At 39.2% G+C, this 72,089-nt stretch overlaps 2 protein-coding genes and 1 long non-coding RNA gene across 6 annotated transcripts; 2 read left to right on the top strand and 1 right to left on the bottom strand.

The window, feature by feature from the left end:
* Positions 1-7,621: 7,621 nt before the first annotated feature.
* LOC128530754 (uncharacterized) lies at positions 7,622-12,871 on the top strand. Of its 2 annotated transcripts, XM_053504850.1 has the most exons (4): positions 7,622-7,834; positions 8,195-8,294; positions 8,373-8,489; positions 12,792-12,871. In XM_053504850.1, the coding sequence occupies exons 1-4, from the start codon at positions 7,734-7,736 to the stop codon at positions 12,858-12,860; spliced, it is 387 nt and encodes a 128-aa protein (XP_053360825.1). In that variant the 5' UTR covers positions 7,622-7,733; the 3' UTR covers positions 12,861-12,871. The 2 variants fall into 2 exon arrangements, with proteins under 2 accessions (XP_053360825.1, XP_053360824.1); XM_053504849.1 differs by lacking the exon at positions 12,792-12,871 and having other exon boundaries at positions 8,373-9,332.
* A 68-nt stretch (positions 12,872-12,939) lies between these two features.
* Positions 12,940-14,244, bottom strand: LOC128530759 (uncharacterized). Its single transcript, XR_008361152.1, has 3 exons — positions 13,558-14,244; positions 13,250-13,488; positions 12,940-13,166 (listed from the first exon to the last, which is right to left on the bottom strand). It is a non-coding gene; the product is annotated as an uncharacterized LOC128530759 (long non-coding RNA).
* A 10,606-nt stretch (positions 14,245-24,850) lies between these two features.
* naif1 (nuclear apoptosis inducing factor 1) lies at positions 24,851-71,349 on the top strand. Of its 3 annotated transcripts, none has more exons than XM_053504853.1 (3): positions 24,851-25,387; positions 61,838-61,885; positions 69,186-71,349. In XM_053504853.1, exons 1-3 carry the CDS (start codon positions 24,940-24,942, stop codon positions 69,656-69,658), a joined length of 969 nt encoding a protein of 322 aa, XP_053360828.1. In that variant the 5' UTR covers positions 24,851-24,939; the 3' UTR covers positions 69,659-71,349. The 3 variants fall into 3 exon arrangements, with proteins under 3 accessions (XP_053360828.1, XP_053360827.1, XP_053360826.1); XM_053504852.1 differs by having other exon boundaries at positions 69,183-71,349; XM_053504851.1 differs by having other exon boundaries at positions 61,835-61,885; positions 69,183-71,349.
* Positions 71,350-72,089: the final 740 nt, after the last annotated feature.

Genomic DNA, 72,089 nt, shown 5'->3' with positions numbered 1-72,089 from the left:
CAACACAGAATGGTGGTGTGTAAAATAACCCTGGTGGTGAGGAAGGCGAAGAGGACAAAGGCAGAGCAGAGGACAAAGTGGTGGAAGCTGAGAAAGGAAGAATGTTGTGCAGTCGTTAGGGAGGAGTTGAGACAGGCTATGGGTGGTCAGGAGGTGCTTTCAGTTGACTGGACAACTACAGCCAATGTGATCAGGGAGACAGGTAGGAGGGTACTTGGTGTATCATCAGGTAAGGGGAAAGTGGACAAGGAGACTTGGTGGTGGAATGAGGAAGTCCAGGAGTGTATACAGGGAAAGAGGCTAGCTAAGAAGAAGTGGGACACTGAGAGGACTGAAGAGAGTAGACAGGAGTACAGGGAGATGCAGAGTAAGGTGAAGGTAGAGGTGGCAAAGGCCAAACAAAGAGCATATGAGGACTTGTATGCTAGGCTAGACAGTAAGGAGGGAGAGGGGGATCTGTACAGGTTGGCAAGGCAGAGAGATAGAGATGGGAAGGATGTGCAGCAGGTTAGAGTGATTAAAGATAGAGATGGAAATGTAGTGACAGATGCCAGGAGGGTGATGGGAAGATGGAAAGAAGGAATACTTTAAGGAGTTGATGAATGAGGAAAACGAAAGAGAACAAAGAGTAGAAGAGGTGACTGTTGTGGAACAGGAAGTAGCAAATATTGGTAGAAGTGAGGTGAGAAGGGCGTTGAAAAGGATGAAGAGTGGAAAGGCTGTTGGTCCTGATGACATACCTGTGGAGGTATGGAAGTGCTTAGAAGAGGTGGCAGTAGAGTTTTAGACAAGTTTGTTTAACAAGATCTTGGAGAGTGAGAGGATTCCAGAGGAATGGAGGAGAAGTGTATTGGTGCCAATTTTTAAGAACAAGGGAGATGTGCAAAGCTGTGGCAATTATAGAGGTATAAAGCTAATGAGCCAGACAATGAAGCTGTGGGAAAGAGTAGTGGAAGCTAGGTTAAGGGCAGAGGTGAGCATTTGTGAGCAGCAATATGGTTTTATGCCTAGAAAGAGTACATCAGATGCAGTATTTGCTTTGAGGATGCTGGCGGAGAAGTACAGAGAAGGTAACAGGGAGTTGCATTGTGTCTTTTTAGATTTAGAGAAAGTGTATGACAGGGTGCCAAGAGAGGAGCTGTGGTATTGTATGAGGAAGTCTGGAGTGGCAGAGAAGTATGTTAGAGTGGTGCAGGACATGTATGAGAGCTGTAAGACAGTGGTAAGATGTGCTGTAGGTGTGACAGAAGAGTTTAAGGTAGAGGTGGGTCTGCATCATAGATCGGCTCTAAGCCCCTTTTTGTTTGCTCTGGTGATGGACAGGATGACAGATGAGGTAAGACAGGAGTCCCCATGGACTATGATGTTTGCAGATGACATTGTGCTCTGTAGCGAGAGCAGGGAACAGGTGGAGGAAAATTTGGAGAGGTGGAGGTATGCTCTGGAAAGCAGAGGAATGAAGGTTAGCCGCAGCAAGACGGAATACATGTGTGTAAATGAGAGGGACCCAGGAGGATCGGTGAGGCTACAGGGAGCAGAGGTAAAGAAGGTGCAGGATTTTAAGTACTTGGGGTCAACGGTCCAGAGCAACGGAGAGTGTGGAAAGGAGGTGAAGAGGCGGGTACAGGCAGGTTGGAATGGGTGGAGAAAAGTGTCAGGTATGTTGTGCGATAAAAGAGTTTCAGCGAGAATGAAAGGAAAGGTGTACAGGACAGTGGTGAGACCAGCGATGCTCTACGGCTTAGAGACAGTGGCGCTAAAGAAAAGACAGGAGGCAGAGTTGGAGGTAGCAGAGCTGAAGATGTTAAGGTTCTCTTTGGGAGTGACAAGGATGGATAGGATTAAGAATGAGTTTATCAGAGGGACAACCCACGTTAGATGTTTTGGAGATAAAGTCAGAGAGGCCAGATTAAGGTGGTTTGGACATGTTCAGAGGAGAGATTGTGAATATATCGGTAGAAGGATGCTGAGGTTGGAACTGCCAGGCAGGAGGTCTAGAGGAAGACCAAAGAGGAGATTTATGGATGCAGTAAGAGAGGACATGAAGTTAGTAGGTGTGAGAGAAGAGGATGCAGAGGATAGGGTTAGATGGAGGCAGATGATTCGCTGTGGCGACCCCTGAAAGGGAACAGCCGAAAGACAAAGAAGACATGTATTAAAGGAGGATTGTTGTTCTGTTGAGTGATTCCTATATTAAAATCTTTGGTCATAAAAGCTACAGTTCAACAAATGGAGGTATTAAAATGGCAAGATGAAAAAATACCCCTAACCAATGACAAAGACATTTACGGCTCCGACTGTGATTTACAAGAATCAGAAAAAGATTCAGGCACTTCGGACGAGGAAGATGATTAACGATGAGCCATGCCTTGGGTGAAAGCACTGGCCTGGCCTCTCCCCAAAAGGCGACCCTTTACGATGCGCAAAGTATCTGGGTCAAAGATTCATATATTAGGACACAGCTGTTTAAAATTATATCTGCTTTTAAAATTGTACTGTATTATGCATGCTTCAATTTAAACTATATATATGTTATCCAGGTTATTTAGCTTAATGTAATCCTAGAAAATCACTGTATTACTCATATATTCATGTCACGTTATTGTGTTATGGAAAGTATAAGGTAAAGGAGGTTGAGTCTTTAACTCTGTCCTAGTCAAATAAGGGCGGAGAAGTTTGGCTCGATCTTCGCTAGAGTACAAATACATAGGTTGGTCATTGATAAAAGTCCAGTGATTTAAATTAATCACTAGCTAGTGTAAGAAAGGCTAGCACATGGATTTGCACTCTAGATAACCATTGATATGTGACTTATAAGCCCCAGAGGGGGGGATATGGAAGTAAATTTTATTTGATTTTATGTAACTTTACTTACTTTTAAGAAATAAATGGTACCCTATATGAAAGTACTTAGAGATGTGCGTGCGAAGCTGCACGTATAGGCCTGAGATTCTGCTTGCATAAGCGATTTGATATATATGTTGAGGCCCCCTATACTGGGGAAGCTTAATATACCCCAGATGTTTAGGATGACATCATTGCATGTAGAATGAATTCTTTTGTCCTGGTTGACTATATAATGGGGGAGCAGACGAGACAGTGTGGCGATTCTGCAGTCTCCCCCGGCCATTATTGCATGATAAATAAGGGTCGATATCTTCTGAAACCAAAGCCTGGGTCTTCAATCAATTTCCACGACTTTTTAAAAGTTTTGTTGGTGTTTTATAGTCCGTTATTGTCTTTAGTCCCTGCCACAGGCTCCTAGAGTCACTCTGTTGGAGTTGTGACTCTAGTTTCCTTCCGTAGCGCTGCATCGCCTCTTTCACCGCCTTCCGGACGCTGTATGACGCAGCCTTGTATGGTTCCATGTCCCCCGACGCAAGTCCCATGTTGTAGGCAGCGGTGCGAGATCTCAGAGCGTCGCTGATGGTTTTATCCACCCACGGCTTCTGGTTGGGAAACGTTCTAATAGTCTTTTTTTCCACGGTATCATTCGCTAGTGTTCCAATGAATCCCACAACCGCTTCCGTAAACACGCTGACGTCATCGGAGCTGTTCCTGAACATGTCCCAGTCTGCGTCATCCAGTGCGTCCTGTAACGCGGCCACCAATTGGTCCGTCCAGCGCGCGACCTCCCTCTGAACCGGAACTTCCTGTTTCAGCCTTTGTTTGTATTTTGGCATGAGGAAGATGTCGGTGTGGTCGGATTTACCAAACGGTGGACAAGATTGTGCCTTGTAGCCGTCCTTGACCGTTGTATAACAATGATCAAGTGTCCTTTCGCCCCTGGTGGGGCAGCTGATGTGCTGATAAAAGTTCTGCGCTGCGCGTTTGAAGTTGGCACTATTAAAGTCCCCTGCCACAATAAGCGCAGTGTCCCGGTGTTGGGTCTGGTGCTGTGTAAGTGCCTCATGCAGCTCACATAAGGCAGTGTCCATGTTAGCTTGTGGTGGAATATAAACGGTGCTCATTTTGACCGATGTAAACCCTTGAGGTAGATAAAAAGGACGACACATGATGGACATTAGTTCCAGGTTGGGTGTGCAGGTGGTATGTCTCGTTGAAGCAGATTGAGATTGCAGATAGAGATTGCAATAGAGATTGCAGTCCTGAATGTATCTCTGAAACTTTATCCTCTGGCCCTAAGGTCATTAAGCTTGTTTTCCAGTGACTGGACGTTGGAGAGCAGGATGCTAGGCAGAGGTGTGCGGTGTGCATGGGGCTCTTAGCCTGTTCCTGACGCCGGCTCGTTTCCCTCGGGGCTGCTGCTTTGCGTCCTTTGTTTTCCCTCAGGATCTCACTCGGCCTGCTCGGATCCGGAGTTAAAAACATCGAATTGTGAGTACATTGTATACCAATAGAAACAAGAGTGTCTGTATCGTACCTAATTTACTCAATTTTGCCGATTTTAAAACACTGAAAACTAACTTAAAAAACAAAAACAAAGAAAAGCTGGTCGGAGCAGTCGTGACCGCAGCCGACCTCACCGGCGCCATTTTGGGAATCAGTCATCTATATTTGTCCTTTCTTGTAATCATCTACAGTATAGTTGTGGCACTACAAAAACAACACTGAAATGCAAAAATAAATGATTACATTTGTTTTGCGTAAGTAATTTAATTTGATAGCTCTGTGAACAGGTGATTATTCAATATGATAAATCTACACAATCAGGAGGGGAGCTGGAAGAGTCAGAGAGTAGTAAAGGGAGCTTGACTGGACAGCAAATCTGCTCTCACAAAGCAGAACCTGGTGCGATAGCTTATTCAAGTGGCGCGAGCGCAGTCCGCCCTGGCAATTAATATATGAGACTACTATAGTGTCGTCCACCCGCACTAGGACATTGTAGCCTTCCAACTGCTGGAGGGAGTGCTTTAGGGCCAGAAATAGAGCCATCATTACGAGGCAATTGATGTGCCGCGCGGGATGATGACCTCTCCAGCTCCCTTGGGCTGAACGGCCATCTACAGTAGGTGGACAAACGGTATGTTACTTTTAACATCGCGGCGTATGGCGACAGCATTTGGGTTTGTGCGTTTGCTGGCTTTTACGGCTGAGTGGCACTATATAACTACAGACTGACACCTCAGGCGTTCTCTCCAGGATTAATGAGCCACTGCTCGTCTAGAGCTGCACGTAGTTGCAGATAAAATCAAGTAAAACATTGTAATTAAACAGATTCATAATCACAGAGTTAACATTACAGTACAAATTTATCATTCAAATTAAATTCAATATTTTTAGGATCGATTTTTATGGAACGTTAAAACACTAAGCCTTTAGATTTTATTATGTGTAATTAGAAAAGCTACACATGTAGGGTCTTGTGTCATCTTATGTTTTGTTTTCTTTAAATTTGTAGTAGATTTATTAACTAAAATAAATTAAACTAAATGACTATAAAATTTAAACACATAAAGGGGGAAAAGGAATAAACCGAGATGCGTGTTTCTTAGCCCCACCCCCGTGACACAGCATATTCTGAGAAAAGCACCCCCGCGAGAGGTTGTGCTGGGATCACTCAGCTTCTGCGGATTCTAAAATTGACAGTGTTACCGTTTTTTAATCGCTGGAATAGAAGAGATCGAAAGTTTCCTCATCATAACATGCCTTGTATTGTTTTTAATCACTCTATAAACAACCCATAATTTTTATGCTATTTTGGAGAAGGGAAATACAAATAGAAATTTTTTTTTTTTCATTTTTTTTTTTTATAAAATATTAACTTTCAATATTTTATAAAAATACCAAAGAAAATGATTGTGTATAGAGTGATTACAACCAATACAATTTATGTTATGATAAGTAAGATCTTAATATCTTCGATTCCAATAAAACAGCAATAATGTCAATTTTAGAATCTAGAATCTAGAAGATGAAATGCAGAAATTTAAAAAGAGGCCCGAATCAATCCAGGTCTCAAAGTGGGGAGTGGTGCATTTCAGTTTATCTGAATGTATAGGTGATTCACACCTGGGGAGGGTGAATAATTTGCATTTGAATGTTGCCTGCCATTGTAAAGCAGCAGCTGCCTGTAAAGCAGTAACACTAAAAGAACAACATCCCAGGACAAATGGGAATAAGAGCCCCTGATTATAAGGCATAAATATTATTAAATATTACAACAAAATTCCTCCGCGCTCGAGAAAACTTTATGCGTGTGTGTGTGTGTGTGCGCTGATTAGACTTTGTAGAATTAAAGAGGAGGAGATAAACAACAATAGCCCACGTTTAGAAAAGCAGTTTTATTTAGACCATATAAAATAATCCTGCATCTATTTTAGGCGTCACAATGATGAAAAAACGTAACGATTTTGTAAAATAATTCAAGCAAACGCTATTCTGTATTGTTTTCAGTGAACTTGAGCACGTCAGAAAATGAACCGAAACTCCGTGTATACGTGAATTATTCAAATAGTGAGAGTCAGTCTTCTTGCTGTTTTTCCCCCCCAACACATTTTTTTTACTTTATGAGCGCGGCTGAGCGCTGATATCTGACTACGTAGGAGGTTAAAGATGAGGATCACGATATGTCACGGCGTGCGCCTGTAATGGGCATGCGCCCAAATCTACTATCGATAATTGACGTTGGGATCTCGAGCTCCGCATGGCATGCGAGTGGGGCGATGTAACGCGGATGTAACGCGGATGTAACGCGGCCCAGGCACTTTAACACTAGAAGTGCCGCGCCAGTGTCACCTACTAAAAGCGCGGTTCAGCGGTCATTTGACCGCCTATTGTTTTGAATGGGAAGTTGTTGCTGACACACAATGATCGCTAGATGGCGCTTTCACCAAGAGCAAATAGCTTAGCTCCAAGATAAACTTGCACTTGGACAATGCGCCATTCATTCTCGCGTTGATAATCAGCGGTATCTTTTTTCATATTCAACTGAGAAAAGCTCTACTTAATTTTATATCGTATGAAGAACAATTATTCGTTTTTTCATTCTATTTGAAACTTCTGAACGTCTTGGATGGAGCAGGAGCAGCGATTTAGTTCTGAACTCGCTTCCGTGAAATTATCGCTAAAACAATAATGTGTTTGAATAAATCAGATCTACCACAGCAGATAATAAACTATGCTATGTCATAACCGAATCAAACACCACGACTATGCCTCGTTTCGTTTTTCGGGAACGTGGTTCACTTGGCCGCGGTGTATTATAAACCTGCGGAATGTTTCACTGTTTATGCCCACATAAGATTCATGTAATAAAAGCGAGTGAAATGTGGAAGTGGCCACTCAATGAGAACTAAATCAAAGATTTCGGTAACTACACTGAGTGTATAGTGACACTAAACAGCTGAACAACTTTATCGTTTACCTCTGAGAAAAAAAGCTGTATTTTGTTTGTTTATATTTAGAATTTTTATAACAGTACACGCAGACACACACACACACACACACACCCCTCCCCTGAGCCCTCGGTAAACATCCAATCACCGTCGGTATGCAAATGAGTCAAGACGTAGCCTAACGTGGTGTCGTGTCGGATTTCAGCGGTCACGGAGAGGAAAGACTTTGAAACAGTTGCAGCGTTTTTTTCAGTTACAACAAGCACAGCTATGAGTCCACGTTGTTTCACTGGTTATGACATAGTGACAAGGTGCGTTCGAGCTCATGCTGCGCTGTGCAGACCGATCGGCGAGATTAGCCGGAAGCAGTCGGGGAGGAGCTGAAAACGGAGCCGTCAAGTCGGACACGTTGGGGATCTCGTTGCTTCTTCAAACATGGCAGATCACGTGGCGTTTGCCTACTTTATTGCAGATGAACTGGAAGCCATAGAAATACCTTTTTTGTTGGAAGAAATGCAGCAGGATGAACAACGACGGTAAGTTTATAAACAATATATGTGCATGTGTAAATCATTTCATTTTAAAGTAACTGAACAAATACTGTTTTACAAATCAAGCTTATACTTAATGAAATTATGTTTTGTTTAGTGGTGTTATGTTAGGCTTCTGTAAACAATAAATAATTAGCTGTAATTGCTGTTGGAGAGTAAGCTACTTGTTTTGTGTTTATAGTACAAATACTAATAAGTTTTTATATTGCATGTTCAACGTGTAAACCTTAATTGTTGGAATCTATCCCAGTTCTACCAAAAACACTGAATGAAAATACTTTTGAATTACAATACATGTGTATATAATAAGTACAATAATAATAAGTATATGTTTTCATTGTATAGACTAGTTCCAAAAGTACTACAATTTGTGGAGGAGGTTGTCCCCCTATACAGTCCCTCAGAATTTCGCAGTCATTTCAGGCTTTCCAGAGAACAAGTGGAGGTGCGAACTACATAAAGTCAACATAATTTAACTACAATTTGGTATATTCTCCTGAAACCTTATGTTCTACCTTTACAGGATGTCATTACTACCATTGGTCCTGTTTATATGAATTTACAGCAAAGCAAACTGCCAGTCACACAGAGTGTTCTTTTCTGCCTTTGGACATTGGCCAATCAGGAGTCATACCGTGGGGTAGCAGACAGATTCAACATCTCAAAATCTACTCTTGCTAAACATCTCCATGAGTTTTGTTGTTATGTTAATACATACATGGCCCATCACATCTCCTGGCCCAGAGGCCAAAGGCTGCAAATGTCAAAGTTGAAATTTGCCTTAGCAGGTTTTCCAAACACTGTGTGTGCGGTGGATGGGTGTCACATTCCTATAAGGAGACCCCACTGTGATAATCCCCTTGCCTACCCGAATAGGAAGCAATTCTATTCTGTAATTTTAACTGGATTTTGTGACAGTGAGCGCCGCTTCTGTCACATCAATGTGGGTCACCCTGGGAGTTGGCATGACGCCAGAGCATTTCGTCTAACAGAGGTTGGAAGAGTTCTTGAAGAAGATCCTCATTCCCTTGTTCCACAGGGAATGCATATAATTGGCGACTCTGCTTATCCTCTATTGCCACAACTTATGAGGCCTTACAGAGACAATGGACACTTGACTGCTGGGCAAAGACGCTTTAACATAAAGCTAAATGCTGCCTGTGTAGTCATTGAACATGCATTTGGCATTTTGAAGTCTAAGTTCAGGAGGCTCCAGTGCCTACACATGCAAAGCATTTCAAATATCAGTTCTGCTGTCTCAGCATGCTGCATTCTGCATAATGTTTGTTTAAAGCCCTGTGACCAATATGTTGAGGTAGATGATCATTTTCATGATGAGCCACACCTCCCACAACCCTACAACCTTAATGCATGCCAAAACAGAGATCTGATTTGCAACAACATCTAGACTAAACATCTGGACCAAAACTTTGTATGTACATTTTTGTAGTAAAGGCATTTAATTTGTTTACTGCTTCATTGTGTATCCTTTTTTCTCCCCAAAATATTTTTTGTTTATTGAATAAGAATTGAATGTATCTCAAGACTTTCTGAATTTCTTGAGGGAATTCCACGGTGGTGGGGTGATTTAATTCAAATCAAGATTCAAATAACTTTATTAATCCCAGAGGGAAATTGCTTATGCTCGGTTACAGGTGCTCACAGTTGTTAACTAAGAAAGAATAAAGGTAATAAATAATAATAATAATAATCTTTAAAAAAAAAAAAAAAAAAAAAAACTCTTAAAACAGTAAGTACCATAAGAATATGACTCAGGGCCACTTGTAAGTATTGCACAGTAATCTAGTATTGTTTATGTAATATTGTATTATTGTGTGAGATCTTGTATTACATATTTTCTCGGGAAGTAGTATTGCAGTAGTTGTATTTTTAATATGGTATGTGATAATGTCCTATTGTGAAACGGTTAGTGAAAAAATCCACATACATGTGTGTATGAGTTACAGGGAGGAGTTGTAAATTTTTATGGCTGTTGGGAGAAAGGATCTTCTGTGGCGCTCTGTGGAACACTTGATAGTAACCAGTCTCTGGCTGAAACTGCTCCTCTGTTCAGCAAAGACACTGTGTAGCGGGTGAGAAGGATTGTTCAAAATGGATTGTACTTTGGATAGAATCCTCCTCTTTGCCACTACATCCACAGAGTCAAGCTCCATGCCTAGCACCGATCCGGCCTTTTTAATTGACTTGTCCAGTTTGTTCTTATCAGACACCCTAATATTACCACCCCAACAGACCACAGCATAAAAAATGACACTCGCCACAACGGTTTCATAGAACATCCGCAGAATGGTGTTACAGACGTTAAAAGACCTGAGCCTTCGAAGAAAATACAACCGACTCTGTCCTTTCTTGTAGAGTGCCATTGTGTTGAGTGACCAGTCAAGTTTGTTGTCCAGGTGGACTCCGAGATATTTGTATTCAGAGACCATGTCCACTGTCTCTCCCTTTACAGATATAGCAGTCACAGGGGTCTTGTTTCTCCTAAAGTCTACAACCATCTCCTTTGTTTTCCTGATGTTTAGTTGTAGGTGGTTACGCTCACACCAGGAAACGAAGTCATCCACCACAGACTGGTACTCAGAGGTGTCACCCTCCTTTACACACCCAACAACCACAGAGTCGTCAGAGAACTTCTGCAGGTGGCATGACTCTGAGTTATATCTAAAGTCTGATGTATATAGGGTGAAAAGGAAAGGAGACAGTACCGTCCCCTGTGGAGCTCCAGTGCTGCAGATCAAAGTCTCGGACACACAGTTCTGAAGTCGGACATACTGGGGACGGCAGGTCAGATAGTCCATGATCCAGGAAACCAAGCGAGTGTCGATGTTTATGTTCATTAATTTCTCCCCCAGTACTGCCGGTTGGATGGTGTTGAAGGCGCTGGAGAAGTCAAAGAACATCATCCTTACTGTGGTCCTAGGCTGGTCAAGGTGAGAGTAGGTACGATGTAGCAGGTGTATTATGGCGTCATCGACTCCCATGAACGGCTGATAGGCAAACTGAAGAGGGTCCAGAGAGGACTTCACCAGGGGACGTAGTGTATCCAGGATCAGTCTCTCGAACACCTTCATAATGTGCGATGTCAAAGCAACAGGCCTGAAATCGTTCTGGGCACAAGGACGTGGTGTTTTGGGTACCGGCACAATGCATGATGTTTTCCACAGTGCAGGGACTTTTTGCAGAGACAGGCTCAGGCTAAAGAGGTACTGGAGGACACCACATAGTTGGGGAGCACAAGATTTCAGGACTCTCGGATTGATCTTACCCACAGCTTTTGTAGGGCTGATCTTCCTGAGACCATGCTTCACCTGATCCACTGAGATGTTGATTGCTGGAAGTGCAGGAGTAGTGACTGTGACTGATTTCTGTGTAGGGGATGACATAGGAGCAGGAGAGTGTGGATTGGGGCTGAAGCCGGGAGGAGTGTGAGACATAGGGACATCAAATCTATTAAAGAAAGTGTTAAGGTCGTTTGCACGTTCCACATTTCCCTCAATAGTCTGGCCGCTTGTCTTATAGCCAGTGATGCTTCTTATGCCTCTCCACACCTCTCTCGTGTTGTTCTGTTTCAGCCTTTGTTCCAGTTTTCTCCTGTATGACTCTTTCCCCTCCTTGATTTTACCAGTTAGCATTTTTTGAGCCTTCTTCACTGCTTCCTTATCACCAGACCTAAAAGCATTTTTTTTTGCATTTAAACACGCTTTAATGTCCTTGGTGACCCAGGGTTTGTTGTTGGGGAAACAGCGAATATCTCTCATCGGTACACATGTGTCAACACAGAAGTTAATGTACTCTGTGATGCAGTCCGTCACTCCATCAATGTCCTCGCCATATGATGCACTGAGAACCTCCCAGTCCGTAGCCTCGAAACAATCCTGTAATGTAGCAGTGGCTCCTTCTGACCACCTTCTTACACTCTTCACTAAGGCAGGCTGTCTTTGAACAAGGGGTTTGTATGTTGGCATGAGGTGGACCAGGTTGTGATCCGACCTCCCCAGGGGGGGAAGTGCTGCAGCACTGTAAGCACCTTTAACATTAGCATACAGCAGGTCTAGTGTCCTCTCCCCCCTAGTGTGGCAATCCACATATTGAGTGATAAACATATGTAATAAACATGGACTCAGCATGTCCTATGGATGTGTGATCATTGAGAACTATTTTAAAGAAGTTTATTAAGGAGTTGAGATTAATTGGGTGAAAATACTAATTAGTGTTGAAAACAATGCAAAAAGGTGAATACTAAACACTTAATACATAATTCCATGTGGCATAACCTCATTTCCTAATCTAAAATTCACTTGACACCTGTTGGGTGGATGCTTACATGACACAATACATATTGAAGTGTGTTGACACCTGTAGCATTTCTGTAATAGTTGGGTGAACGTGATAGTTCACGGAACAAAATTTGTCATCATTTACCCACCCTCAGAATGTGCTAAATAGCTTTCAGATAATTACAAAGATATTTGGAACAATGTTATCCTCCACAGACTTCCATAGTATTTCTTTTCTGTACTATTGCAGTGAATGGGGTATTTAGTTTTTCCAATGACCTTTCCTTTGAAACAGATTTTCACTTCTGTAGCTTAGAAAAACCTTAAATTGCATGTTGCAGTACCAACATGCAATCATTTCAGTGAAAGTTAAAAATTGTAGACAGTTAATATAATTTAGTCTATAAGACTTACTAGTAAAATTGTATGAAAGTGCAACAAATGCAAGGCAGAAGCTCTGAAGTGTCACCTCAAAGTGCATTTTAAAATTGTAACTGAAAATAAGAAGCAATTATAACTTTGGAAATATGAAAATAAACGTACATAGACATTTGCTTGAAACAAAATAAGCTTTATTTGCCATGTTTTCAAGAAGGTTTTAGTAACTGTATAATTTGCTCTTGTTGTCTTCCGTTTTTTTTTAGCTCCTCCACAACAGTTCCCAAACTGGTCAACATCTTTTTCTCAAAAGATCGTCTGCGCCTCTCTTTTAGTTGACGCCATCTCTCCAGGTCCGGCCTTACAAGAGACTCAGGCACAGCTGTTCTTCGTTCTGCATGCGCTTCATATGCCTCAAAAAACTGTGAGGGTTGTGAGGATCTCTGCCTCCTGGACATGCTTATACTGGCAGAGGTCCCCGGCTGCTCGTCTACAGAAGCACCTGCTGCCTGAGCTTGAGGAAGAGAGATTGATGGAGGCCTGTTTTGGGAAGGTGGATCTTCCACACATAGAGGAGTGGAGCAGATAGTTCCAGGTGGTGCAGTTCCTATTCCAGAGGACCCAAATAGCTCATCCATTTGCTGCAGAAAAAGCACAATGTGATACGAAAGTGACTTTGTAATAAGATGCAAAATTATCTTATACAGTGCAGTCTTAGACTTACGGTGTAGTACTCCCAGGTTTGCTTTCCCTCCCCAGTTGCACGGCGGCGGTCCTTAACTCTTTTGTAAGTAGTTAACATGTTGGTTAACTTGTTTCTAATTTTTTCACTTGACAAGGTGTATCCTTTTTGTGAAAAAGTAGTTTGTAGCTTTTTATAAAAAGCAGTTTTGTTGCGGAAGTAGAGTTGCTGATAAGTTTTTGTAAGGTCCAAAAGTAGCAACGTCATTTTGTGTGTGATTTCTGAAAAAAAGAAGAGTTTTTTTACCACTGCAAACACATGCATCTTTTTTCCAGTCTTAGGTGCCATACCTTGTAATTCAGGGCGGTCTATCTGGACAGAGGATGGGTTTCTGGCTTCTGAAGGGTTACCACCCACCACATCGGTTTTTAGGGTGGTAGTCGGTAGGTCCTGGCTAATGGGTGTCTGTTGCACAGGGCACTGGCTGGTTGGTGGTTTTACAAAACTGAGATTTAGGGGTACAGGTGACTCAGTGGAGGTAGAGGGACATGGAGAAGGAGGTTGGGGAAACACTGCAGCTAGATCGCTGATACTGTAGGAGCTGTTTAGAGAGAAAGCTGAAAATTTAGTTGTCACTTATGTGTCCAGTATGTGTTTGTTCATCACAAGTGTTTACCTTGTTTTGTGTCAACGGCTGTAACTTTTGCCATGACATCAGAGAGGAACTTTGCATCTGAGGAAATACTCAAAACTATCACACAAATCATTGTTAACTTGTATTTATTCCAGTTCTTTAATTTAATGACCAGTTTTCATTCTTTCTGCAATTTCCTTGGAAACCTTAAGAGTAAAGGTTCTTCCTTTGCTGTCCTTCACATTCATTGTTATATTATTCATTTTGTTTTTTCTTGCACTTGGTAATGCATGGTCTTTATATATGCTAAGTGAGAGACCATAGGACTATACTCAAGGTGTGTGACTCGTTATGTCTAATAAAAACTAATTAATGCAATAACACTTAACAGATTTCAATTTGTCTGATTTAAGTGGTTGTCTGTTTGTAATTGTTGTGGTTTAGAATGTATGTAATATTTATGGCATAAACAAGGTTTAGTAAACTAAAAACATTGAACATGAATGACCTGCACATTATAAGGAATTAGGCTGTTTTTTTGTAGTTTGATTTAGATTGTAGTTATGTAGTATAATTTTGTAGTTATGTTGTGTTTTGTGGTATGTATTTTTTTTTACATTTAACTCTTTCCTTCAGTTAGCTAAGGGCAGGTTAGACAAACCACTGAGAAAAATCACAGATGCACAATGTATTTGTCTTTATTATAATTTATACCAGTGTATAAAAGGGATCTAAATGTTGTATTTTTCAATTGACAATGCACACTAGCACAATGCAGCACATGCAAGTGAAGCAGCAACTACAGATTTCAGCATCAACCAATGTTGACCACATTACATTAAATGTCTGTGACATTTTAGTTATTCCATAAAAAATATTACTTCAATATGCAGCTGAATACTATAAGTGGTCTGTATGAAAAAAAGTACAATAAACTTATGCACAAATCCAATATAAAGAATTTAAAGAAAAAATTTTACTGCGGTCAAAAGATCGTAAACTATTTACGAAATGGCATGCACATTGATTTATTATGCAATTATATGGATTAAGGCACGAAAGACTCGTGATCATCGTCATGTGGTGAATGTGGCCAATCATGAGAAGCTGTGACGTCATCACAGCCTGGTGCAGTCGCTCCTGAAATGCTGCGCTGGCTGAGCAAGCCGGCTGTTCTCGAAACGCTCTCGCGTTACTTTGATGCCACATGTGAACGTCACGTGGCGTCGGCGCCGGTTCAAGTCGGACAAAATTTCTAACCGGCATGCACTACTTCAAGTCAGCCGCCGATCGGTCTGTGCAGCGTCGCATGAAGTCGAACGCACCTACACTAAACAGCTGAACAACTTCACTTTTTTGAGAAAAATAGCTGTATTTTGTTTGTTTATATGTAGAATTGAATAAATAAATGAATAACACCTTCATATCCCCTCTCAAGAGAGTGCCATAGTCTATTGTTAGTTTTAATGATTTGCCTGAAACTAATTATCACTACATAAGTACCCCAACACCATTGATCATGAGTTTCAGCTGAAACTAATTCATATGTGTGTGTAATATGTGTGTGTGGGTGTGAGTAATCGAGGCCGGCTCTACGCAGGGCAAGAGGGGCAGCGCACCCTCAAATATATTTGTCTGCACATGTTAATATATTCCTAAAATGTATATATTAAATATATTGTTGATATAAAGTTGCTAAACTGATCTGCAGTAGCGGAAAAATCCGCTAAAAAAGGGACAGGCTGCAGCCCACACACACACACACACACACCTCTCCTGAGCCCTTGGTAAACATCCAATTACCGTCTGTCGGATTTCAGCGGTCACGGAGTGGACCAGTTTATATATAAATCTAAGCTTGAATTTATCAGCATTGTTTCGTCCAGATTCCGCTTAAGTGTGCACACAAAAAACAGAAACGTTTCTGGTAAATCAACTGCATATGTGTTTTATTTACAGCAATTCTTAAAAAAATGAATATACATTGTACAGTACAAGGTAAACACGAGGAAGATTACAAAATGAAAAAACAAACAGTGTCTACTTTATACACAGCTTAGTATATTGTGCGTAGAGATGCTGAAATCCCTTGCATGTTGTCCCTCAATTTTGTGCTTCCATTTCAAGTGGAGAGATATTTGACCGACAGCTTAGAACAAAAGAACTGTAGGTGTGATCACAACCCCCTCCGAACGACCGTGCCATCAATCACTGACCACCTCAGAAGTTCCCTCCAATGTATTCTGATGTTTTGCAATTTTTTTTAGCACCATTCAAAGGCTTACAATTCATTTAACCTAAGTAAATGAATATAGTCAAATTTACCTCGTGTTTTCTACTATAAGATTATAAACCAATATAAACCAAATCTAAGCTAAACGTTACTTTTTTAAGTTACAAGTCCTTGAAATCCACTATAGTAAAAGCCTAAATTTGACTCTTTATATATATATATATATATATATAAACATATGATCAGTTTTATGGCCCATCTGCTTAAAATGTAATGTATATGTAAACTGAAAATTTAGTTTTTTTTAGTATTCATAAGACAACCTAAGAGTTTTGTAAATATTCTAGTTACAGTGTGATAAGTCTTACTTTAGGTTCAACGTTTTTAAGAATTAGAACATCCAGCTAAGATAAATGTTATGTCGTTGCTGAATGAAATAGTATCTGAATTGAGGATATTTCATTTTATTTTGTTCTTTTTATTTATGTTTCACTGTTTATGACATAGTGACACTAAACATCTAAACAGTTACCAATTTATGAAAAACTAATTATCACCACATAAGTACCCTAACACCATTGATCATGAAGGCGGAGCTATTATGATCAATAGCATTTGTTATACTTCGAGACCTATAAATAAGTCAACAGGTACGTCTACAACTCACTGTGTAGTTGGGGCGGCTACAGAGTTTGGGCGATTGAGTTTGAGCAGTGCATTATTTACAATGACTCAAAGAGTGCGATATACCCCACAGCAAGTGCTGGACATGCTGTGGAATATTGATGAGATGGAATCGGAGGGCGAGCAATGTTAGGTGTCAGATGGAACAGATGAGCAAAAGGGGGAAAGCGAATTAAATCTAAATGTTGAATCTGATTCAGAATCAGAATCAGACTCTGAAATTGAGTGTGCAGGGGACTCATTTCAAGAGGCAAGAGATGGCACAGTATGGGTTGAACAAAAGGCTGAAATCCCTCGGGGGAGAGCGCGAGAGTGCAATATAATGAAAGAAACTCCAGGGCCCACTCCTTATGCCAAGGGCAATATTACAAGCCCATTGAGCAGTCTACTGTGTTTGATTGACACAGAAATGTGGGAAAAGATTAAGAAACACACTGAAGCGGAATCTGAACGAAACAATGCTGATAAGTTCAAGCTTACATGTGATGAACTAAAAGCATTCGTTGGTCTCATTTATTTGAGAGGTATCACGGGCGGTAAAAGCATGAATCTGGATGATTACTGGTCCGCTGACTTGGGAAATCCTATTTTCAAAGAGACAATGTCTCGACAAAAATTTAGAGACATTATGCGCTATCTGCGCTTTGATGACAAGAACACAAGGGCTGCCCGACTTGTGAAGGATAAATTTGCCATGATCTCGGAGAAATTTGAGAAATTTGTGAAAAACAGCATTGCCTCTTACACACCCGGTGTGAACATAACAGTGTGTGTGTGTGTGTGTGTGTCTGCTTGTACTGTTATAAAAATTCTAAATATAAACAAACAAAATACAGCTTTTTTTCTCAGACGTAAACGATAAAGTTGTTCATCTGTTTAGTGTCACTATACACTCAGTGTAGTTACCGAAATCTTTGATTTAGTTCTCATTGAGTGGCCACTTCCACATTTCACTCGCTTTTATTACATGAATCTTATGTGGGCATAAACAGTGAAACATTCCGCAGGTTTATAATACACCGCGGCCAAGTGAACCACGTTCCCGACGAACGAAACGAGGCATAGTCGTGGTGTTTGATTCGGTTATGACATAGCATAGTTTATTATCTGCTGTGGTAGATCTGATTTTTTTCAAACACATTAATAAAGCTTTATATCCTCAGGATGGGTCATTGCATTTTTTAGAGATAATTGCAACAGAAATTTTTAAACAGAATGAACAAACTAATGAATTTTCTCGAAACGTTATAAAATAAAGTAAAGCTAAATCCTCTAAATCTCCTTATAAAATATCGCTGATAATCAACACCAGAATGAATGGCGAATTGTCAATATTTCACGGATAATATATATATATATATATATATATATATATATATATATATAATAAACTGCATATATGGAATGAAACCTGAGACAGTTACACACTGAATGACGCATAGATAGTATGTGCGATTCCTTGCGCCATCTGCTGAGAGAAATAAGAATCGCAGGTTGGAAAAGGCAGGAAACGGCAGGAAACGGCATGACCGGCGTGCAGCTGTCAGCGATTTCACGTAAATAAGAGCAAAATAGCTTTATACTGGCTTTTACTGGTGCGATTTTAAAAATTTAAACATACAGGGTGATTAAGCTCACAGATCTAGGAAAAGTCATGGAAGGAGGGTCCTGGAATTTGAACGAGTGTGAAGTATTATTTTTTTTTTACCCCCTTGCGGTCAAATGACCGCTGCTCGGCGCTTCTAGTGTTAAACAGGAGACTGGAATTCCCGCGGCGCCTTCACTCCGTGCAGGCGCGCTGCCTCCACATGCTCTGTTCTGCCACTCCGCCCAACGCCACCTTTCGCCAGCTGTGTACCTGCATGCCAGCATGGCACAGCCGCCAGATCTGCACGTGCATTTCATCTCTTCCCCTTTCTTTCCGTCCTCCCTCCTTTAATCCTTTTCTTCCCTATTTTTCCTAAATAAATTATCCCTTTTCCCGTAAGACCTCGCCTGTCCGTGCTTCATGGTGCCACCCGTGCAAATAGGCTCAAACCCGTTACAGGTACCAAACCCCGAGCCCAAACCTCATTTAAATTAAATGACCAGATATTGTAAGTAAACAACAATAGCCCAATTTAGAAATTCTTTCCGAGGCTGCATTGGGCTGGTGTTATGCGCAGAGCGCCGGGAGATTTCCTGAAGCTCAACTGTCCGAAAACTACACTTGTACACAATAACAGTAATATTTTAAACATTTTGCAGGCTGCCGTTTGGAGAAAACAGAAAATCAAGAATAAACCAGTTGTTAGGTCAAAATAACCCAACCAGGTGTTCATTTGTAAATGACTCACTACATCTCATATGACCCAACATGAGCAACACAACAATGTGTTTAAAGTACCCGAAATAACCCAGAATTGTGACCCAGCATAAACCACCCAACGATGTTACAGAAACAACACAGCATTTTTAGTGCGTCTTTTTCTTAGTTATTGTTATGTTTTATTCTGAAAGGCTATTTTACTAGTTATTTCTATTATTTAAAGTTTGATGTATTTTTTAATTTATTTTTTAAAATAACAATAAACCAATACAAAAAGAGATAGGCTATATAACAGTTCATTCTTCGTACAAATAAAATTATCAGCTAGTGAACTTGATCCTCTGTCCAAACACCATTTAACTAATGTTTTTTTTTTTTTGACTCATCATTGTACAATAAATATCAATATCTCCGGTTCAGATTTTTAATTTTTGTTGTATAAAGCTCTAAAATGTAAAAATTACAATCACTGTAGTATTTCTTCGATATAACATATTGTTAAGACTTTTTTTATGACTTAATTCTATTTAAAACTGCGTAGAGTGAAAAATGTCACTTTGCGCCACCTAGCGGTCATTTCACAAATTACTTTAAAATGCAACTGATTTATTTTGGCTGCTGCCATTTTTCCACGGCGGTGAGCCATAATAACCATGTACAGTAATAACCATTCTGGTTGTCCACCTACTGTAAGACCACACCCCAGCCCGTGAGGGAAGCGGCCGATAGTCCTGACTCTTGAGCATGGCGGGGAAGAAATTTTCCGAAGGCTTGTTCATATAACTTCGCCTCACAAACCTAGTGGCGACCGAGTTAACGGCGTCGCCAAACAGGCCGGAAGGCGAGATAGGGGCATCAAGGAGGAATGCATGATCATTATCCACAAGTGCCTCTCCGCGGAAACCATCGCAGCCATGAAATGGCCGATAGCACGAGCCGTCTGCTTTGTTGCACAAAGAGACAAGTCTGTGGCCTGGCGTAATTCCAGAACGCCCTATCTTCAAGAGCCACACCAGTGCTCAAGTCTCTCAGCAGGTTAGCCTGGTAGGCCTGCAAAACCGCCATGGTGTGCAGTGGAGCACCAACCCGACCTGCTGCCTGAAAAGCTTTTCCCTCCAGAGAAAATTAAAGTCTACATAGCTTGGAAGGAAATGTTAGCTTTTCAGGGAGGATGATGTCCCAGGAGAGAGATAGCCTGGAAGCATCTCTTCTATCTGGGCCGTCATCATATAACCAGATTTATTAACCCGATTTAAATAAATAAGTCGATGGCACGAAAACACAGAATGAATACAGCTTACTCTATAAAAGGGTTAACTCATTATGGAGGTTGCTAAGAAAAGGGAGAGAGCGTTGTTAAGGCTCCACCCCCCGGCCACCCGACAGAAACCTGTCGTCTAATGAGTGCTTGAAGGCTATTTCCATCTCCGCTGAAGCAAGATAGGATATCCATCCTTGCCCATTCACAAGAAGCGCCAGAGCGCTCTTGAGAGCGGACGGAGGAATTTCCCGATCCAGCGAGGGCTAAAGGGAAAAGGGGAAAACGTCTCTCGCACACCTGCCAGATTTACAAGTAAGCCCCAGGAATGCGCCGCGGTTCGAAGCTTCTCTTAAGGAATGCGAGCCGCGCGTGAAGCACTTAATCGAAACAGCAAGTGTGAAGATCGCCCTCCGATATGGATTTATCACACACGGAGGAACATCTCGTTTAGAACTCTGCCATATTGGTGAGTTAAACACTTTCTTTTTTTTTGCTGGTTTACACACACACACGCAAACACAACTAAGCTGTCATGAAGACTAAAAGATCTGAGGAATGTTTCCAGTTTACTCCTATTTATAACCTGCAGGTGCGCTTCATCAGATGATGTCACCTGACCGAGGTTATATATGCCAAAACTTGGTGTGTTTAATACACACATGCTTCACAACCAGCAACACAGAAAGATGTTTCCATAGCGTTTTCACTCAGCATCGAGTGTAGCTTTTGAAAGGGAACGTCAGATTGTCCCACAAGCACAAACTAAAATATAAACTGTTGTCTGAACAAAGACAGGCATTAATATTAGACTATACAGGTACAGTATTGGTTCAAACCTGGTGTGTGTTAATTCCAGCTGTTACACAGAAACTGATTAGCTGGTATTGCCCCTTCTCTAATCTCTGGTTGCCTGGCTTAGTTGAAGAGTTATAAAACTGCTACAGTTCGTGCAAAGCGTAGCTTTAGATATTGAGTGCATAGTGGAGAGAGAGTTCAAACACACATAAATGATCACATAAATTACTTTCTGTAATTTGTTACAACGATTATTTTGAGCATATTTTTTATATGCCAAAAATAAATTGAAAATCAAAGTTTAGAGTGTGCTTTGAAAATTACACAGACTCACTTTTCCTATAATACTGTATATATTTTTGGAAAGTGTACTATAATACAGTTATTTTGATTTATGTTTAAAGTTTAATTTAAAAAATTGGTAAAAGCAAAATAGTACACTTTTTATATATTACCTGTAGTATATTTGCATTGTACTATTGAAGGTTTAAATATATCTGTAATACACTAAAGTGTTTTTCTTTTCACCAGGATCTCTCTATTCTTTAACTGAAATGGCTTAATTTCTGGCCCAACTTATTTTTGCAGATTATAAAATCTCAAAATCATTTAAAATAGCACTTTAAATATTTACGTCAGGTGTGTGTGCGTGCCATTATGACCAAGTCATCGTTATATGATGAAAGACAGGTGGGAGAGTTGAACGGTAGAACATCAAGTCCAGAAAGTTGGATTCCCAGCCCGCATAAAACAGGTTCAATTGCTAGTGAATACAGCATTTTGGACAGTGAGCAGCCTTCCTGATGCCTCTGTGAACCTTAGAAGGGGCACATAAACCACCATTAACCTTCAGTACTCTCTCAATTTCACTGTCTTTACAATTACTTGACAATAGCTGTGAAACCAGGGTTGAATCCGAGAGCACCTAGCACTCTCTAGATACTTGTGTTTAGCAAAGTCGAAAGTCTTTTCCTGATCTAAAATGATGAGACTGGTCTTTAAGCCCCAATAGACTGGAGACCTTCAAAATGTAACAAATTTCGTGTATATTATCAAATCACAACCAGACGGATGTCTGGTCGAAGTGAGTGATCTGTTAAATTACCTTAATATTTTAAGGTTAATGTTTATTAAAGCAAGAAAATTTTTAAGTTTTTAAGCTGAAAAAAAAAACAACAACCCAGTAAGATAGTTCTTAAGGTCTGCAAGGTACCACTTTTTTGGCAGCAGGGTCAGGACCACCCTCCTGATGCTCAACAGAGGCCTACACCCCTGTACATGTGTACTGCTGACAAAATGCTCTAATTTGAGTTTTCGCTACATCCCAACATTGCTTTAGAAAGTTAAAAGTTACTTTCTTTTGTTTAAGAAACTTTCAAAAATAAAAAAAAATACTCTAAAATTCTCATTATACAAAAGTGCAGTATACCAGTAGGCTCTTTTATTTTATTTATTAAAAGGTCTCAAAGCATCTCTTACGTAGGTCAAGGGCCTCTATCAACTCCCACAGTCACTTAGGGGAGGCCATATGCGGTTCTACATGGTTCCTATCCAAAAGTGTTGTACAACTGAACCCACCCACAAATGTCAGCATCATAGGACACAAATATGCTGCAGTCAAACTCGTCAACATTGAATTTAAAAACCATGTTCAAGTCCTCTAAACTGTCTTTGAGAATCAAGAAAACCATTCTCCTAAATGACACCAGGTATTTTATCAGTGAGGCCTTACAGCCAAAGGGGATTTTCTTTATAGGGAAATAATTTCCATACTTACTGTAGATAATTCTGTCGCAATTGCTTTGTCAGAAATAAATTGAAGGATGTTAGACATCACAAACTTTTTGAAAGGGGAACTAAGAGGAGATTCATTACGAAGTTCATTTTCGTTGTTATACCATTTTGTGTCAGCATTCTGACTCTATCAACATCATACAAATAAAAAAAAAATCACAATTGCGCCGTTTTACGAGGAAGGCGTCAATTATATATTCTTGCACTACCACCACGACCAACATTCCTCTGCATTTTCTGGCAAGTTAAACTTTGCAACAGCCATGTGCTTGGAGCCACCATGCTCCTGCAGCACACTACACACAAACACACACACTTTCACACACACATACTGTTTATTGTAGCTGCCAGATTGTTTTTTATATTGCAACTTTCCTTTATGTCTGGGCGCATGCCTCTTCCAGCTCTGTGGCACCTAATCACCCACCCCCACCCCTCCCTTGGACGCTGACAGTGTAAGATGCCAGATGCACGCTAATTATCACGTACGATAATGTACGATTATAAATACATTGTGAATATTACTGTATGTAGTGGTTGGTCCCCATTGTTCCTTTCAGAGACAGGGTGGCATTGGGTACTTAAACACATATTGTGCACTGTAAAATATCAAGTATAAATAAACACTGGTTATGTTCAACATAATTTAGCAGCTTTAACATTAAACACACTTGTGAGTGAACCAGCTCATCGAATGACAAGTAAATTGCTTCAAGACCCAAAATGTGTGCTTCTGTTAGGGCCTCTTAAGAAAAGGAAAAAAAAAACCTTTGTGTGATAATGTTAATGTACTATTTTCTTAGGCTTGTGGACTGATTGCAGTTCGGGTGAATTAAACTGAACACGAGCCAAATTATTACATCGTGCACACACTTTATTTGGGTGGAGGACTGTATGTGCGCACATTAAAATAATTTACATAGATTTTAACGATGATTGGATTTTTATGTGTATGTCATGTTTATGTGCATATCTCAAGACCCAAAATGTGTGCTTCAGTTGGGGCCTCTTAAGAAAAGGTAAAAAACCTTTGTGTGATAATGTTAATGTACTTTTTTCTTAGGCTTGTGGACTGATTGCAGTTCGGGTGAATTAAACTGAACAAATATTCTATCCTTTCATTTTATCTGAGATTTTTAGGACAACGTTGCTGTTGATAGAACGCTTTTTTTGCGGTTTAAATCTGGAGTATGAAGAACAGCTAGACGCAACTGTTCGTTTTGAGTGTACTAACATGGCGCCAGGCTCCACCCCTAGCCTCTATTACTGCCGGGTAACAAAGAGCCATGGCCCATGTATAAGGATGTCTGGCAAATGCCATAAAGTTCTGGTCGTAGGCAGCAAAAGACACGTCCACAATGTTAAAAACGTTTATGCAGATTTCATGTACATTAAATTGTATGACTTTGTATAGGGACAAAATGTCAACATGTTTCCACCAGGGAAATAATGCAGTTTTTGTATGCCTAAAGATGATGCACGCTTGTGCCTCTACCACGGATTAACTATCGAGATTCTGAGTAAATGTATATATCACTTTTTAATGCTTGCATATATCGTGAACCCTTAATATACATATAAAAACACGATGAAAATAGTAGAGCAATTTAAACTTTATACAGCTCCGCCATTTACTCATATTTCTTTACAGGCTATCTTGCCAGGGCCAATATGGCAAACTGGTTGACGTATGATCCAGCGGCCAACGCAACTTTTACGTATTGATGTCTACGACCAATCCGAACAAAACTATGAACCCTAACCACGCAAAACTAGTTTGTGTGACTGTTAGTTCCGCCAATAATATCGACATCGTCACCACTTTTCTACACGGCCCAGCGAGTAAGAAGCCGTGTTGGGAAAGTAGGTGGGATTTTGCTTATTACGGCCGTAAACGCCGTCTTTAAAGAAGAAGTCTATTCAGGAAGCCATTACGTTGCGCATATTAGGGAAGCAAGACTTACTATTTTTACGTATTCTACGCACTTTTAAAATACTTTCCTTAGGTCCCATTCAAAATATTATGGCATCGCAGGCAAAGAAAAGAAAAATGAATTTCTCTGAAAGGGAGGTGGAAATCATCGTGGAGGAGATGGAAAAGCAAAAGCACATTTTGGTAAACCACTTCAACGCTGGCGTCACTCACATCTCAAAAAATAACGCCTGGATGGAGATTCTGAAGCGCGTGAATGCTGTGACCAATTGCCATCGCGAGCTCGCCGAAGTGAAGAAGAAATGGTCTGATTTGAAAACCGAGGTTCGTCGCAAAGTGGCGCAGGCTCGTGCTGCGATAGAGGACACAGGGGAGTGCACCACGGTACCGGTTATTCTTACTGCCATGCAGCAGCGCATCTGTAACCTGCTGGGAGAAGCCACCATCATCAGCCTGCCTGCTGGAGAATCGGCAGAGCCGAGTGCGGATATTGCGGCACCGTTGCCCATTAGCACAGCTACAGTTACACTAACGCAGAGTAAGTTAGTTGCGTTACTTCAGCACGGGTTAGTAAACACAGTGACAAATTAGCTTAACCTGGCATTTTTAAGAAAAGTGTTACCACAGACCAACACAAAAATAGCGAATTTCATAAATGTTAATCGTTAAACTATAATTAGAAGCGTTTGTCTGAGTAAATAGCCGTTTAGATACAGTACATGGCGAAAGTTTTTCACAGCCCGGTCAATAAAGCTCTAATGCACATAAATTAACATTTACAGTTCAATAACTTTAACGTTATTTCAGATCACGTTAAAGTTCCCACACAAGCCAGTAAGACTGATTTGAAAAGTGGACAAACACGGACGGCTCTCATTCTGTAACATTAAATATGGTTTAGGGCATAAACAATTCCAAAATATCAGTCTTATCACTACATTAGTGGTTGCAATGAACTTGTTTTGTACGGCACATCGTTTTAAAACAGCGTTGCAGGCTTGATACTGCTACCCTCAAGTCATGCTCAATGTTGAGCTGAGATCTGTACTTTGATATGGCTAAAAGGCCTATCTCACAGAGATAGGATGTGGCAAAGGGAAGAAAAATTCCCATAATTGAGTGAATGGTTGATTCTCAAGAAATTTTGGCTTAAAAATATTCCTGCATAAAAATGATTTTTTTTTTGCAGACATTAGCGACAAACTCTGTGATATTTGTGAACACTGATATTTGTGAACATTAATTTAAAACCATTTACTTATTATTTAACAACTTTTTTGAGCATAAATTCCAAAATATAAGTCCTAAAAAATCTAATTACCGCAACACTCTGAAAACATCAACATTATTAGAAAAGCAAATACATAATCACATTTTAAAAATGGATTATTAATAGTCATCCACAATTCCTTGAGCTTCTGAAATAAAAAAAAAATTATTTAGCAGGTTTTTACTTATTTTTCAATTATTTATCTCATTACCGCAACACCTTCCACAATTTACAACTATTTTTTTTTTTTGTTGTTATGGTTCTTCCATCTGTACTTCTCGAGCAGTTCTGGGTTGCTGTATAATATTCCTTGAACTTTGTTAATCTGGCTATAAAGCTTGTTTTTCTAACTTGCTGACTGTCTACAATTAAACAAATCATTAAGCAATATATCAAGAGTTAGTAAATTTTTAATTAATAGTTAATTATGAATTAAATTCATAAGAGTTTTAAAGTCGTACACAATATGCTAAAATTCTCATTCCCGAAACATAACTTGTCTTTACCGCAACTGGCCTTGATTGTTGCGGTGTATGAGAATGGTTTTGCGGAGGTTGAGGTGCCTCAGTTTTGTTAACTATAGAGAAGCCTTGATGGCTTAACTAATTTTTCAGTGTATATAAGTAAGCCTTAATAAAGTACATTTACATAAAAAAATTGTAAATCTAACCATTTAAAAAATGTAGAAAACCAATGTTTCAATAATGATAATCAAAATGTTAACATTCTGACAATAAATTATTTAATATTTAACTGGAGAGATATAAAGAGATGATCTTACCTTGTAGCCATCTTAAAGTAACTGTTTTATGTGCTCCATCACTCATAATCAAACTTTATTTACATTCTTTATGTGGGTTTAAACAGTCTGTTGCGGAGGATGAGAACATTAGGCGTGAACACATTATTTTCCTACTTTAAAAAATATATATATATTATAGTAAATGAATATTCAGCAAATATTTGTTTCTGTCATCTTAAATAATCTAGTAGAACATCCATTTATTTTTTTTAAATTTTCATGCTAATTTGTTTAAATTACAACATAACACATTTTAAACAGTGGGATGCATTGCGGTAATGAGAATTCCAACAAAAAAAGCAGTAAAATAGAAAAATAATTCATTTTCGTTGAAATTACACACTGTGCAAGGTAGAGCACAGTATTGTTTTTATTCTGATGCTTTTTTATATTACTAAAGTACACATTTTATATTCAAAACCATTAGCGCCGTGGTGTTTTAAAGGTTTCTTGAGAATCACCAGAATGCTTCAAGCCATAATTCACTTAAATAAAATTTTTGTCACCTACACAGTATGATATGCAGTGAAAAGCTTATACAATACCTGTGACCTAAAAAGCGAGATTTCTCTGCGAGTACATTAACGAGTACAATTCATTAACAATAGAATATTTAAAGAGAGAAATAAGATTACAACATAAAAGTATACAACTAAAGAAAACTTTAAGCTGAAAAAATTTGCTAATAAAGGTTGCTAATAAAATAGATTTGAAATGAAAGTGTAAATTATTAGTGTTGGGGGACATTACTCTTTGAAGTAACTAATTACATTACAAAAAGTAATCAGTTACATTACAGTGGTACTTTCTAATAAAAATACCTAGTTAGAGTACTTTTCCATTGCAGAAAGTTAAAACTCCTTTGTGGTTCCTCATGACTGTTATTTTAGTCAACTCCTTTATAATTATTCTACCATCATCACTCTGCGAAGTTTGGCCCATAATCTGTTAACTACTAATACCCCTATCTCACCTATTGGTTTTGCGCGGCGACCGTAAACGAGTTTTGGTCCTGTGAACACATTTCCATTTTTCCGCGCGTCGGTCCTTGCAGAACTTTGCGGAACGTCGGACGGTTTCTCGCGGCGGCTCACAATGCCTAACACTGCATAGATGAGATAGGGGTCAAGCTGCATAGATGAGATAGGGGTATAACAGCAGGGATAACGGGGGTTATCAGGACTTTTACAAACACAATAACGGAATCACTGCTGTCTGGCTCATGGATTACATAAATTGTCTGAATAACGGATTGTATTTTTAAAGATATAACTAAATAACTGAGTTAGGGCTGTAGCTATCGAATATTTTAGTAATTGAGCATTTTATCAATTAGATTAATCTAATCCATTGATTAATCTACATTTATTTTTTAAGTGCATACAGTATTTTATCAAAAATAAACATTGTTGTCATTCACATCACAAGGATTAGCTTATAGTTGACTGAGATAAATTATGTGCATTACAGTGCCGTACATTCTTATTTTAAAGCCTTTTCTCAGATGCAAAAACTAAATGTATTTCAAATAATTTTAAGTATAAAAAAAAAAAACTAAGGCACATATTAAAATAAATAATTATACAAAAACACCAAGTTGTGCAACTTAACTTTCAGAACTAAAAGTTTCTAAATTTACAGCTCAGGCATAACATAAGCCTTTACTCACAATTTTTTTGTCGTTTTTTCTTGCTGGTTTCTTCATCTCTTGGCTCGCTGATATTTTTATCGCTCCCTTCCATTTTGCAGCCCGCAACAGAACTCTCCCTCAAATCGATTCACAGCTAAGGCCTTGTTTCTTGCGTTTGTAGCGTCCGGTGAGCGCGGATCAAGTGGTGAGTGTTTTCTACACAGCTAAGGCCTTGTTCACACGGGCGTTAAAATCAAGTGTTTTTTTTGCGTTCGTAGCGTCCGGTGAGCGCGGATCAAGTGGCGAGTGTTTTCTACACATAGGAGTCAATGAGAGTGTTCACACGGGCTTTGGTGACGTGCGTTTGTCCGGCTGCGCGTTTATATAGCATTAAAAAAACGTTGCATGCAGCTTTTTCTTGGTGTTCAAAACCCAACGAACGCAAGGAAACCACTTTTAGTTCGTTTTCTTCGCGTACATTTTACGCTTCGGAGGACCGGATATATCCCATGATCCTACATGCTATACATAGGAAAATGCGGAAAAGGGCAAAAAAAAAACATTGTTAAAAAACTTACGCGGAAAGTTTTGCATTTCTTCATATAACACAAAAAAAAAACTTCCTTTAATCCGACGTTGTGCAGTCAGAGAGTGAACCCGGTAGCGGGGGGCTTTTATATCCAGTTCCTGACACTTCCCCCACAGGTTAACACACACACTACAATTTGGGCTGCAGGCTGACGTTAGACAGAGACAAACGAACGCCGGTGTAAAAGTCAATCAAGTGCCACTACAAAACGCAACATAAACGTCAAGGATGTTCAGAGCACGTTCGTTTATCCCAAAACTTAACGGTCGTGTGAACAAGAACAAGCAAACGAAACAGCGCGCTGTTAACAAATAATTGCGCAAACACATAACGCCAGCTTTTAAAATTAATTAAAAGAAGCTTTGAGGCAAAAGGTTTTGCCTCGATAATTTTTTGTAATCGAATTACTCTAGTTACTCGAGGAATCGTTTCAGCTCTTAACTGAGTACTTAAATGGCAGATGTAACACGTTAGATTACTCGTTTTATCAAAAGAGTAATCCAAGTACAAGTTACTTTGTAACACTTTATACCCAACACTGGAAATTATACAGGAGAAATTACAGTTGAGTGCAGTTAGTCTTCATTTGTATGAAAATTAGCAATGTGCAAACAGATGGAAAACAGCTTGCAAAGTCCTAGGAAGTGTGCAACAACATGTAGGAAATGTGATGAGTAGTGTTTCACATCTTGACTTTGATGTGTTAGCAAGAATGTAAAAAGAGTGTTGATTGTTTGAGAGAGCAAAAGAAAACAGATCAGATTGTTTCGTTTTTGTGGTGTTATGGTTGAGGGCCCGAATAGCCTGTGGGAAGAAGCTTTTCCACAGTCTCTCTGTGTTGGCCTTTAGGGAGTGGAAGCGCTTTTCTAACTGCAACAGAGAGAACAGTTAGGGAGGTCTTTCACTGTCTTCCTGCTGCAGATTAAGTGCTGGTCAGGGAGATTCGTGCAGATAATGCACTCGGCTGATTTGACCAACTTCTGTAGAGCTCGACCGTCCTGCATGGTGCTGTTTTTAAACTAGGTTGTAATGTTTCCCAACAGGATGCTGATATTTTTATCGCTCCCTTCCATTTTGCAGCCCGCAACAGAACGCTCCCTCAAATCGATTCACAGCTAAGGCCTTGTTTCTTGCGTTTGTAGCGTCCGGTGAGCGCGGATCAAGCGGCGAGTGTTTTCTAAACAGCTAAGGCCTTGTTTACACGGGCGTTAAAATCAAGTGTTTTTTTTGCGTTCGTAGCGTCCGGTGAGCGCGGATCAAGTGGCTAGTGTTTTCTACACATAGGAGTCAATGAGAGTGTTCACACGGGCTTTGGTGACGTGCGTTTGTCCGGCTGCGCGTTTATATAGCATTAAAAAAACGTTGCATGCAGCTTTTTCTTGGTGTTCAAAACCCAACGAACGCAAGGAAACCACTTCTAGTTCGTTTTCTTCGCGTACATTTACCGCAACACTGTCTGTTGCATGATTCGCATAATATTTTGGAAAAGGTTTTATGTCTGAGACGCTCCTGGCCATTTTTCACCACGGTGCTGATGAGATAGGATCATGACAGTTTCTGTGTGATGCAAACACAGAGTAACAGAAGCTGTCCATTTGCTCCACTGGGCTAATTGATGACGGGGGTCTTGGCATTCATCTCCTGCTTTGTATGGAAGTCTAGGAGGAGGTTGTTCCTCTGGCACCAGTTTTCCAGATTTCTAATATGCTGGTAGGCCTTCTTGTTGTTAGTGATGAGGCCCAACCCAATCGGTGTCGTCAGCAAACTTGATGATGGTGGTGGTATTGGCCATGTAGTCATATGTGTACAGCAGGAAACACACACTGGGGTGCTCCAGTGCTGAGGGTGAGGGAAGCTGGGACATGTCCACATATTTACTGCCTGTGGTCTGCCAGTTAGGAAGTTGGAGATCCACTGACACAGAGATGGGTTGCGTCCCAGGTGCTCCAGCTTGTTGGTGAGTATAGAGGGAGTTATAGTATTAAATGCTAAACTGTAGTCACCACACAGCCTTTTAACATAATTCCCTTTTCTAGTGTCAAAGTGAGTGAGTTTTGTGTGAAGAAGGTGTGATCTGTTGATCGGTTTGGACAGTATGCAAATTTTAATGTCCAGTGTGTAAGGTAGAGAAGAGATAAAGGCTCTGACCAGCCTTTTAAAGCACTTCATCACAACTGAGGTCAGGGCTACAGGACATTGGTCATTGCAGCAGGCAGGATTGGGTTTCTTTGGCACAGAAACAGTAATGGAGTGTTTGGATTACCGACTAGGACAGGTTGAATATTATTGCATGAAATTAGTCATGCAGAACTAGTGCTGGGCGATATGGCTGAAAACTGTATCATGATATCAGTGTTTCATATCAGTCGATATCGATAATTATTGATATTTTTTATGACCCATTTAAAATAAGGAGCAGGAGAAAAATATTACATTTAGACATTTCTATTTTAAACTCAACCTTTCTCTGATCATAGTCCCCTCAGTTATTAAGACAGAAATGTCAATAACCATGGAAAACTCAAATAATTAAAATGTAAACATAAGTTTAAAGTCACAATGACCCCCTAACAATTATCTCTTAACATTTAAGGTGCAAAATGAAAGAAAATGTAAGAAATGCTTAATAAAGTGTAATAAAATAGTGCAAAGTGCATTTCCTGCTTATGAAGAGGAATCCAGCAGACCAGCATGAGACAAAAATATGGTGCAACCAAACATGATACTGTTACATGATTGGCGTTAGCGTATCACTTCCTACGTTGCTAGGTTACCAGAGAGCGAGTGCCTTTGTTAATGCAACTGTCACGGGTAGAGATGCTCCGATCAGAATTTTTGGGGCTGATTACCGATCACCAAGATCATGATCTGCCGATCACTGCCCATCACAGAATGCCAGGGGAATGGGAATCTTTTATCTATAATCTAGCAGAGTTTGCACCATTTGTAGAAATAAAACTAACTCTAAAATAACTATATTGAAAAAAGAAAACTGTAGAAATAGGCTACAGTGAAGATCTTGAAGGACCACCAATTGTTTATATTAAAAAATTAGAACTTGAGGCTACTGTAGACCATCTTTCCCAAATAAGGCAGAGTAACTTAAAACTAGAGAGGTACATTTCCTGACGAAAATGTGAGTGGTGCTTGCCGTGGCAAAACTCAGGCCCCTCATATCTCTATGACATGCTAATCAGCTAAACGTCATGCTAATTACACTAGCATGATGCTAGGAACATTCTATACATGTTATTAGCGAAATGCTACTAAAGTTAGCATAATGCTAGCGACATGCTATTAGCGTTAGCATCATGCTAGCGATGTGCTGACGAAATTAGCATCAAGCTAGCAACATGCTAATATTGTTAGCATCATGCTAGCAAAATGCTAATCGTGTTAGCATCATGCTAACAGCATGCTAATGAGGGTGTAAGGGGGCGGGGCTTATGAGCATGATGATAACTGCAAAAGAGTGATTGATTGTCTGGGTTAAATGAGCTTTCCCCCATGTCTCTACGACAGTCGGTTCCACAGTTAAATCAATGTTAAGTCACCCACCCCTTAGAAAAGTCACAGCACCCCGTTCCCGAATAAGCCGCACGGTTTGACACCTCACTCATGGGACTCAGGGCCTGTTCCCACGAAGACGCGTTTCGCTGTATACGTATAAATTTTTTATCGTATTGGCGTTTCGTCCACATGGATCCGGCGGTTTAGAAGACTGAAACCGCTATTTTTTTAAACCGGGTACCAAAGTGGATAAATCTAAAAAACGCCACCCTTGCGGTTTCGTGTGTACGGCCAATCCGTATATTTTGTGAAACGATGATGTCATCACATCACGTGTCGGCTGCGTCACACGTAACAGCAGCAACAATAATGGCGGACTACATGATTGTGTTCGTGTTGCTACAAAGCCTACTAGCTTTATTAAAGCAAAATCTATTGCTTCTATGCAACTGTTATGAGCAATAAGCGATAATGGAGAACACAATCTTGGTTCATATACAGCGCGCAAGGTTATGCGCATGCTCAAAGTCTTCTTCTCCTTGTATAGTGTATCTTTATGACAGAATTACAGTGCCCCATACTGGTCTAGCATATATACTACACTGTTCTCAGTGGTTTCTTGTGTACGCAGATATTTCTTGCGACGACGCCGTGTTCACGACAAAAAAAGATCGGATAGGGAACGCACCGGCTTCGTGTGTCGGTCAAAGTTGGTCTCAATGTAAAGTCTGTGGGTGGTTAATTGCCCCCTGCTGGTTCTACGACGGACGGTGCGGTACTCGGTCAAAGTTGTTCTCAGTGTTAAGTCTGTGGGCGGTTAATTCCCCCCCGCAACCACCCCTTCGAACAGTCAGAGCACCCTACTCCCGAATAAGCCGCACGGTTTGACACATCATTCATGGGTCTACGACGAACGGTGCGGGACTCAGTCAAAGTTGTTCTCAGTGTTAAGTCTGTGGTATACTGTGGTAGTATTTCTAATACTTAATTAAATAAAATACATAAATAAGTAATTAAATACTCACCGAAGACACGTCGTATTAAAGAAATGTTGCACGCGTGTGCAGACAGAGTTAAGCGCACACAAAATCGAGAAGCCGAAAAATGCGCGGAGAACACGTTGAGCGAGGAGGGGATAAACTGCCTGCGCAGAATCGAGCTGTTGAGCGGGCAGTGGAGATATTGCACGCGCATAGAGTGCTTTGTCTGCTCTTGAAGCGTGGACGGTAAACTGAAACGCGGAAATAGCGCGAACAGGCAGGATAACCACGAGAGTTATTGTAAGAACTCTCTCACACCGAGAGCAAGAGTTTACACAATTCTGCGTTCTAGCAACTCACACTCAATCAGGAATTGGACCCAAAGTTGTAAGTACTCTCATAAGATCCGGCTAAGCGACGGAAACGGCATGGGCAGACTGAACGATGTGAAGCGCCATCTTGTCTCCTTTTATGCTTCCTGAATCGCGACCGTATTACTTCATGGTCCTAGTGCCGGTCATGGAGCAAGTGTGCATGACAGCAACCAAACTAGCTTCGCAACCTCTGTTTTCTTCCGACAAAGAATAAAAGTTATCTAACGTTTTATGGAACACATTTTTTATTGATATCGATCACGTGTCTAACGCGATACATATCGTTATCGTTTTATCGCCCAGGGCTATGCAGAACCTTTCTGTCCATCAAACACATTTTATTTGACTGTACCTCTTCTACTCCTTAGAGGAATTTGTTTTATTCGTTCCTAGAAAAAATAATTTTAAACATTTTAACCAGTTTTAATATTGAATAACAAAACTGACTCTTGCCATGAATATAGACGTGGTAGCTGGAATGTGTTAGAAAAGAAAGAAAGGTTACCATGAACACAGGTGCTAGCTGGTCTGCACAGGCTCTGAGGACTTAATCTCAGATGCTGTCTGGTCCAGCTGTTTTCCTGGAGCTCACCCTCCTGAAGGCTCTCCTCACAGAATGCTTGGAGATGATAAACGCGTTTCCGGTGTTGGCATACTTTTCCTGTTTGCATCCATTAACACTGCTAGCATGGTTGGCATTGTTAGCTGCAGCCTCGAGTAAGCATGGGTGTTCAGCTCGTCTGCCAGAGACTTGTCTGCATTCATCATACTTTGCTTTATAGTCCCTTATTTATCTTAGTCTCTCCCACAGGCTCCTAAACTCCCCCTGTTGGAGCTGTTCCTCTAGTTTCAGGGTGCAGTAAAACTCAGTCTCAGGGTGGAATCAGAGGTCATCTCAATGAATTGGTCTTGTTTAGCACAGCTGAAAACAGTAGGTATATGTACACTGTAGAATATAAATAAATATTTTTCATTGCATATTAAACACGAAAAAACTCAGTTTGACAACAATCCAGTTTAGTACATAAGTAGCATACAGCTTATATAAAATTTATGTAAAATATATGAATATAATAGATAGTTATAGTCATAGTCAATTAATTAAATTAAATAAAATACGAAAATATACCAACCTATTGCACTGAATGCATTCATAACCCAGTCATACTAAGCACTGTTGTTTGAAAAGTATTTATGAAAAAACTCTCCCAGGGAACAAATGAGCTGATTAGTATATGGGATCACCGTGGTTGTTCCAGAATAACTGGTTTAAGCAACTTTACTCAGATACTCAAAGAAAGTAATTCCTTGATCGAGGCAGGTGACCCACATGTCAGTTTTTGGGTGAATGCAGGGATCTTGTTTCCAGGTGAGGTTAGGTGGTTTGTCTCTGCCTCAAAGCTGAAGATTTAATTCAGTCAGCTTTCCAAGTACATCACTAGGATGGGCCGGTTTTATCAGAAATTGATCATGGTTGAATTTGCTTTAAGCGTTGCTCCTCCAAAAAGATGTAAATTGCTACTTTGAGTTCAAACACATGACAGCACTTTTTCTCAGAAAAGCCAACTCAGCTCATTCTGAAACAGCTGAATGACTGGCTCCCATCTCCTCATAAAGTGCAGAGAGCATTAGTGCTTTCAGAAGTCAGGTTTTGATTAAATGGCTGATTTTTTTTTTTTAAGTTCGATTTTATATAGCGCTTTTAACAATGGTTATTTAGCGCTTTTAATATTGTCTTAATCTTAACATTGAGAGGAACCAGACTCAATAGGAAACCCATTCTTATCTAGGTTATAACAGATGGCAGGATTTTTGCTGACATACTGTGTTAGACAACTTCTTTGAGCTGCCTAAGTTAACATGTAGTTCAGTTAAGTTCGGCACCAGGATGAGTCAGACAGGTGCTGAAGGCAGAGGGGATCTGAATCACTGGGAACTCCGGGACTCCAAACCATTATGAGCAGAATCCAACTGGAGGTGGTCCTTCTCTGGATGCAGGGTAGTCCTCTATCTACTGGAGCTGGCACAATCTCCACCAGAACAGGTGGAAAAGAATTAGCGTAGCTGCTGTTAATTATATAAGAAGCACTAGATGAGTGTTTAAATGTACTGGATTATGAGGTTCTAGTATAAGATTATGTATATGCCAGGCTAAAGAGATGTGTCTTGAGTCTACTTTTAAACTGGTAGACTGTGTCTGAGCCCCGAACATTGTTAGGAAGGCTATTCCAAAGCTTAGGAGCTAAATATTGAAACGCTTTACCCTCCTTTGTGGACTCTGATATTCTGTGAACTACCGGAAATACAGAGTTTTGTTTATATTGAGGAGTGCTGCGGATTGTAACGTTTAAGAAGACTGGCTAGAGCTAAACCATTTAGGGCCTTGTACGTAAGTTATGCTATTTTGTAATTAATTCTAAACTTAGCCAGTGCAGGGATGATAATATTGGGGTTATATGATCATATTTTCTTGATCTTGTCCAAATGCAGCTGCATATATAACTATATAATTATTTATTGAGGATGCAGGACAACCACCCAGTAATGCATTACAACAGTTCAGTCTAAAGGTCATTAATGCATAAGGCTTTTCTGTATCAGATATACATCCGATACAACCTTCTTTTTAAGACTTGGTAAATAAACTCAAGCATAAGATAAGATGTCATTCAATTTTTTTGGGCTGTCTTTTTAGTGGATTAGGCTTACTGCCTGTCGTTGTTATGCCCACTATGTACACTGACCCCTTTGTGTAAATGTTTCCTTATATTGTTCTGCAATTAACTCTGCATTGTTGCTCTATAGTTTCATATTTTCTTTTATTCTGGTCCCCAAACTGATGTTTTTTTTTTTAATTTACATGTATTAACGACCCACTTCTTTGTCTGTGGTTGTTTTGTTTTGAGTGTATGAATAAAGTAAACCATGAATTATCATAAAAGCATCTCAGTAGCACCCCCGTTGCACTGTATCACCACCAGCAAAACCTACGTTTTGGGAAACATTAAATGATTTTACAATTACAGTAAATTTAGAATTTAAATAAAATATAGGCATTTCTTATTTGCATCGAATTTAAGCAAAGTAAATGTTAACACAGTGAGCCTTTAGATTTTATCATGTAACACTAGCGTAGCCAAAAAACATACACTGGATGTGCATCGGAAAAAGTGATCGTGCCACATTTATTGTCAGATTAATAAAAAAAAACTATATAGCTACATAGCCTTTACAAAACTGTACTTTTATTTAAGTGCACTTATAATGGGCAAACAGGGTGCAGGTATCGGTTTCGGCGAACTTGAACGCATCAGAAAATTAACTGAAACACAACTTGTATACTTGCCTCACAGACGTAAAAAATACATATATACTCATAGAAAGTGAAATGTCTGCTTTTTATATAAACTAATGGAAAAAAATTCAGATTATGTAATTTGTATGAAATGGGAATTATAGGTGCATCCACTGCTGCGGCGACGACAAGATGACACGATTACCTTCATTACATCTGAAATAAAAAAAAAAAAAACACTAATTTATCAATGAGTTATTAAAATGGTCAGAATCAGTCTCCTTGCTGTTTTCCCCAACGCATTCATAATCATTAGTCTACTTCTGCCGGTGCGCTTTGTAAAACTTTATGCCTGTGGTTCAGCGCTGATTAGACTACATAGGAAATTAAAGAGGAGGATCACGATATCGGCTCAACATCTCGTGCCCAAACCTCATTTAAATTAACAAATATTCTAAGTAAACAACAATACCCCACGTTTAGAAAAGCATTTTTATTTAGATTATAAAAAATAATCCTGCATCTTTTTTTAGGCATGCCAGGAGAAGTTTTTATTACAAACTCATAATGCCCACATGACATCAAACATTTCCCATCTTATTCTTTTAACTCTTTATTTTACTATTTTATTTACTTCAAAATAACATAAAGAGCAAGAACTAAAATATTATTGATTAAATGTAGGTTAAAAAAAATGTTGACCTCAGAAATGTAACAGACGAGGACTCATGTCCATCAGTCTGATATACATTATGCTAGAGGAACTAAGCTGTAAACACATGCATTCTTGCCTAAACAAATATAGTTACTATAAAGTACTCAGATGTGGAAATTACCATCACTATTGTATTTCTTTGATGCAACATAATATGACCTATTATGACTTGAGCTCTAATTATATTTAAAAACTGTGGCGGATAAAAATGTCACTTTGCGGCACCTGGCGATCATTTCACGAATGACTTTGAAATGTGACTGATACAGTATATTTTGCCTGCTCTGTTTTTTCTCGCAGCAATGAGCAGTAATATACATTCTTGTTGACTACCTACTGTAGTACGTTGTGGAGAAACCCTTGCTGGCAAGAACAGAGGTAAATTTTTTTTTTTTAGTTGGTGACCAGTTTTGCACACATCTCAGGAGGAATTTAGCCTGTTATTTGGCCAGACTGGCTAGGCCACTCCATGACCCCAATGTGCTTCTTCTTGAATAACTTGTTTGTTGGCTTGTTGGTATGTTTTTGGTCATTGTAATGCTAAAATTCCTAATACAAATTTATTTTATTTATTAATAATCCCCATCTATTGGCCCCTCAATGCGACAAAGTCTGCCTTTACCTTTAGCAGAGAAACAGCCCCAAGGCATGTTTCCACCTCTGTGCTGACTGGGATGGTGTTCTTGGGGTCATAGCATTTTTCTTCACAAGTCAAGTTGATGTCAAAGAGGTCAATTTGGTCTCATCTGACGACATAACTTTCTCCCAATCCTTCTCTGTTCATTGATGTTGTTTGGTAACTGTGGTCCTAGCTGCCCTGAGATAATTTTCAAGCTTCTCTTGTAAAGGTTCTTGGCTTGATCGCTTTTCTCATGATTATTATTACCCTATGAGGTGAAATCTTGCATTAAGCTCCAGGCAGAGGGCAATTCTTGGATTTCTTCTATTTGCAAATAACTATAACACTTGTCTCCGTCTCACCAAGCTTCTTGTTGATGGTCTTGTGACCTATTCCAGACATGTGTGGGTCTTCAGTTTTGTCGTTGACATCCTTTGACAGCTCTTTGGTCTTGCCCGTGGTGGTGAGGTTTAAAGATTTTCTGTGGGCAGGTGGCTTTTATAAACATAACGTGTTGTGGTGAGGTGCACTTTATTAAATTTATAACTATTAAATGAATCTGTGTACCCATATACATATAAACATTCTGTGGGGGGAAGAATTAATGTGGGGGATCAAATACTAATTTTACTCATTGAAATACAACTCAGTTTATATAATTTATATAATTTTTTTTCCTTATGTTTTGATTATTCTGTCTATATCCTTTAAAATAAATCTATGATAAAAGTTATAGATCCTTTATTTCTTTGTATGTGGGAAAACATAGAAAATCTGCAGGGGATCAAATGATTATTTTTCCCCAATATATACATTTTCTTTACAAATCTGTCCTGCCAAGTCTGCGTGTTTTTTTTTTATAAATAATATTTGTATACAAACATATATGCAGACATTTTTGGGACTTTTATGTAACTAGGAAATTCAAATGTATGTTCATAATAAAACACAGACTATTAAATAACTTTTACATTTTCCCAAAGGTAAACCTTTCCCAAGAATACAGGACTTTCTTTTAATTACAAATCTCAAAACAAAATAGTGCATGTCAGTCCACTCTGTGACGCTCCGATATATGAGTGTGTATATGTACAGTTCTGTACAAAAATCTTAGGCACCATATTATATGCTGCACCAATTTTGTTGTATGTTTATTATGTTTGCATAATTATGTAGAAAATCATTGAGTCATTTCATATATAACTTAAAAATGAATGAATAAATAAATAAATAAATACATACATACATACATACATAACATTACAGGAAAATATATGCCTGGCTGTAAAGAAAAAAAATTATAGTACAAGACAGAGCAGTTTTCAGATGGAAACAAAAAACCTAATGTACGCTCCTGGGATTTGCATAAAAATAGAAAGAAGCGAGTGTAACAAAGTTGCCAGAAGAACTCATATTTCTCAGCATGCTCAGTAAAACCTAATAGCTGTTTTCTTAAAACTGCACAAATCCGTGTCTACGACACTCCAAACTCCAAAAATTGACTGTTTATTTTATTACTCTTAATTGCTCTTTATAGGAGTTTCTTTTGTGCAGAAATGTTTTTAAAAGCATCTTTTGCTTATGCCATATTTTTGTATGTGCCCAAGACTTTTGCACAGTACTATAAGTAAAATAATGGTTAGGTTTTACTGAGCCTGCTGGAGAATGAGTTCTTCTCTGACTGTTAGTTTCTCAGTCTGTTAGTGTGTGTCCTGATTGTCCTGTATCCTTTGCTCGATAGGGCGGGCACAAATAGTCTGTGTCCTGGATGGGTTGGAAACATGAGCTAGCTCTCTTGTGTAAATGGCTAGCATATGTGTCAAGGTTGGGGAGCTTGGTTCCCACAATCCCCCGTGCAGTTTTAACTATCCATGCTAGGTCTCTCCGGTTCTCTGCAGTGCAGCTGGTGTACCACACTGTGATGTGACAGAGAATGTTCTCTATCATGCTCCTGTAGAAATTCACTAAGAGCTGATGGGGTACATTGGCTTTTTTAAGCTTTTTTAGGAAGAAACGCCTCTGTTGAGCTTTCTTCACTAAGGGGAAAGTGTTAATAGTCCATTTATGTGCAGACCCAGGAATTTGACATTGTTAGCCCTCTCAACCTCCTCACCATTTATGTGGAGGGGTGACTGTCTCTTGTAGTCCACAACACTCTCCTTTGTTTTAGTGGTGTTCAGAGCCAGGTCACTATCCACACACCACTCAACCAAGTTTTGAACTTTCTCTCTGTAGTGAGTCTCATTGTTTCTGAAATCAGTCCAACTATTGTGGTGTCATCAGCAAACTTAATTATGTTGTTGGAGGATGGATGAGTGCAATTGAGATTGCGCCCTCTGTTGATCTGTTAATAAATTAGGCAAACTGGTGGCTGTCCAGATCAGTAAGGATGTTGGCCTTGATGTGGGAAAGGACAAGCCTCTTTAAGAATTTCATGATAATTGGCGTCAGACTATATGACGATAGTCATTCAGGCAATAGTCATTCAGACAACTTGCTGTTTGTTTTTTGGTCACGGGAAAATGGTTGTGGATTTGAGGCATGTAAGGACTACAGTATGCTGCAGAAACAAGGTGAAGATGTTGGTAAGCAGCCCCCGCTAGTTGGTGAGCACATGACTTCAGTGTGCAGCCTGGCTCCCTGTCTGGTCCTGCCGCTTTGTTGAGATCAATCCTTCTTAGAGTGGATCTCACCTGATGACATTCGATGACAAGTACCAGCTCCTCTGTGGGTGGTGCTGCTGTCTGAGTTTCCACTTCGCTGGTGTGATTGTCAAAGTGTGCGAAGAACTGGTTCAGGACATCAGAAAGCATGGCGTCATACAGATGTGGCCATTAAGACTGCGCGTGTTTTCCTGCAAGACGCCACAATTTAGCGCGCGGCGTGCCGCGACTTGCCGTGAGCAACATTCGGGAATTTAAATAAATGTGTTGTGCTTCACTGAATATCCGTCAGATGGCGCATGGAAGGACTTTATCTAAAAGCCAGACCAAGTACTGTACAACGAAGAACTGTGTATAATTACTTAGCCTAAAACAATATTTTTCCAATGCTGAAGCAAACATGAATTTTTTTTTGCTTTACAACAGATCTTTCATAATGAATGCGTGTATATGTGCTTCATATTATTTTCATAATAATGAAATGAGATGCCCAAATTCATGCTTTAAAATTTTAAATAAGTTTCTTATATATTTTTGTAATGTTTTAACAGGGACAAAACAGTGAAAAACATGGCAATGTCTCGGTTTAAATAGTGTTGAAATTAATTTAATTTCCTGATAGTAGGCTATCTGATAGACTTAACTATGCGAATGTCCTGATTCGTGAATATGCCAACATATCTTATTTAAAACATAAAAATGTGTCGACATCATCAGAAAACATGAATGAACTATATATATTATATTATTAAGTAAATATTATTTTATGAACACGAACTTCTTCGGGCTTTTTATAATAATCATCATATTTGCTGTTTGTGTCCCGCATTTAATATTTATTTCATCCATTATTTAACCACGGCTGGAAATAATAGCTGGAATGTGATGTGATGTCAAACGCGTGATGTACAGTATATACAACACGACAGCGCGCTCAGTTACTCACTTCTCACCTTTCATGCAGGTCTGCTCGGACTTATTAATTCGTTTTAAACCCCTCAAAACTGCGTGTGTATACAGCTCAAAACCTCCATCAGTTATTAAAGATAGCGTCTATTTAGAAAAAATGCCCCAGTGATTTCGGAGCTTCAGGAAATCTCCTGGCGCTCTGCGCATAACACCGGGCCAACTCATGTCGGAAAGAATTTATAAACGGTTTTTAAATGTGGGCTATTGTTTTTTTACTTATAATATTTGTTAATTTAATTTAAATGAGGTTTGGGCTCAGGACTTCGATTCGGCATCGTGATTCTCCTCTTTAATTTACTCCATAGTTTTAATCAGCGCTCAGCCGCATGCATGGAGTTTTCCAGACCGCACCGGCAGAAGTAGACTAATGATTATGAACGCGTCGGGAAAACAGCAAGCAGACTGACTCTGACCATTTAAAAAAACTTTTGCGTTCATTTTCTGACGCGCTCAAGTTCACCAAAAACAATACAGAACAGCGCACCTTATTTGCTTTCAAACATTTATAAAATCACAACGTTTTTTCGTTATTGTGAGTGCGCTTAAATAAAAGTTGAGTCTTATAAAGGCATGTAGTCTTATATAGTTTTATTATATAGTTTTTGCACATTAATCTGAGTCATCTGTTAAATTTTTGAGGACAAAAGTTTTTTTTCAGCCTGTCACGGCGTGCGCCCAAATCAATATCGCTCCTCGCTCACTAGTTAGGCGGCCTCCCCTTCAGATATGCGAAGAAGCAGGGCTGCGGAATTAGGCACGAATGGTGAAGAAGAGCTCTCCTTGCTAATATTCCCGGGCTTCCAATCCGCGCTATAAAATACTCGGGGTTTGTTGGTTTACAGTGGATTTTACTACGCGGTGTGAGCGAGACGCGCGCACAACAACGTGGAAGTGCGGCATGCAAGCGGGGCAAATGGAACGCGCCCCAGGGACTTCAAAGAAGAGCCAGCGCAAGCGGACGGAGGCAGGAACTGCTGTCCGCGGATGGCCGTCGTACTCGTATTTTATAGCGCAGGGTGCAAGCCCGAGATCATTGGCATGGGTAGCTCAACAGCATGTCGTGTGGGCATTATAAGATTTGTATTGAAAACTTCTAACTAAAAAGTGGCAGCTGGCACGCCTAAAAATAGACGCAGGTTAATTTTTTATAGTCTAAATTAAAATCCTCCTCTTTAGTGCCTCCTCTTCCTATTAATCCTATTGTTCTTTTAGTGTCACTGCGTGTGCTTACAATGCCAGACAACATTCAAATGCAAATTATTCACTCTCCCCAAGTGTGAATCAGCTGTTCTCACCTATACATATTAACCTATACGTTCTCACCTAAAGTGTTTAGGTGAAATTCCACCTATACAAGTGTGACAAATATGCAAAGAAAAAAAATAGGAAGGGGCAAATATTTTTTCATGGCACTTCACATGTAGTCAGATTGTTCCACTGGCTGAAACTGTGGCAGGTGGAGTTATAGCACTTTTCAAATCACACTAACTATACATTGATATGAATAACTTTGAATGATGAATGCTACGTTAATATGATCTCGGGCTTGCTCCACATTATAAAAGCAAGGCGCGGAGTTTAGTCCGAGATCAGGGAAGTACGTGATGTGGTGGAAAATAGGCAGTGGCGGTTCTACACTGAATTGCTCCCCGGGCGAGACTCCCTCCCGCCCCCGTCAGCGCCACTTCTAACCAACCAAACCCCTTGTCTGACGTCTGCTCGGTCTTGTTAATTTGTTTTAAAACCCCCAATTCTGCGAATTCCCCCAGCAGCGAAACCGGTTTGATAACTTCATACCTGTTGTAAAGGTGAGATGGGGGATTACAGTAACTGTGGGTGCGCTTCACCTCGGAGCACGCTGTCGCGTTGTATTCAATGAATAGACTAAAACAAAATCATGTTTGCTTCAGCATTGGAAACAATATTGTATTAGGCTAACTTTATTATTATTAAGATTATACACTTTTGTATTCTTTGTCCACACACGTGGGTATCTTAAACTTTTTAGATATTGATCCTTTCTCGATGCAGCGAATTTTCTGAGCAAAATAATAATAATTTACATGAATGAAAAGCAGGAAGAAGAAAAGGTAACGCGAAAATAAGAAAAAGCTTTAGAGAAAATAAGAAAAAGCTTTAGAGGTAAATGTTGTGAAATGCTTCAAATGAACAGATTCTGCCTATAAACAGGTCAGGGACCGTGAGGCTGGATCCAGCAGCGCACCACATCCCACATCATAATACATGCTGATGATGACCAACACGTCTCCCCTGATCTACCAGAGCCAAGTAAAAAGAATGGCAATCAAACAGAATAAAATTAGTAGCAGCATTGAGCAGCAAGCTCACCTGTTCAGTTTTATTGCCATTACTTTTAAAATATTGTCTTTATAGGTTTATATGTTGTTTGTCTTGATTTTGACTTTCTTTGTTTTACTAATATGACTCAATATATGTTCAGTTATACTTCAAATAATATGTTTAAATAGCATTGATTTCTGGGATGTGTGATATTTTTATACTAGTAACTGGTGTTAAAAATGTATCTCCACATTAATGAGCCAATGTATTATGGTGTGGGCTGCTGTGGGCCAGGAAGTCCAGGGACACTTTTTGGTCCCAGTCCGCCCCTGGTAATAACGAATGGAGAAAGCGCAGTCAAAGCCCGGGGATTCTGCGTTCCCTGCAGTCGTGAATAGCTGACACTCAGTGACAGCCAATGAAATTGAAGCATTTTTGCCGCTTTCCACGTGGTGTGGCGTTGCTTAAATAATAGTATAAACTCGTCCAGACCCTGGTTCGAATCCCGCTCTGGGTGAAAATCTAATAAATGTGAATCCTTTGTTTTACACTTTTTGCTTATGATTATCATTAAATTATAGCAACTGTGAGGTGAGTGCTAATGTGTTTCATAGCTTAAGCAGAAAAAATTCTCAATTGCAAACATGCATATAGTACTGAAACATAACTTGATAATGTAATGGCTATACCGTGGCATTTTAGCGCATAACACCAGCACTTGGAGCACTGGCTGGGAATCGAACCCGGGCCTCCTGCATGGCAGGCGAATCACCTACCACTGAGCCACCAGTACCCTTATATATTCCGAGTGCATAAAAACAATAAAACAATACTGTTATAGGCTAACATCATTTTGTAGCCCTTTTGCACACACGCGCGGGTGCGCTACAATAATAACTAGATAAAAAAGTTTGTTTAGACAAACTTTAAGTTGGCTTGAGAAAGCCGGAGATAGAAGTTTAAAAGTGTGAAAAGTTTAAAATAGTTTAAGAAGTTAAAAAAGTTAAAACAGTTTAAGTTTAAAAGGTTTAAAAGACAGATAGATAGATAGTGTCAGACAGATAGACACTTACAGATATATAGATTGATGGATAGATAGATTAATTCACTATGGAGTTTGTGGTTACAGTTGCGGACCCTTAATGTCAGATACCACCCATATTGACTAGCCTACAACTTGGATAATAATCCAAAATGTTTTGCACCTGCAGCGCACATTACACACATTGATGAATGTCACTAACATGTTGCTAGTATGATTAGCAAGTTACCAGAATTTTTCTAGCATGATTAGCAAGTTACTAGCATGTTGTTAACATGACTACCAATTTACTAGCATGTTGCTAGCATGTTTCAGGCATGATTAGCAAGTTACTACCATATTGCTAGCATGATTAGCAAGTTACTAGCATGGTGCTAGAATTTGTAGTAAGTTACTAGCATGTTGCTAGCATGATTATGATGTTGCTAGCATGTTGCTAGCATGTTTCTAGCACGATTAGCAAAGTCGCTAGCATGTTTCTAGCATGATTAGCAAGTTGCAAGCATGTTTCTAGCATGATTAGCATGTTTATAGCATGACTAGCAAAGTCGTTAGCATGTTTCTAGCATGATTAGCATGTTTCTAGCATGATTAGCAAAGTCACTAGTATGTTTCTAGCATGATTAGCAAAGTCGCTAGCATGATTAGCATGTTCCTAGCATGTTTCTAGCATGATAAGCAAGTCGCTAGCATGTTTCTAGCATGACTAGCAAGTCGTTAGCATGTTTCTAGCATGGTTAGCAAGTCGCTAGCATGTTTCTAGCATGATTAGCAAAGTTACTAGCATGTTTCAAGCATGATTAGCAAGTCGCTAGCATGTTTCTAGCATGATTAGCAAAGTTGCTATCATGTTTCTAACAGGATAAGCAAAGTTGCTAGCAAGTTTCTGGCATGATTAGCAAGTTGTTAGCATGTTTCTAGCATGATTAGCAAAGTTGCTAAAATGTTTCTAGCATGATTAGCAAAGGCGCTAGCATGTTTCTAGCATGATTAGCAAAGTTGCTAGCATGTTTCTAACATGATTAGCAAGTTACTAGTATGTTTCTAGCATGATTAGCAAAGTTACTAGCATGTTTCAAGCATGATTAGCAAGTTGCTAGCATGTTTCTGGATTGATTAGCAAGTTGCTAGCATGTTTCTGGATTGATTAGCAAAGTTGCTAGCATGTTTCTGGCATGATTAGCAAAGTTGCTAACATGTTTCTAGCATCATTAGCAAAGGCGCTAGCATGTTTCTAGCATGATTAGCAAGGCGCTAGCATGTTTCTAAGATAGATGAGTTTGAATGAGTTTGAATAGATTAGAAATACAGTATATAGAAGGGAAGTTTGAATGAGTCTCAAAGGATTCTGGGGATTTTGACAGTTGGAATTTTTTGAAAAGTGCTGGCTCATTTGAACATTCCGTCAATGTAAGTCTATGGGATTTTTCCCAGTTTTAAATGTCATTTTTAGGAAAACCGTAAGTCCGATCAGTTAGAAAAGATATAGCACACCCGGTCAGATCAGTCTGAAGATCTGGGCTGAGTTTGGAGTTTGTAGAGTTAAAGCTCTAGGAGGAGTTAGAGTTGATAATTTTAGTCTCAGAATAATAAGAAGTTTAAGTCGGATATCAGTAAATTGGCTTTCTCAAGCCAACTTAATAATAATAAATTCAGAGAACTACTACTACTAATAATAATAATTCTGAATGAAAATGAAGAATAAATACATATCAGTTTGAGCTTGACACGTTTATGAGCTCTGTCGCTTACTGTCAATGGGCGCCTAAGAGACACAATATTTTTCGGCTTCAGTAGACACACAATACTTTAGACTGAAACACGACTGCTCCCTACAGGTAATGAAGGGGATTTTCACAGTCGTGGGATCCCTTTTCCGAAAACATGCGTTTTTACAGGCCAGATCTGAAGGTTGTTTTTGAGACCTAATTACAGTTACAATACTAGATAATGATGATGGTAATAATAATAATAATAATAAAATAATTATTATTATGATTATTATTGTTATTGAGAAGTTTGTAAGTTCTGTATTTTGCAACGTCATTCCAGGTAAGCAATAAAATTTACACATTTCAAAAGTAATGAACATTTGAATTTAAAATTGGTTTAGCTGTTCATTGACCATTGCTGTGTTTCCATTGTCGAGTTTTACTGATCTTTCTGGGTTTTATCAAGATGAGTTGTTCACCGTGCAAAACTGTGCATCTCTGCAGGTAATGCACGACCATTCATACGGACTTGTTATTCTTTTTGTAATCAATAATCAATATTAGACATTACACTGCTTTTGAGCTCATGTACAGACCTGGCCATTAAGAATGCACGTTCCAAGAAAAGGGATCCCGTGACTTGTCGCAGCTTCATTACCTGTAGGGGGCAGTCGTGTTTCTGTGTGAAGTATTGTGTGTCTACTGAAGCCGAAAATGTGTTATGTCTCCTAGGCGCCCATTTAAAGCAAGCGACAGAGCTCATAAACGTGTCGAGCTCAAACTGTAAATACTGATATGTATTTATTCTTCATTTTCTTCTCTCCTTCAATGATGATACTTCTTTAACTGTGCTTTCTCCATTCAGTATTATTACTATTAGTAGTAGTAGTGCTTTGAATTTATTATTATTATCATTATTATTATTGTACTTTCGCACCTGCGCGTGTGCAAAAAGACTACAAAGATGTATGATATGTTAGCCTAAAACATTATTGTTTTATTGTGTTTATGCGCTTTAAATATACAATAAACAATAAACACTGCCTTGTGCAAAAGGAAAAGTGAGTTGCACATGCAGCTTTTTGATCAAAAGGCTAATAAACGCGTGCTCAGATATAAGCAGATTTATCAATAAAACTACAGACATGAAATAAAACAAACACAAAAATATATGCTACTTACTATATACAACACGGCATCACGCAGAATCCCCGGGCTTTGACTGTGCTTTGTCCATTCATTAGGAGTAGTATTGTACACTAAAAAATGCTGGGTTTCTGTAAACACATCATTGGGTTGTTTATGCTGGGTCAAAATTCTGTGTTATTTCGGGTACTTCAATCACACTGTTGGGTTGCTTTTGCTATGAATAAGTGCTGCATAAATAAGTGCTGCATGGTTAAACTCGATGCAAAAAACGGAAAAAGAAACTTCTCTGTTCCCTCCCTTTTGTTCCGGGGTATATGCAGTAAACCCATGGGTAAAGACGATGATTTAAGAATTTAATTAAACACGAATATATATATATATATATATATATATATATATATATACACTTTATATATATACACTTTATATATATAAAAAGTACCATTTTAATTAAAATCCAACAATTTATTCGTTAGTGATTGGTACATGGGCGTCAACTCACACGTTCTTAGTGATTGTTGCAGACATTCACACTATATTTGGGGGAAGGGATTGGCTTGTACAGGCTACAGTTGGCGCTCTGCTGTTATCAGCAGATCAAAGGAGCAGTTATCGGCTATGACACATAGCCTTCTGAGTTGGTTGGTTGGAAGCCTGTCTGAAGGAGAAGATAACGTCACAAACACACATACAAACTCTCTGTGCACACACACAATCTCTCCGTGCAGATACACCGTGCAGGGGACAACTGAACAACAGGTCTTCACTTCATAATACACCTGGCCATAAATAAAAATGAATATTTAGGCCTAAAAAGATGCTTTAAAATCTAAAATTTATTTATCGGCGTGTATAAACCCGCAGCCTTAACAAAAGGCAGCGTTTTGATCAAAACGATGATAAACGCGTGCGAAAAAATGCAGACACGAAGGACTATACTCGACAAGAATATAGGGAATAAGAATTATGTTTATAATAAGATAATTAATTAAATGATAAAATTTTATCAAATAAGAACTTTATCTTAAAGCCAGACCAACCCAATTTCTCATTCACTGCTGAAGTAGTTAAATATGCTTATACTGTAGATACGTAGTTTACAGTACAATCGCAAGTAAATTACTAGGGCTAGTCCGAATACTATTTTTTGAGCGTTGAGTATTCGGTATTGATCAACATCGAATATTCGAAGCTTAGGTGGAAGGGGGCTGAATATATTCTTATCTCTAATAAAGGCAGGAATCTCTTTGTGTGTCTGTCTGTTGCATTTTTATGTCGAGAACCGTTTATCCAACTGCTGTGGACGCAGGGGAGTGCAAAGTCGCATTTTTGTGTAATATGGATACAGGCAAGTTGTCATGAACTAACCTGAGTAGACCAGAAGACGTAGCTTTAGCAGTTAGCCCTTTATAGTGTGGATGGTAAACCCAAACGCAGAGTAACACGAGTAGGCAGGATAACCATGCGTTACCATTGTTTTAAGGACTCTCAAGAGTGGGGAGCAAGGGATAAACACAATTTAACCTGCATCCTATTAACACACACACACACTCAATCTGAAAGCAAACACAATAAAGTAAGTACTCGCGAATCGGCGAAAGCGTCCAAAGCGACATGGACGAACTCAATGACTGAGCGACGTGCCGCGCCATTTAGTCTACTTTTATGCTTCCTGGTTCGCGACCGTGTTATTTCCGTGTTCTAGTGCTGGTCACGGACCAAGTGTGCATGACACAAGTTAGCCACAAGGGCTAGTCATTTAAGCGCAAATGAGAACCGCTTCACAGGGATCGATGTCACGGGTTAAATTTGTTTTGTTTTTTCCCCCCGAATATTCAAATCTCAAAATGAAAACTCAAATGCCATCCCTTTAAACAAATACATATGCGATGAAAAAGCTATTTACACGAGTGCTCAAATGTAAAGCAAACGCAATTATTAATTTATTGTGTATATTTAACTTAATTCAGCCGTTTAAGTTATATGAAAAATAACGTTCCTACCAGCCTACTATTATTTTCTGTTTACATTTAAAGAATTCCGCACATGTGCAAAAAGGTGAAGTACAACAAAAATACAAAAGTGAATAATCTTTAATAAAGTTAGCCTAAACAATATTGTTTCCAATGCTGAAGCAATTATGATTTTGTTTTAGTCTATTCTCTGAATACTACGCGACCGAAACCACGCTTTAAACCATGGGGTAAACATAACCAAATTACTGCATAAACACAGGAACATGATAATTATTCATTATTTATTATCATGCTTACTTACAGTACTTGGAGAGATTCTGTTTCATTTATATATATATATATATATATATATATATATACACACACCTAAAGGATTATTAGGAACACCTGTTCAATTTCTCAATTAATGCAATTACCTAATCAACCAATCACATGGCAGTTGCTTTAATGCATTTAGGGATGTGGCTCTCGTCAAGACAATCTCCTGAACTCCAAACTGAATGTCAGAATGGGAAAGAAAGGTGATTTAAGCAATTTTTAGCGTGGTATAGTTGTTGGTGCCAGACGGGCTGGTCTGAGTACTTCACAATCTGCTCAGTTACTGGGATTTTCACGCACCACCATTTCTAGGGTTTACAAAGAATGGTGTGAAAAGGGAAAAACATCCAGTTTTTGGCGGTCCTGTGGGCGAAAATGCCTTGTTGATGCTAGAGGTCAGAGGAGAATGGGCCGACTGATTCAAGCTGATAAAAGAGCAGCTTTGACTGAAATAACCACTCGTTACAACCGAGGTATGCAGCAAAGCAGTTGTGAAGCCACAACATGCACAACCTTGAGGCGGATGGGCTACAACAGCAGAAGACCCCACCGGGTACCACTCATCTCCACTACAAATAGGAAAAAGTGAATACAATTTGCACGAGCTCACCAAAATTGGACAGTTGAAGACTGGAAAAATGTTGCCTGGTCTGATGAGTCTTAATTTCTGTTGAGACATTCAAATAGTAGAGTTAGAATTTGTCGTAAACAGAATGAGAACATGGATCCATCATGCCTTGTTACCACTGTGCAGGCTGGTAGTGGTGCTGTAATGGTGTGGAGGATGTTTTCTTGGCACACTTAAGACCCCTTAGTGCCATTTGATCATCGTTTAAATGCCATGGGCTACCTGAGCATTGTTTCTGACCATGTCCATCCCTTTATGACCACCATGTACCCATCCTCTGATGGCTACTTCCAGCAGGATAATGCACCATGTCACAAAGCTTGAATAATTTCAAATTAGTTTCTTGAACATGACAATGAGTTCACTGTACTAAAATGGCCCCCACAGTCACCAGATCTCAACCCAATAGAGCATCTTTGGGATGTGGTGGAACGGGAGCTTCGTGCCCTGGATGTGCATCCCATAAATCTCCATCAACTGCAAGATGCTATCCTATCAATATGGGCCAACATTTCTGAAGAATGCTTTCAGCACCTTGTTAAATCAATGCCACGTACAATTAAGGCAAAAGGAGGTCAAACACCGTATTAGTATGGTGTTCCTAATAATCTTTTAGGTGAGTGTGTATGTATGTGTGTGTGTATATGTATATATATATATATATATATACAGAGAGAGAGAGAGAGAGAGCTTCTGGTTGATTTTGCTTATTTTTAATTCTTTTCAAATGCAGATTGACCTGTATATCAACTGAAAAACTAGCGAATGCTTTAGTAAGGGGCTCTAAAAGACAATGGATTATTACAGAACGTGCTAGTTGACACTCATGCACCGATCACAAACTATTAAAATGCTGGATTTTAAATAAAATGACACACATGTATGTGTTTGTTTATATATATATATATATATATATATATATATACACAGTAGTTAATCAATTGGAATGGTTATTACCGTCGCGCTCACCGCCGTGTAAAAACATCAGCGGCCAAAATAAATCAGTTGCATTTCAAAGTCATTCGTAAAATGGCCGCCAGGTGGCGCAAAGTGACATTTTCGCTCGTTGCAGTAAATACAATAGTGGCTGTTATATAACGTATCTCTGTATCGGTTTATTGTTATTTAAGTTCTGGATTATTTTAGGTACTTTAAACACATTGTTGGGTTGCTCATGTTGGCTCATATGAGATGTAGTTTACAAATGAACACCTGGTTGGGTTATTTTGACCTAACAACTGGTTTATTCATTATTCTTTCCTTTCTCCAAATATCAGCCTGCAGAATGTTTAAAATATTACTGTTATTGTGTCACAGGTGTAGCTTTAAGAGTTGTTTAGGCAGGAATGCATGTGTATACAGCTCAAAACCTTCATCAGTTATTAAAGATAGCGTCTATTTAGAAAAATTGCCCCAGCGATTTCGAAGCTTCAGGAAATCTCCCGACGCTCTGTGCATAACACCGGGCCAACTCATGTCAGAAAGAATTTATAAACGGTTTCTAAATGTGCGCTATTGTTTTTTACTTATAATATTTGTTAATTTAATTTAAATGAGGTTTGGGCTTAGGACTTCGATTCGGCAGCGTGATTCTCCTCTTTAATTTACTACATAGTTTTAATCAGCGCTCAGCCGCATGCATAAAGTTTTCCAGAGCGCACCGGCAGAAGTAGACTAATGATTATGAATGTGTCGGGAAAACAGCAAGCAGACTTACTCTTACCATTTAAAAAAACGTTTGCGTTCATTTTCTGACGCGCTCAAGTTCACCAAAAACAATACAGAACAGCGCAGCTTACAACACTTACAAAATCACAACACTTACAAAATCACAAAGTTTTTTCGTTATCGTGAGTGCGCTTAAATAAAAGTTAAGTCTTATAAAGGCATGTAGTCTTATATTATATAGTTTTTGCACATTAATCTGACAACAGTTTTTTTCAGCCTCTTACGGCGTGCGCCTAAATCAATATCGCTCCTCGCTCACTAGTTAGGCGGCCTCCCCTTCAGACATGGGAAGCAGCGGGACCGCAGAATTACACATGACTGGTGAGCTATCGTTGCCCGGGCTTGCACCCCGCCCTATAAAATACTTGGGGTTTGTTGGGCTACAGTGGATTTTACTACGCGCTGTGTATGCAACGCGCGTGCAAGCAGGGCAAATGGAACGCGCCCCAGGGACTTCAAAGGAGCGAGAGGTGGCAGGGGCCGGTCCGGCCATCCGCGGAGAGCAGAGTCAGCGCGAGCGGACGGATGGCCATTGCACTCACACCAGCCGTGCCTTATTCCGTCATGTCATGTGGGCATTATAAGATTTGTATTAAAACATTCTAACTAAAAAGTGGCAGCTGGCACGCCTAAAAATAGACGCAGTTTAATTTTTTTAAAGTCTAAATAAAAACCCTCCGCTTTAATTTCCTATAGTCTAATCAGCGCTCAACCGCACGCATAGTTTTCCCGAGCGCGAGGAATTTTTTTGTGCTAAATAATGTTTATGCAGTAAAATAATTCCTATTAATCCTGGGTTGTTGTTCTTTTAGTGTCACTATAGTGCTTTACAATGCCAGACAACATTCAAATACAAATTATTCACCCTCCCCAGGTGTGAATCGGCTGTTCTCACCTATACATTCAGAGGAACTGAAATGCACCTCTCCACACTTTAAAAACCACTTGAATCTGAGGCTCTTCTGGAGACTTTCAGTGATTTCAATTTGTGTAATTTTAATCTCCTGGATTCTAGATTCTAAAGTTGACATTGTTACCTTTTTTAATCCTTGGAATGGAAGAACTTGAGATTTTCCTTATGATAGCATAAATTGCATTGTTTTTAATCAGTCTATACACAATAATATTCTTTGGTATTTTTATTTTTTTTAAACGGGTATGAGGGCTATCTTGGTTTATTAATCTCCGTGCCTGGTTTAGGTTAAGTATTCAGTGCGCATCTGTTACAGTAGTTGATCAATTGGAATGGTTATTACCGTCGCGCTCACCGCCGCGTAAAAACGTCAGCGGCCAAAATAAATCAGTTGCATTTCAAAGTCATTCGTAAAATGGCCGCCAGGTGGCGCAAAGTGACATTTTCGCTCGTTGCCGTAAATACAACAGTGACCGTTATACAGCGTATCTCTGTATCGGTTTATTGTTATTTAAGTTCTGGATTATTTCAGGTACTTTAAACACATTGTTGGGTTGCTCATGTTGGCTCATATGAGATGTAGTTTACAAATGAACACCTGGTTGGGTTATTTTGACCCAACAACTGGTTTATTCATTATTCTTTCCTTTCTCCAAATATCAGCCTGCAGAATGTTTGAAATATTACTGTTTATTGTGTTACAGGTGTAGTTTTAAGAGTTGTTTAGGCAGGAATGCGTGTGTATACAGCTCAAAACCTCCATCAGTTATTAAAGATAGCGTCTATTTAGAAAACATGCCCAGTGATTTCTGAGCTTCAGGAAATCCCCCGGCGCTCTGCGCATAACATTGGGCCAACTAATGTCGGAAAGAATTTATAAACGGTTTCTAAACATGGGCTATTGTTTTTTTACTTATAATATTTGTTAATTAATTTAAATGAGGTTTGGGCTCAGGACTTCGACTCGGCATCGTGATTCTCCTCTTTAATTTACTCCATAGTTTTAATCAGCGCTCAGCCGCATGCATGAAGTTTTCCAGAGCGCACCGGCAGGAGTAGACTAATGATTATGAACGCGTCGGGAAAACAGCAAGCAGACTGACTCTGACCATTTAAAAAAAACGTTTGCGTTCATTTTCTGACGCGCTCAAGTTCACCAAAAACAATACAGAACAGCGCAGCTTACAACACTTTCAAAATCACAACACTTACAAAATCACAACGTTTTTTCGTTATTGTGAGTGCGCTTAAATAAAAGTTGAGTCTTATAAAGGCATGTAGTCTTATATAGTTTTATTATATAGTTTTTGCACAATAATCTGACACAGCTTTTAGAGCCTGTCACGGCGTGCGCCCAAATCAATATCGCTCCTCGCTCACTAGTTAGGCGGCCTCCCCTTCAGACATGGGAAGCAGCGGGACCGCAGAATTACACATGACTGGTGAGCTATCGTTGCTATCGTTGCCCGGGCTTGCACCCCGCGCTATAAAATACTCTGGGTTTGTTGGACTACAGTGGATTTTACTACGCGCTGTGTATGCAGCGCGCGTGCAACAACGAGGAAGTGCGGCATGCAAGCAGGGCAAATGGAACGCGCCCCGGGGACTTCAAAGGAGCGAGAGGTGGGAGGGGCCGGTCCGGCCATCTGCGGAGAGCAGAGTCAGCGCGAGCAGACGGATGGCCATTGCACTCACACCGCGTAGTAAAATCCACTGTAACCCAACAAACCCCAATCATCACCAGCCGTGCCTTATTCCGTCATGTCAAGTGGCCATTATAAGCTTTGTATTGAAAACTTCTAACTAAAAAGTGGCAGCTGGCACGCCTAAAAATAGACGCAGGTTATTTTTTTAATAGTCTAAATAAAAACCCTCCGATTTAATTTCCTATTGTCTAACCAGCGCTCAACCGCACGCATAGTTTTCCCGAGGAATACTATGGAATTTTTTTTGTGCTAAATAATGTTTATGCAGTATAAGAATTCCTATTAATCCTGGATTGTTCTTTTAGTGTCACTATAGTGCTTTACAATGCCAGACAACATTTAAATACAAATTAATCACCCTCCCCAGGTGTGAATCGGCTGTTCTCACCTATACATTCAGAGAAACTGAAATGCACCTCTCCCCACTTTAAAAACCTCTTGAATCTGAGGCTGACTTTAAGTTATTTAAATTTGTGTAATTTTAATCTCCTGGATTCTAGATTCTAAAGTTAACATTGTTGCCTTTTTAATCCTTAGAATGGAAGAACTTGAGATTTTCCTTATAATAGCGTAAATTGTTTTGTTTTTAATCAGTCTATACACAATAATATTCTTTGGCATTTATTTATTTATTTATTTTTTTAAACAAGTATGGGGGCTATCTTGGTTCATTAATCTCCGTGCCTGGTTTAGGTTTAGTATTCAGTGCGCATCTGTTATATTACAACTATCATAACACTCAAATACCTTTTATTGGGGGTTAAGTGACTGATGTGCCTAACATTTTTCAGCTGAGCCTTTGTTTCACTGAAAACGACCGCAACACGCCTCTCTCTCTCTCACACACACACACACACACAGAGCCGACCAAATCATTAGCACGTCCCTCCCCCAAACAGCACAGACATTTACTTTCTATCCATTTACTTACACCTGAACTGAGTTGTTTGAGTAACATGGGTCGAACCCGTTACAAATCATAACAGTCTACTGCATTTCATTCTTATAATAACGCAAAAACACAAGCAGGGCTGAAAGACCGACATCTGCTGACGCAGTAGAACGTCCTGACAATGTTATAATTTTTATGGTCATTTATTTTAGTTAATAAATCTACTATAAATTTAAAGAACACACGAAATAAGATGACACAAATCCATACACGCTTTTTTTCTAATTACAAGTGATAAAATCAAAAGGCTCACTGTGTTAACATTTATTGTGCCTAAATTTGATCCCAATAAGATTTGATTTAATTTGAATTTTAGAACAGTGGCAGCTGGAACACCTAAAACAGATGCAGGATTATTTTTTTATAATCTAAATAAAAATGCTTTTTTAAACGTGGGCTATTGTTATTTACATGCAATATTTGTTAATTTAATTTAAATGGGGTTTGGTCTCCGGAATGTTGAGCATCAGGATCCTCTTCTTTACTTTCCTACGTAGAATCAGCGCTTAATCGCACGCATAAAGTTTTGTAAATTCGTTTAATGTTTAATAGTAAATAATGACCCCCGTTGCGCTGTACCACCGCTCGGAAAACCTTATGAAATACAAGTTTAGCACAATTATGATGATCTGCCACGGCGTGCGCGTGTGATGGGTGTACGCCCAAATCTACTATAACTACTCCCTCACTCCGTAGGCTCCCTGAATAGGCAGCAAAGGGACGGGGCCGCCTATTTGTGCCGGCTGGCGATAATTAACGTTAATATGATCTCGGGCTTGCTCCGCATTATAAAAGCAAGGCGCGGAGGTTTGTCTGAGGTCTGGGAAGTACGTGATGTAATGGAGAATATAAAAAAAAGCATGTCAGTGGGGAGATGTGACGCGGCCGAGGGACTTTAAACAAGGACACTAGAATTCCGCCCTTTGATCTCCGTGCTGAGGACAGCGTGAGAAAGAGCTGCGCGAGCTCCCGCGGCATCTTCACTCCCGCACCGTGCCCGCCCTCGCAGCCCCGCTGCCGAAGAGGAAAAGTGTGGTTAGTTTTTTGCGTCAGCGAGAACTCGCGCCGGCCATCGACAGCGGGAGAAGCGCCGTCACGAGGGAGCGTGCAGGAGCGCTGCCTCCGCGTGCTCAGTTCTGCCACTCCGCGCACCAACACTTATCGTCAGCTGTGTGCCCGCATGCCAGTGTGGCACAGCCCCCGGAACTGCACATGCACAACCTTTATCCCATTCTTTCCATTCTCCCTCCTTCAACACTTTCCTTCCCCATTTTACCTAAATAAATTACCCTTTTCCCGTAAGACCTCGCCTCGTGTCCGTGCTTTATGGTGCCGCCCGTGCAACATGGGTCGAATCCGTTTACAGATTATAACAGTCTACTGCATTTCATTCTTATAATAACGCACAAACACAAGCGGGGCTGAATGACCAACATCAGCTGACGCAGTAGAACGTCCTGACAATGTTATAATTTTTATGGTCATTTATTTTAGTTAATAAATCTACTATAAATTTAAAGAACACAAGATATAAGACGACACAAAACCCTACACACGTCTTTTCTAATTACACGTGATAAAATTTAAAGGCTCACTGTGTTAACATTTATTTTGTTTAAATTTGATCCTAATAAGATTTAATTTAATTTAAATTCTACATTTGTATCGTCATTTTAGTTCTGTGATTATAAATTTGTTTAACTACAATGTTTTACTTGATTTTATCCGCTACTACGTGCAGTTCTAAAACTCTGTGTCTCATTAATCCAGCAGAGAATGAACTAAGGCATGAGGCGTCAGCCTGTAGTTATATAGCGCCACTCAACGGTAAAAGCCAGCAAACGCACAAAGCCAAACGGTACCGCTGAGCGCGGCGACGGTAGGACCTACATTCCGATTGATTAACCACTGTATATTACAACTATCATAATACTCAAATACCTTTTATTGGGGGTTAAGTGACTGATGTGCTTAACATTTTTCAGCTGAGCCTTTGTTTCACTGAAAACGACCGCGACACCTCTCTCTCTCTCTCTCTCTCTCACACAAAGAGCCGACCAAATCATTAGCACGTCCCTCCCCCAAACAGCACAGACATTTACTTTCTATCCATTTACTTACACCTGAACTGAGTTGTTTGAGTAACATGGGTCAAACCCGTTTACAGATCATAACAGTCTACTGCATTTCATTTTTATAATAATGCACAAACACAAGCGGGGCTGAATGACCGACATCAGCCGACGCAGTAGAACGTGGCAGCTGAAACACCTAAAACAGATGCAGGATTATTTTTTTATAATCTAAATAAAAAAGCTTTTTTAAACGTGGGCTATTGTTATTTACTTGCAATATTTGTTAATTTAATTTAAATGGGGTTTGGTCTCCGGAATGTTGAGCATCATGATCCTCTTCTTTACTTTCCTACGTAGAATCAGCGCTTAATCGCACGCATAAAGTTTTGCATCATGATCCTCTTCTTTAACTTTCCTACGTAGAATCAGCGCTTAATCGCACGCATAAAGTTTTGTAAATTCGTTTAATGTTTAAAACATTCCGGAGACCAAACCCCAAACCCGGGGGTCATTATTTACTATTGTAAATAATGACCCCAGTTGCGCTGTACCTCCGCTTGGAAAACCTTATGAAATACAAGTTTAGGACAATTGTGATGATCTGCCACGGCGTGCGCGTGTGATGGGTGTGCGCCCAAATCTACTATAACTACTCCCGCACTCCGTAGGCTCCCTGAATAGGCACCAAAGGGACGGAGCCGCCTATTCGTGCCGGCTGGCGATAATTAACGTTAATATGATCTTGGGCTTGCTCCGCATTATAAAAGTTTTGTCTGAGGTCTGGGAAGTACGTGATGTAATGGAGAATATGAAAGAAGCATGTCAGTGGGGCGATGTGACGCGCCCTAGGGACTTCAAACAAGGACACTAGAATTCCGCCCTTTGATCTCGGCGCTGAGGACAGCGCGAGAAAGAGCTGCGCGAGCTTCCGCGGCACCTTAACTTCCGCACCGTGCCCGCCTTCGCAGCCCCGCTGCCGAAGAGGAAAAGTGTGGTTAGGTTTTTGCGTCAGCAAGAACTCGCGCCGGCCATCGACAGCGGGAGAAGCGCCGTCACGAGGGAGCGTGCAGGAGCGCTGCCTCCGCGTGCTCAGTTCTGCCACTCCGCGCACCAACGCTTATCGTCAGCTGTGTGCCCGCATGCCAGTGTGGCACAGCCCCCGGAACTACACATGCACAACCTTTATTCCTTTCTTTCCATTCTCCCTCCTTCAACACTTTCCTTCCCCATTTTACCTAAATAAATTAGCCTTTTCCCCGTAAGACCTCGCCTTGTGTCCGTGCTTTATGATGCCGCCCGTGCAACATGGGTCGAACCCGTTTACAGATCATAACAGTCTACTGCATTTCATTCTTATAATAACGCACAAACACAAGCGGGGCTGAATGACCAACATCAGCTGACGCAGTAGAACGTCCTGACAATGTTATAATTTTATGGTCATTTATTTTAGTTAATAAATCTACTATAAATTTAAAGAACACAAGATATAAGACGACACAAAACCCTACACGCGTCTTTTCTAATTACACGTGATAAAATCTAAAGGCTCACTGTGTTAACATTTATTTTGTTTAAATTTGATCCTAATAAGATTTAATTTTATTTGAATTCTACATTTGTACTGTCATTTTAGTTCTGTGATTATAAATTTGTTTAACTACAATGTTTTACTTGATTTTTTCCTGCTACTACGTGCAGTTCTAAAACTCAGTTTCTCATTAATCCAGCAGAGAATGAACTAAGGCATGAGGCGTCAGTCTGTAGTTATATAGCGCCACTCAGCGGTAAAAGCCAGCAAACGCACAAAGCCAAACGGTACCGCCAAGCGCGGCGACGGTAGAACCTACATTCCGATTAGGTAACCACTGTATATAAAATCGTATATTCATGTTTAATTAAATTCTTAAATCCTCAAGGTAAACATTTGTGGTATTTAATAGCATTCACTGGTGTGAATAATATATAATAGTTATTCAGTTACAGGTTTTTCTACTGACTTTATTTGACATACTGACTTTATTTACCGTGTTCATGTAAAGAGTTACTGCATATAAGACATCCTTAATTTACATTTTTCTTCTAATTATATGTCCAAAAATACTTTGACCACATACACTTATCAACAAGTATTAAGAATGAGCATTTCATATGAATGTCCATATGAGATGCGCGCACAAACACACAAACTCTCACCGTGCATACATATGCGAAGCGCGCGTGGACACAAACACACTCTCCATGCACGCACACACAATTTCACTGCGCGAAAAACAACGTGAGTAGCCTATATACAGTTCATGTATTCGTCTTTGGTGCATTTCTGGCCAAGAATGTCTGCATTTTTATCGATAAATCGCACGCAATTATCAGCGTTTTGATCCACACGCTGCCTTTTGTAAAGTGAAAGTACGAGCCGCGAGTTTCCGCACAGCAATGAACAGCTCTATTTCAGTCATAAATTCACAATCACATTCCAGTTCTTATTCCCAGGGTTAGGGAATTTGGGCATCTCATTTCATTTTCATGAAAATAATATGAAGCACATATACACACATTCATTATTCATGAAAGAATTATTGTAAAACAAAATTCAATTCATGTTTGCTTCAGCATTGGAAACAATATTGTTTTATGCTAAGTAATTATACACAATTCTTTGTTATACTCGGTCTGGCTTTTAGATAAAGTCCTTCCATGCCCCATCTGGCGGATATTCAGTGAAGCACAACACATTTATTTAAATTACCAAATTTTGCTTGCGGCAAGTGGCACGCTGCGCGCCAATTGTGGCATCTCACGGGAAAACACGCGCGTTCTTAATGGCCAGGTCTGTACCTGCTTATTCTGCTAGTGTGAGAGTGGTGGATTGTCCCCTACTAGTTATCAGATCACCAATGGCATTATTCTTCCCTACAGATCTGCAAATATACTTGGGTGGCCGTCAATATAAGCAACAAAATATTTAACAACATTTAATAAAAGTAAACCATTTTCTGTTAATATTCAGCATATATAATAAGCAGGTTAAAATCCTGCAGGAGCCTTATACCATTTTACTTTGTTCAGCAGGTATACAGCCGACACCTGGTACTGCCTGTGAAATGAAAACCTTAGAAGGTAAGCCTTTTAGTCCTTCAGAAAATATTTTGAAAAGTCACAGACTAAATTAAAAACTTTGCTGTCGTATGAAAGTGAGAATTAATAATTTGAAATTACTTTTGAAATTACATAAAGGCATTACAAAATAATGTCTGTGTTCAGAAGAAAGAACCATAGACGCATGGATGAATTAGTGGTTTTTCTTTGAAGGATCACACTGAATACCACTATTCCACTGTGGGACGGGTAATTTTGTACATTAGTTAGTTACAACCAAAGGCTAATCTGTTACTAACGAATGGCATTTGTTTTGTGGAACTGTCTTATAAATGCAATATCACAACTTAAGGTCATACTGTTGTACTGGAGGTGAATATCACCATGGCAGTGATTTTTATTCAGTCAGCACATCCATGCCTACAAATGCATCACAGCTGTGCCGATATTCAGTACAAAAGCATACCCTTAATATTGCTTATTTAATTGGCATACAGATGTAGCCATGAAGGGGCTTGAAGGTGACCTGCAGTTTCTCCTTTAAAGTTTCTCCTTTAAACTTAAATAGATCCTCCAAATATGTAATGTATTTTGCTTATAGTAGTATTTTTATTCATTAATTAAATCAGTATATTGTACTGCTATAACAGCGTCAGCAGTCTTGCTTTTGAATTATCCTGATTATTCTATCTAATTATGGTTAAATAAGCACAACCAAGAATTTCACTATTACACAAACAGCAACATTGATCATTGACAAATCAAATGACAAATTAGGGTATGTAAAAAGAGATGATTTTAAGTTGATAAAAATATAATACAGTTAAACCTTGTATTGCGAGCATAATCCGTCCCGAAAGTGTGCTTGTATATCAAACCACTTGCATATCAAAGTAAATTTCCCCATAAGAAATAATGAAAACTCAGATTTGGGTTGTTCCACAACCCGCAGAATATTAATATAAAAAATAGTTAATACAAAATGTAAAGGTAAACTAAAACAAATTAACCCGTACTACACTTATACACAAAATAAAATGTTATAGTAAACAGTACCCGTGTGCACGGATGTTGACTATACAACTGAGACTAAGCATGGGAGACAATTGCTTACAATCCCATAGCTCGAGAGAAAGAGAGAAAAACCATCACTCAGCTAAAATCACGTGACCCTCTGCTAACAAAGTGCATGCATACTACACACATGTCAAGACCTCACTCTGTTAAGTAGGAATTTAATGGAAAAAAAATTGCTTGTTTTGCAACACATTTGTAGACAAAGTAACTCGAAAGGTTCCACTGTATAATAACATAAAATATAGTAGGTTTAAGTTTTACCACAAATAATAGGTTATAATTTATTTCTTATAAATATTTAGAATTAAATATATTTAATATAATATTCTAATAATAATATTTAGAATTTCAGTTGTTATTATTATTTTTGTAAAATTAATAACTAGTCCTAAATAAACTTTTTTTTTGCTTGGCAAAAAAGGGGCAATTCAAAAGGGCAAATTGCTACAGAGCAGCCAGAAAGTATTCACAGCGCCTCACTTTTTCCACATTTTGTTTTGTCACAACCTTATTCTAAAATTGATTAAATTAATTTTTCATGACATGAAAAAAGTTTACTTTTGAAAAAAAAAAAAATTGAGAAAGCACATGTACTTTGCACAAGTATTCACAGTAGGGCTGTAGCTATAGAATATTTTAGTAATTGAGTATTCTAACAAAAAATTTATCAATTAATCGAGTAATCTGATAAACTGACTTAATTACTTTTGCGCAATTACACAGCAATGTAAAATATATGTAAGAGAAACAAAGATTAATTGGTTTTCTTTTTAGGAAAAACTTATTTTTTAAATGCATACAACATTTTATCAAAAATAAACATTGTCGTTATTCACAAGAAATAGCTTATACCTCTATCTCACCTATGCGCTTTGACTCACGGTGAGAAGCGGTGTTGGGTGCCATGAGCCGCTGCGATTGCCCACCAACATTTTGCGAAGATCTGCAAGGTCAAAACTCGCGGTGAATCATGATAAACTGTACTTCCGGCCACCATGAGAAACCTCGTAGGTGAGATAGGGGTATAAAGTTAACTGAGATGTATTAAGTGCATTACAGTGCCATACATTATTTTTAAAGCCTTTTCTTAGATGCAAAAACTAAAAAAAAATATAAAAAAAAAAACTAAGGCAATCATTAAAATAAATAATTATACAAAAACATTAAGTTGTGCAACTTAACTTTCAGAACTAAAAGTTTCTAAATTTACAGTTTAGGCATAACATAAGCCTTAACTGACAATTTCTGTCATTTTCTCTTGCTGGTTTATTCATCTCTTGGCTCGCTGATATTTTTTTCGCTCTTTTTCATTTTGTAGCTTACGCCAGAACGCTCCCTCAAATTAACCCTTCCACTTTTTCTTCGTTTGGTGTTTACTGGCGGCTTGCATCCAGAAGCGCAATTTGTTAAAAGCCTACTGTCAACAAATAACTGCACAAAAACATAATGCAAGTTTTTAAAATTAATTAAAAGAAGCTTTAAGGCAGAAGATTTTGCCTCGATCATTTTTTGTAATCGGATTACCTGAGGAATCGTTTCAGCCCTAATTCACAGCCTTTGCCATGAAGCTCAAAATTAAGCTCAGGAGCATCCTGTTTCCCCTGATCATCCTTAAGATGTTTCTGCAGCTTAATTGGAGTCCACCTGTGGTAAATTCAGGTGAATGGACATGATTTGAAAAGGCACACACCTGTCTATATAATACAGTTGACAGTTCATGTCAGAGCACAAACCTTAGTCAGGGAGGTGACCAAGAACCCGATGCTCCAGAAGTCCTCTGTGAAGAGAGTTTGTGAATTACTGTGTCAAATAAGTATTTGATTACTTGCTTATCAGCCAGATTTCTGACCCCCAAAGACCTGTTATTTGCTTTTAAATAGTCCAGCTACACTTTGCTCATAATTCTAAATTAGTAGCACCTGTTTGAGGTTGTTAGCTGTCATAAAGACACCTGTGCACCCCACAATCAGCCATGTCTAAGTAGATACATGGGGTATTACGTGTGTGTGTGTGTGTGTGTGTGTGTGTGTGTGTGTGTGTGTGAAGAGGCGGGTACAGGCAGGTTGGAATGGGTGGAGAAAAGTTGCAGGTGTGTTGTGCGATAAAAGAGTATTAGCGAAAATGAAAGGAAAGGTGTACAGGACAGTGGTGAGACCAGCGATGCTCTATGGTTTAGAGACAGTGGCACTGAAGAAAAGACAGGGGGCAGAGTTAGACGTAGCAGAGCTGAAGATGTTGAGGTTCTCCTTGGGAGTGACAAGGATGGATAGGATCAAGAATGAGTTCATCAGAGGGACAACCCATGTTAGATGTTTTGGAGATAAAGTCCGAGAGGCCAGATTGAGCAATGGTAAATATATCGGTAAAAGGATGCTGAGGTTAGAACTGCCAGGCAGGAGGTCGAGAGGAAGACCAAAGAGGAGATTTATGGATGCAGTGAGAGAGGACATGAAGTTAGTTGTGAGAGGAGAGGATGCAGAGGATAGGGTTAGATGGAGGCAGATGATTCGCTGTGGTAACCCCTGAAAGGGAACAGCCGAAAGACAAAGAAGAAGAGTTTTGTATAATACACGTTTGCTTTATCTACTTATAAAGCAAACGTTTGTGTTTGTCCTTTTTGCTCATCAGCCTTTTAAAGGGGTGTTAGGAGAGTGTGTACACAACCACTCTACAATGATAAAGAGCTGCCCAGTGATTTATTTTTCATTTATTAAAATAACATGCCCCTTCTGAAATCAGGCCAATCTCAAATGCCTGTCGATGTGATGCCACACTGACAGAGGCCGCTCCTGCTATAGTTGAAAAAGCAGGTTTTCTTGGGAAGCTGATCCTAAAAAATAGATCTATACTAACGCTTCGTGTTCCTGCTTCATCATCACCAGCCTCGGTGAGTGTAATTTCTTTTTCTATGAATCTTTGAAATTCGCCTATTCTAATATTTACGATTAATGCGGAGTGTAAGTTAACTTAAGTTAACTTAACTTTACTCTCATAGAACATGGTTATGTAGTCTTCTCTATGTACATCCGTCTCTATACTGTATAATTCCTAATCGCTCGTTTATAATAAAGAATGCATTAAGGTGATTGTCAAGTTGCAAACTGTGTACATAGTCGGAAAACTATATTAGGCTTACCTTTGTAACGCTAGATGGTTTATAACGGTGTCTGTCGAAGATTAAGAAGTCATGTAAACACATCAGTAAACACATCGCGTTCGTATCTCTCTCGGTAAGCTTTTCCGCATTTTGTTGTTGTTGCTCGCGGCAGCGTTACAGGCAGTTAATTCATGCCCATGCAGTGATGAGAAAGACAAATCGAGTCGATGCATGTCCATTCTTTTAATTTCTGCGTTGTCAGGCGATATTACAAACTTCCGGGTGGGTTCCGTACTTAAATCAAACTAAAAAATACTTGAGAAAACAGGCTCAGGCTCTATATTCCAGCGTTTTTCAGTTTGGACTGCATTACCCACAAAGCATTGCCCGCACTGCATTGTGGGCAATGCTTTGTGGGTAATGCAGTCCAAACCATTGCCCGCACTGTACTACACTCCCGTGGCTATACCCCACGTGTGTTGTGAAGACACGCCCCACAGAACTGGGGGGCGGGCTCAGCAGAGATCACAAGCATTTAAAGGAGCATGTACTGAAACAGGTTGCTGAGAACAGTGCTAGTTTTTACCAGGTAAAAGTACTGTTTTTTTTACACAACCATTGAGAATTTTTAATTATAGTATATTACAAACTTTTCATTAGGACCCTAAAGAATCATATTAACATTTAATGAAAAATGGGGCTGGATGACCCCTTTAACGCAACACCGACACAAAGATAAAAGACCTCCAGATTTTTATAGCCACAGTTAAAATAAAATTCTGGTATATATAAAAGCTGGTTGTTACACGCTAAAACCGATGCCATCTTTTCTATGTATTGACAGAGAAAATCCAGAGCCGTCGTTCAGTTATGGTCATGGGCGTTTCGTTTTCCAACACACGCTGTAGCGGTAGACCAATCATAAATCACCGTGCCATCTGACCAATTACAGGCTCACAGAAAGGAGGGGTTTAGACAGACTGAATCTTCGAACTGCTTCACACGAGTCGTTTACGAATCATTTAGAAATGGGGTTAAAATTAAATCTATTTTTGAAGAAAACTAAAGTGTTTTTTGACCTTACATACATGTAAACCTGTTTTAAGAGACTCATTAAGCAATATTAGCAACCTTTAAAATGGCATAATTGGGACACTTTAAAGATGGGTTGTGGCTGGGGCTTCCAACATGACAATGACTCAAAGCACACAGCCAGGACAACCAAGGATTGGTGGTTTTTGTAAGAAGCATATGGACTATTTAAAAGCAAAATAACTGTCTTTGAGGTCAGAAATCTGGCTGATAAGCAAGTGATCAAATACTTATTTGACACAGTAATTCACAAATAAATTGCAAAAAAAAAAATCATAAAATGTGATTTTCGGATTTTTCTTTTTAGATTCTGTCTCTCACAGTGGAAATGCATCTATGCTGAAAACTGTAGACCCCTCCATGATTTCTAAGTAAGAGAACTTGTAAAATCACAGGGTGATCAAATACTTATTGACCTCACTGTGTATATATAAATATAAAGTTATAGTTAAATAAAAAAATGTAAAGATAAATAAAAAAAGGCTATGTCAAAATGTTTATAAACATTTTCTTGATAAGGACTAAACTAAGGAAGGCATAAATATACACAACACATGAGCATGGGCACTCTGGAGCAAATGTTTAATAGTTTTAATGTCATATGCACTGTAAAGAAACATGTGAAATGAAATTCTTTTTTTTGGAATTCCCCAATGAATGCCATAAAAAAACAAAACACAAAATAGAATAAAATTAAATAAATACTGTATAGATATAAAAAGAATGGGTATAAAAAAATAAATAAAGAAAGAGCAGCCGGACAAATCATTCTCCTGTTCAACAATTATTACTGACAAAACTTGGTTGCATCTATACGCCGTCGTTTATGTAAGCTAGTTTCATTGTATTTATGCACATGAAAGTGTAAGTGTGTGTGGCGTATGGTTTAGCCTGGTTGTCTAAGCGATGGCTGTCTTTGCTTGACTCGCACACAGAACGTAGCCTAAACTCTTGCATAGAAAGTAACTGTGCTGCTTTCCGGATGGATATCTTAGGAACCATTAGTGCTACAGCATAATTTTTTTTAGAGAATTGGATGAAGGTTAAAGCGTGACAACAATTGAAGGAGAAATGGTCTTTGGCTTTGCTGTGTCTGCACTTTAGAATTAATTTGATTTTAAATGAAGCAGTTTAGAAGGAATAAACTATTTTGAATTGACATGATCTTTTCCAGACATTTTTGAGCCAATCAACATTGTGTCTCGTTTTTTTCAGTCGGACCAGAAAAACTCAGCAAGCTAGAGCTGAGGGAACAAAGAGGTTTGACACTGGATTTTAATATTAGTTCCATGGGGGTGTGCACAAAATACACCCATGGAGATACAGCCATGTAGTCTGAATCATAAAAAATGGGGTTTTGGGAAAACCATCGTACTGATCTCTCAAGAAATTAAAAGCAAGCCATTCCCAGGCTATAGGAGAGACTGTTCCATGCCCCTCCATGCAACCTGCATAGAATGCAAGAGGTTTTTGGGCCCAAAAAGTGCAATAACAATGGTAGACAATGGTGCTCCTATTAAAATATTTTGTCTGATATGTCACATTTGTATTTTGCCATTTGTTGATTGAGGGAAAATTATGTAACCTTTGTGCAGTTTTGGAAAAAAATATATTTATAAAGTAGGCACATAGATATATTTTCTAAGTTTTAATTATTCAGAGGGGAATACTTTAAAAAACTTCTCTCTAGATCAGACCAAACTAGGAAAACTACAGAAGAGCTGCTGATTTGCAGATGTTCTGGCCCAGTCATCTAACCATCAAAATTTGGCTATTGTTAAAGTCCTTGTCATTTGCTGCCTCATATATCCTACATCTTGACAGTGTTATTCATGTCACTTGTCAGTAAAATTAATATTATGTCTGAGCTGTGTATATGCATCACTAGTTAAAGTACTGTCTATGTCAAGCTGTATTTTTGTTGCCACTGGTTATTTGATTTAACCAAGCAAAACTGAAGGAAAAATGGTGAATTTTTATGTGAATTTTTTTATTTTATTCTTCTTGCAAAAATTCCAGAAAATGTCTAATAAGGTTGTGTGTGTGATACAGTAGCTGAGACTGCATACCACACTCTGGAGGAGGGCATGGTAGAATACTGCACAACAGAGACGCCCGTCACAGTTACAACTGAAGCCCCTGTGGAGGTTTTGGCAGCACAGGCTGAGTGCTCAATAAAGCCACAGGAGTTGAAGAGCCGCATTGCATTGAACTCTGCCAAGCTGTTGCAGGAGCAACGTGTCACCAACATGCATGTGCGTGAAATTGCCCAGCACTTGGAAAACCAGAATGACCTGCTGCAGATGATCCGTCGTTCACAGGAGGCACAAGCCTGTGCCCAGGAGAGACAAGCACAAGCCCTGGAAGGTACACAGGCCACCCTTCTTGCCCTCATTCAGATGTTCAAGCCTGCTTTAAAGGACTTAAGGAAGTTCCTGCAAAATGCTAACAATGCTAATATAACAGGAGGTATAGATACTAGTGAGGGGGTGGTAAACATTCCACAGCAGGTGGAAGATGGACAATAGACTTGCATTTGTTGTATTTTAGAGAGAATGTGATGTGGTTGTATGTATGTGTTTTTCAAATATCCTTGATATTGTCCTACAATCTGGCACTTTTTCACATTTTTTCATGTTACAGCCTTATTTAAAATGTATTACATTCATTATTTTAAAATTCTGAAAACAATACTCCATAATGACAATGTGAAAGAAGTTTGTTTGCAATCTTCGCAAATGTATTAAAAAAAAAGAAATAAAAATCACATGTACATAAGTATTTACAGCCTTTGCCATGACACTCAAAATTGATCTCAGGTGCATCCTCTTTCTACTGATCATCCTTGAGATGTTTTTATGAATCGATTTTAGTCCACCTGTAGTAAATTCAGTTGATTGGACATGATTTGGAAAGACACACACCTGTTTATATAATGTCCCACAGTTAACAGTGCATGTCAGAGCACAAGCATTGACGGTCCAGATGAGCACAGTAGCCTCCATCTCCATAAATGGAATAGGTTTGGAACCACCGGGACTCTTCCTGGAGCAGGCCGCTTGGCCAAAGTGATTGACTGGGGGAGAAGGGCCTTAGTCAGGAAGGTGACCAAGAACTTGATGGTCACTCTGCAACTCCAGTGTTTCTCTGTGGAGAGGAGAACCTTCCAAAACAACCATCACTGCAGCACTCCATCAATTAGACCTGCATGGTAGAGTGGCCAGACGGAAGCCGCTTTTCAGTAAAAGGCAACAAATTTTGTTCAACACCTTTTTAAATATGATGCTGCTATATAATGCAAAGGTTTTTTTTTTCTTAAAGGTTCTCCCGTCTCCACAGAGAAACACTGAAGCTCTTTTGGAGCTCTTTGACTAAGACCCTTCTCCCCGATCGCTCACTTTGGCCAGGTGTCCCACTCTAGAAAGAGTCCTGGTGATTCCTAACTTAGTCCATTTATGGATGATGAAGGCCACTGCGCTTCTCTGGACTTTCAGTGCTGCAGAGATTTGTCTGTACCTCTCCCCAGATCTGTGCCTCTATACAATCCTGTCTCGGAGGTCTATAAACAATTCCTTAGATTTCATGGCTTGGTTTTGCTCTGACATGCACTGTTAAATGTGGGACCTTATATAGACAGATGTTTTTTTTTTTTAGTTTTTTTTGTTTTTCGAAATAATGTCCATTCAACTAAATTTACCACAGGTAGACTCCAAGCGAGTTTAGAAACTCAAGGGTGATCAGTGGCTTAATTTTGAGTGTCATGGCAGAGGCTGTTATTACTTATGTACATTGTGATTTTTTTTCTCCGTTTTTAATTACTAATACATTTGCAAAGATTACAAACAAACTTCTTTCACATTGTCATTAAGAAGTATTGTTTGTAATAATGAATTTAATCCATTTCAAATAAGGCTGTCACATAGCAAAATGTGAAGAAGAAAAAAACGCTGTAAATACTTTCCGGATGCACTGTGCGTTCTTCTATGACAATATCCAGTATATCTTTGATTTTCAGAGTGGAGTCCTAGAACATAGCCAGGGGGACAATGATTATTCTATTTTATTGTATTTTTTTTTCAGTGGTAAAAATACAAATCACAAAATACAACTATAAAAAAAATAATTATTGAGCATTTAAAGTGTGTTAGCCTTATGACTGCTTAATTTAAGTGGGTTGTAACAAGATGTTCATGAAATCAAGCTGTACTGAGGTGCTCCATGATTGATTATTTTATCATTATTATTATTTATTATTATTATTATTATTGTTATTATTATTACCATATATATATATATATATATATATATATATATATATATATATATATATTTTTTTTTTTTTTTAACAGTTTAATAAAGTCCTTTGGCTCCAAAAACTTTAGAATCACTACTTCTCAGGTGAATGGGTTCTTTGAGTGATTATATATATATATATATATATATATATATATTATATATTTTTTTCTTTTTCCTTACATTTTTTTTTTTATCTCCCATTTATGAATGAGTTTTGCATGTAAGAATGAGCTTCCACTAAATCAGATGGGCCTCTGACATTATATGTCAATAAATAAGGAGAAAATTTAAAGGGCTTGTCACCTCATTTTCATCTTAGTGATTTTTTTCTTGCTGATTTAAGTTGGGTGGGATGTATGGTATAAGTGATAAAGAAGTTACCTGATTTCAATTGATATGGTTATATTAATACTGGCCTGAACAAGACTAAAGCTGCTAAAAATAGTTTAAAATTGGACCATTTTTAATTCTGTTTTAGTGTAGTACTAGGGTAAAGTCACTTAAAACAGCCTCTCCCAGCTCAGCGCCCATTGAATGGTATGAGGTGCCGTGAGCCACTCTTTCTATTCCCAAAAAGACGTGTCTAGATTTTACATTTAGACATTAAGTCCTCATTTATTTATTTGCAGGGTGCCACCATTAAATGGCGCCTTGTTCTCAAGA

The sequence above is a fragment of the Clarias gariepinus genome, chromosome 9 (genome assembly GCF_024256425.1).
Source record: "Clarias gariepinus isolate MV-2021 ecotype Netherlands chromosome 9, CGAR_prim_01v2, whole genome shotgun sequence".
NCBI lineage: Eukaryota > Metazoa > Chordata > Actinopteri > Siluriformes > Clariidae > Clarias > Clarias gariepinus.
Note: the sequence above shows the minus strand (reverse complement) of the source record. Positions and strands in the feature narration are given on the sequence as shown.

What these genes read in the sequence shown, in the direction of transcription:
- LOC128530754 (XM_053504849.1), top strand. Translation starts at nt 7,734, where the DNA reads ATGGCAGATCACGTGGCGTTTGCCTACTTTATTGCAGATGAACTGGAA. An exon ending in CAGCAGGATGAACAACGACG is followed by an intron (nt 7,835 to 8,194) that starts GTAAGTTTATAA and finishes TTCATTGTATAG; the next exon opens with ACTAGTTCCAAAAGTACTAC. An exon ending in TTTCCAGAGAACAAGTGGAG is followed by an intron (nt 8,295 to 8,372) that starts GTGCGAACTACA and finishes CTACCTTTACAG; the next exon opens with GATGTCATTACTACCATTGG.
- naif1 (XM_053504851.1), top strand. Translation starts at nt 24,940, where the DNA reads ATGGCATCGCAGGCAAAGAAAAGAAAAATGAATTTCTCTGAAAGGGAG. An exon ending in TACAGTTACACTAACGCAGA is followed by an intron (nt 25,388 to 61,834) that starts GTAAGTTAGTTG and finishes TACTTTGTTCAG; the next exon opens with CAGGTATACAGCCGACACCT. An exon ending in TGAAATGAAAACCTTAGAAG is followed by an intron (nt 61,886 to 69,182) that starts GTAAGCCTTTTA and finishes TGTGTGATACAG; the next exon opens with TAGCTGAGACTGCATACCAC.